Source organism: Arachis hypogaea, chromosome 4, assembly GCF_003086295.3.
Source record: "Arachis hypogaea cultivar Tifrunner chromosome 4, arahy.Tifrunner.gnm2.J5K5, whole genome shotgun sequence".
Lineage (NCBI taxonomy): Eukaryota > Viridiplantae > Streptophyta > Magnoliopsida > Fabales > Fabaceae > Arachis > Arachis hypogaea.
Window position 1 is genome coordinate 78912258 of NC_092039.1, and position 72089 is coordinate 78984346.

A 72089-nucleotide genomic window follows, 5' to 3' on the forward strand; every position below is an offset into this window, starting at 1 on the left:
CAAACAAGGAGATCAGGAGAGCCTCCGCAACTACATGGAGAGATTCAACAAAACATGCATGGACATACAAAGTTTACCAACAGAGGCCGCCATTATGGGACTCATCAATGGCCTACGAGAGGGATCTTTCAGCCAATCTATCTCAAAAAAGTACCCAACCTCCTTAGACGAAGTACAGGAACGAGCAGAAAAATACATCAACATGGAAGAAAACGCTCGGTTAGGAGAAACCTCAAAATCAGAGGCCTCCTACCAAGCCAGAGATAAGGAATGCAAAAGAAAAGAAGATCGACAAGGGGAGAAAATAAAAAAATACCATAATTTCACTCCTCTCAGGGCATCCCTGGTCGAGATATACAAAGAAGTCTACCATACAGAAAAAATCTCCCCAGCACGGCCACTCAAAGGCAAAAGGGGAGGAGGAAACCGGAAGGAATATTGTGAATACCATCGAGTCCGAGGACACTCCACAAACGAATGCTTCGACTTAAAAAATATCATAGAAAAATTGGTGAGAGAAGGAAAATTAGATCGATGCCTGGCCACCCGAGATGATGATCAAAGAAAGAGACGAAGGGATGAAGATACCGAACGAACAGAACGATTACCTCGGACACCAGAAAGACATGTCTACATGATACACGGCGGATTCACAGCAGGTGGGATCTCCAAATTCTCTCGCAAAAGATATCTCAAAGAAGTATATCATGTCGAAGGAGAAGAGAAAGCACTCAACATTTCGGCAATTACATTCACTAAAGAGGACGCATCCGGCATCATCACAGGACACGATGATCCCATGGTTATCACCATCATATTGGCAAACGCCAACCTACACCGCACCTTAATAAACCAAGGGAGTTCTTCCGACATCTTATTCAAAACAGCCTTTGATAAACTCAGCTTGGAAGAAAAAGAACTTAAAGCATATCCAAACAGCCTGTTTGGGCTAGGAGATACCCCGGTTCGACCACTCGGATACATACCACTACATACAACCTTCGGAAAAGGGGACTAATCCAAGACCCTCAAAATAGACTACATCGTGGTCGATGTAAGTTCAGCTTACAACGCTCTCATGGGACGGACAACACTCAACCAACTCGGCGCAATAGTCTCGACCCCACACCTATGTATGAAGTTCCCAACCCCAAAAGGGATAGCCACGATAAAAGCAGACCAGAAGACGGCACGTCGCTGTTATAACGAAAGCCTAAACCTCAGAGGCAAAGGAGAAGAGTTCAACACAATCGAGCTGGGCGGAGTTCATTGACGAGAAGAACTTCGTCCCCAGCCAGAAGGCGAGATAGAAAAGATTCAGATCGGGGACACCTCGGAAAAAACAACCAATATCGGCACAATCCTAAAAGGAGATTTAAAAGAATTATTAATACAATTCTTGCGAGATAACGTCGATCTCTTCGCGTGGAAAGCCGCAGACATGCCAGGCATAGACCCTAAGCTAATGTGTCATAAGTTGGCAGTCTATCCAGGATCTCGACCGGTGCAGCAAAGACGAAGAAAACTTGGGCCAGAGCGATCCCAAGCTGTGGATGAGCAAGTACAGTCACTATTGGAAGCTGGATTTATAAGAGAAGTCAAATACCCGCTATGGCTAGTCAACGTTGTCTTGGTGAAAAAATCAAATGGGAAGTGGCGAATGTGCACCGATTACACCGATCTCAACAAGGCTTGTCCAAAAGATCCATACCCACTCCCAAGTATTGACGCTCTAGTAGATGCTTCCTTCGGATACAAATATCTCTCGTTTATGGACGCATACTCGGGGTACAATCAAATTCCCATGTATCCACCAGATCAAGAAAAGATCTCGTTCCTAACACCAAAAGCAAACTACTGCTACATCGTGATGCCTTTCGGTCTCAAGAACGCAGGAGCTACTTATCAAAGGCTAATGAATAAAGTCTTCTCAGATCACATCGGAAAAATCATGGAAGTTTATGTGGACGACATGTTGATAAAGACACAAAGCAAAGATACATTATTATCCGACCTGACTCAGGTGTTTTACACTATAAGGAAGCACAACATGCGGCTCAATCCCGCAAAATACACCTTCGCAGTAGAAGCAGGCAAATTCTTAGGCTTCACGCTCACACAAAGGGGAATTGAAGCAAATCCAGACAAATGTCAAGCCATACTCCACATGAAGAGCCCAACCTATGTCAAAGAAGTACAACAACTCAACGGGAGGTTGGCCGTCCTATCCCGATTCTTAGCAGGATCTGTGATAAGATCCCTCCCCTTCTATGCTACTTTAAGAAAGGGAAAACAGTTCGAATGGACGATAGAATGTGAGCAATCCTTCCAAGACTTCAAGGAGTTCTTAGGACGACCACCTATCCTATCTCGACCACGAGAAGGATAACCGCTCATATTATATCTCGCAGTAGGAAGCCAGGCAATAGCCTCAGCACTAGTCAAAGAAGACGAACATGGGCAACAACTCGTCTACTTCATTAGCAAAGCGCTACAGGGATCCGAGCTGAACTACCAGAAAATAGAAAAATTTGCCTATACCCTCATTCTAACATCTCAACGACTCCGCCCGTACTTCCAGGCTCACACCATTAAGGTTCGAACTAACCAGCCCATAAAAGGAATATTGCAGAAAACAGATCTGGCAGGCAGAATTCTACAATGGGCAGTCGAGTTGTCAGAGTTTGACCTCCAATATGAAACTCAGACGGCCATCAAATCACAGTATCTGGCCGACTTTATCGCAGAATTCAAAGATGCCCTAGAAACCCCCCACATAATGGAATCTTTACGTGGACGGTTCTTCAAATAAAACTGGAAGCGGCGCAGGCATAATAATAGAAAGCGACCAAGGAACCCAAGTTGAGCTCTCCCTCAAATTTGGGTTCCCGGCCTCAAACAACCAGGCAGAATATGAAGCATTATTAGCTGGTTTAAAGCTAGCTAAAGAGGTCGGAGCTCAAAAACTCAACATTTACAGTGATTCACAAGTGGTCACATCACAAATAACAGGGAGCTACCAAGCCAAAGATCCTACCATGAAAAAATATTTGGATAAAACGAAGGAACAGCTCGGACAAATCGGGGAGTATAAAATCTACCACATATCTCGCGAACAAAATGCCCGAGCTGATGCACTCTCAAAACTAGCTAGCACCAAACCAGGGGGCAACAATAGGAGACTCATCCAGGAAATGTTGTAAAACCCGTCAATCTCGGAAGAAGAAAAAGTCCTGACTATAACAAGCCAGGACCAAGGATGGATGACCCCCATAATCAACTACCTCAAAACAGGAACGCTCCCCACAGAAGAAAAGGAGGCAAAGAGGTTAAAAAGGGAGGCACAGTACTACACCATCATAAACAACATCCTGTACAAAAGAGGAATCTCAACACCTTTACTAAAATGCGTGCCGACCTCCAACACAAGGGAAGTGCTAGAAGAAATACACAGCGGCATTTGTGGCAATCATCTCGGAGCACGAGCTCTCACAAAAAAAGTACTCCGGGCGGGATTTTATTGGCCAACTCTATAGAAAGAAGCTACAGAATTTGTAAAGACATGTCCACCATGTCAGAAACATGCCAACTTTCACATCGCCCCGCCAGAAGAGCTCATTAGCGTGACCTCGCCTTGGCCGTTTGCAAAATGGAGACTTGATCTTCTCGGCCCGTTCCCATAGGGATTAGGACAAGTTAAATTCCTCATAGTAGGGGTAGATTACTTTACAAAGTGGATCGAGGCAGAGCCCCTAGCCAATGCCACCGCTCAGAGAAGCCGGAAATTCTTATATAGAAACATTGTCACAAGGTTCGGGGTTCCATATTCAATAACCACAGACAATGGCACTCAATTCACAGATGTAGGCTTCAGAAAACTAGTAGCTGACTTGAATATAAAGCACCAGTACACCTCTGTCGAACATCCACAAGCCAATGGACAGGTCGAAGCCGCCAACAAAGTCATATTGGCAGGGTTAAACGAAGACTGCAAGATGCAAAGGGAGCCTGGGCAGAGGAGCTTGCACAGGTACTATGGGCATATCGAACGACGCCACATTCGACCACAAAGGAATCCCCTTTCCGATTAGCATATGGAATGGAGGCAATGATTCCAGTAGAAATTGAAGAAGGATCGCATAGAGTAGTCCATTATAATGAGGGAGCAAACTCCCAACTTCAGAGGGAAGAACTCGACCTACTACCTGAAATCCAGGAAAGAGCTCAGATTAGAGAATAAGCTCTAAAACGTCGAATGGTTTCCAGATATAATCAAAGGGTAGTACCAAGAAGTTTCGCTGAGAACGATCTCATCTTAATCCGAAACGACATTGGAATAACTCGGCCCGGAGAAGAGAAGCTAGCAGCAAACTGGAAAGGACCCTACCGAGTTATAGAAGTACTTGGGAAGGGCTACTACCGACTGTCCGAACTCGATGGATGAGAGCTTCCCAGATCATGGCACGCCTGCAACCTAAGAAGGTACTACAGCTAGAAAAGGCAACGGATCTCATTAGTGGATGTGCTCTTTTTCCTGAAAAGGTTTTTTAATGAGGCACCATGTTGAGATCTAGGTCATGCCCGACTTAAAGGGATAAGAAAATTCCCACATGTATATATTTGCATTTTTTCTTTGAATAAAGTCTATTTAGATATTCTACAAAGAATCCAAGACGCATTAATCTGAAGTATTCATCATCCGATTATAAAGCGACAGGTCCGCAGAAAGTGAAAAACAATTTCACTGCGCGACCACGATAAAGATAAATCATCCGATAAAGGTGAAAACGCGATTCACCCGAAGGACGATCTAAAGATGCCAACCACTTTCTACAAATCGGCAAAGACGAACACAGAATAATGTAAGAAGTTATCGAAAGTGATCTAAAAAAGAACCTGACGAGGTCTTACGGATCGCTAAAATAATAACTTAAGGACTGGTCGAACGAACCAAGTCAACCCAAGTTATAAGTAAAGCCTGGAAAGAGGTCTGGCCAACCCTATTAAAGAGGATTAATTTAACTTAGGAGGGTCTGACATAACAAAGTCAGCCCAAAACAAAAAGTTATACAAGTAGTCCCTAAAAGAGATCTGACAAAGATCCAATAAAGAGGACTACAAAAAATAACTTAAAGGAGACCGACATAACCAAGTCGGACTCCTATCACTAAAAAGTAGTCCCTGAAAGAGATTTGACAAAGATCCAAGAAAGAAGACTACAAAAAATAACTTAAAGGAGACCGACATAACCAAGTCGGACTCCTATCACTAAAAAGTTATACAAGTAGTCCCTTAAAGAGATCTGACAAAGATCCAAGAAAGAGGACTACAAAACATAACTTAAAGGAGACCGACATAACCAAGTCGGACTCCTACCACTAAAAAGTTATCAAAGTAATCCCTGAAAGAGACATGACAAAGGTCCAAGAAAGAGGATTACAAAAAATAACTTAAAGGAAACCGACATAACTAAGTCGGACTTCTACCATTAAAAAGTTATCAAAGTAATCCCTGAAAGAGACCTGACAAAGGTCCAAGAAAGAGGATTACAAAAAATAACTTAAACGAAACCGACATAACCAAGTAGGACTCCTACTACAAATAAAGTTATAAAAGTAATCCGCGAAAGAGACCTGACAAAGGTCCAAGAAAGAGGATTACAGAAATAACTTAAAGGGGGACCAGCGCAAAAGAACCACCAGGAAACAAGTTGGACCCATAAGTCACAACCTCAAAGGATCCAAGCTACAAACAATAAAACAAAGCAATCTGAGGAAGTCGAGATGCAAGATTTCAAACATCAGTAGAAAACTGAAAAGATGCCAAGTCAAAAAACTACTTCTATTACTCCACAAAGTTATAAGGCCCCGGAAGGCCACCAAAACCTACCGTAAAAGGATAGCGAGCTACCTTTTGTTTTTCAAAATAAAAGTTGCTAAACAAGCAACTAGGAAATGTTAGCAATTAAATAAAAAGTTTTAAAGCCCACAAGCCGGGCCAACTACACATCCAGAAAGAGATCAGCAAACATCAGGAGCCTTCTTGGCAGCATCAGGGCAAGGAGAAGGAGGACGAGTCTGAAGGGGCACAGCATCTACGATTTCATCATCCCGGTTCAGGATCTGGCAATCCGGATCAGATATAACGGGGGGAACAGAGGAGGTCGACACCTTAAGAGAAGGCACTGGGGGAGGATCAGTCTCATCATCATCCTGGTCATCAGGGACAATCTTACCATCCCTCACGACATTATCCAGGATGATGAGAGTCAAGTCGGCATCAGGAGCAACAACCCGGAACTGCTCCATCAGGTTCTCGAAGGCAGCAGTTACGCTACCCACAAGGTGACTTTGAAGCTCACCATAATTAACCCGAGCAGTTTCCAAATCCTCCCGAAGATGCATCAATTCCCTATAAGCCGAGACATGGCTATCCTTATGTTTCAATGCCATGTCCTCGGCCAGCTTCAAAGAAGCAGCTAAGGCAATAGAACTAGCCTTCTCACCCTCCAGCTCCTTCTCCACCTTCACCAACTTCACCTCCAACTCCTCCTTCAGACCCTTGATTCGATCAAATTCCGACTTAGCCTCTTCCATGAAGGATTTTGTGGCATGAATCGGAATTCCCTGAATTGTTCGGAATATAGCCACACCCATATGAGCCATCTTCACGCTACTTTTGGTGATAAAATCCAGATGCTGAAGAAGAGAAACGTCGTCCATAGAAAGTCCACCATAGGGGGCAATTTACTGGTAAACAAACTCGATAGCATCAAAATCTGGGGCATCCAGGTTGAAGGGCTCGGACGTTTTTTACTTCTTACTAGGAAGGGCACCAGGAGCTGCAGCAAAAGATTGTGGAGGATTGACCAGACAAACCCGAGGAATAGGAATTACTTTCCTCGGCCCGGGAGAACTAGGTACGGGAGGTTTAACTGGAACCTGGGAAGATCCCTCTCCGGCCGCCTTGGCCGAAATGTTTAAAGCAGCAGTTGCCTTCTTCGCTTTCTTGAAGGCCTTCATAGAATCATTATTCTTTGACATCTCTGAAGAACACAAAATCAATCACAAAAGACAAAGTTACAACATAGAAGAAGAAAAAGCTCGGAAAGCAAGTATAAAAATAAAGCAGACAATACCCAAAGCAGCCGAACCAAAGATGGATCACTCAAAAATCTCTTCGTATCCAGATGGGGAGGTTTCCCCCATAAATATTCAAGAACAACTACAAAGGCCCGCTCAACCTCACTAAGCATTTCCCATGTGTAACGTGGCACTCTTACATTCTTTTGCCACTCTAGAGGAAAAGCAGGCTCATCACTTTCATCAAGAAAAAAGGGACGGGCCCCCTCAACAGCTCGAACTTTAAAGAAGTAGTTCTTGAAATCCTTAAAGGACTCATCATACATCGCAAACACTTTATGGCACTGGGCGGACCGGAAAGAAACCCAAGAAGCTTTCTTATTTGAAGAATCGCCAGGCTTGGCGGAAACAAACAGGTAAAAAAAAAAAAGAGTCTGGGAAGGTGTTACATCTAGTTCACGACAGAGAAGTTGGAAAATTTTAATAAAACCCCAGGAATTCGGGTGAAGCTGGGATAGAGCAATGTTACACGACCACAAATAGGTCGGTTTCAAAAGCAGTAAAAGGAAAAGAAACGTTCAACTGACTAAAAAAGTATTCGTAAGCATAAAAGAAGGGATGCTCTCCCTCAACAGAAGTCGGAAAGCAAACTCTCTCGTCAGAATCAGGGGCAATAAGCTCGTAATCCTCCTCACGGGCATTGTTACCACAAATCCTATGGCCCTTCCTCAGTTCTGTGCAAAACTCAGTATCTACAACAGAAACACACAACAAAACAAGGGAGTCCAGCCAATCAGACATCCCCTCGGGAACTCTGGACGATATCTCTACAACGTTATTTCAGGAAGACATGAGGTCAAATAAACCGTACAAAAAGAAGAGAAGAATGGATTACTTAAAAACATCCTGGACGAGGAGCAAAACATCCCGACAAATAGAAAGGGAAAACACCAAAGACTCAAAATAAGAAAGTCTGGGGGCATCCCTTGGAGGTAGTAAACAGACAAGGTTTTCAAGTTGTTTCTACAGCCTACGTCCTGGCACTCATCAAAAAGAAAATAAAATCCCGAAAGAAACAAAAGAAGCAAAAAACGCAAAAACACCACCCTTCTACAGTTGGTGGACGAAATTGTGATCACTACAACTTCGCACAACTAACCAGCAAGTGTACTGGGTCGTCCAAGTAATAAACCTTACGCGAGTAAGGGTCGATCCCACAGAGATTGTTGGTATGAAGCAAGCTATGGTCACCTTGTAAATCTTAGTCAGGCAAACTCAAATGGGTATGGTGATAAACGAATAAAACATAAAGATAAAGATAGAGATACTTATGTAAATCATTGGTAGGAATTTCAGATAAGCGTATGAAGATGCTTGTCCCTTCCGTCTCTCTGCTTTCCTACTGTCTTCATCCAATCCTTCCTACTCCTTTCCATGGCAAGCTTAAGCAAGGGTTTCACCGTTGTCAGTGGCTACCTCCCATCCTCTCAGTGGAAATGTTCAACGCACCCTGTCACGGCACGGCTATCCATCTGTCGGTTCTCGATCAGGCCGGAATAGAATCCAGTGATTCTTTTGCGTCTGTCACTAACGCCCCGCCCTCAGGAGTTTGAAGCACGTCACAGTCATTCAGTCATTGAATCCTACTCAGAATACCACAGACAAGGTTAGACCTTCCGGATTCTCTTGAATGCCGCCATCAGTTCTAGCCTATACCACGAAGACTCTGATCTCACGGAATGGCTGGCTCGGTTGTCAGGCGAGCACTCGGTTGTCAGGCGATCAACCATGCATCGTGTATCAGGAATCCAAGAGATATTCACCCAATCGAAGGTAGAACGGAGGTGGTTGTCAGGCACACGTTCATAAGTGAGAATGATGATGAGTGTCACGGATCATCACATTCATCAAGTTGAAGAACAAGTGATATCTTAGAACAAGAACAAGCGGAATTGAATAGAAGAACAATAGTAATTGCATTAATACTCGAGGTACAGCAGAGCTCCACACCTTAATCTATGGTGTGTAGAAACTCCACCGTTGAAAATACATAAGAACAAGGTCTAGGCATGGCCAAATGGCCAGCCTCCCAGTGATCTAAGATAGCATCAGAACAAAGATAACTACCCAGATGTCTCAATACAATAGTAAAAGGTCCTACTTATAGAAAACTAGTGGCCTAAGGTTTACAGAGATGAGTAAATGACATAAAAATCCACTTCCGGGCCCACTTGGTGTGTGCTTGGGCTGAGCAATGAAGCATTTTCGTGTAGAGACTCTTTTTGGAGTTAAACGCCAGCTTTGGTGCCAGTTTGGGCGTTTAACTCCCATTCTTGTGCCAGTTCCGGCGTTTAACGCTGGGAATTCTGAGGGTGACTTTGAACGCCGGTTTGGGCCATCAAATCTTGGGCAAAGTATGGACTATCATATATTGCTGGAAAGCCCAGGATGTCTACTTTCTAACGCCGTTGAGAGCGCGCCAATTGGGCTTCTGTAGCTCCAGAAAATCCACTTCGAGTGCAGGGAGGTCAGAATCCAACAGCATCTGCAGTCCTTTTTAGTCTCTGAATCAGATTTTTGCTCAGGTCCCTCAATTTCGCCAGAAAATACCTGAAATCACAGAAAAACACACAAACTCATAGTAAAGTCCAGAAAAGTGAATTTTAACTAAAAACTAATAAAAATATACTAAAAACTAACTAGATCATACTAAAAACATACTAAAAACAATGCCAAAAAGCGTATAAATTATCCGCTCATCACAACACCAAACTTAAATTGTTGCTTGTCCTCAAGCAACTGAAAATCAAACAAGATAAAAAGAAGAGAATATGCAATGAATTCCAAAAACATCTATGAAGATCAATATTAATTAGATGAGCGGGGCTTTTAGCTTTTTGCCTCTGAACAGTTTTGGCATCTCACTCTATCCTTTGAAATTCAGAATGATTGCCTTCTTTAGGAACTCAGAATCCAGATAGTGTCATTGATTCTCCTAGTTAAGTATGATGATTCTTGAACATAGCTACTTATTGAGTCTTGGCCGTGGCCCAAAGCACTCTGTCTTCCAGTATTACCACCGGATACATACATGCCACAGACACATAATTGGGTGAACCTTTTCAGATTGTGACTCAGCTTTGCTAGAGTCCCCAATTAGAGGTGTCCAGGGTTCTTAAGCACACTCTTTTTGCCTTGGATCACAACTTTATTGCTTTCTTTTTCTTTCTTTTTCTTTTTCTCTTTTTTTTTTCGAATTTTTTTTTGTATTCACTGCTTTTTTCTTGCTTCAAGAATCATTTTTATGATTTTTCAGATCCTCAGTAACATGTCTCCTTTTTCATTATTCTTTCAAGAGCCAACATTCATGAACCACAAATTCAAAAGACATATACACTGTTTAAGCATACATTCAGAAAACAAAAGTATTGCCACCACATCAAGATACTTAAACTGTTATAAAATTCAAAATTCATGCAATTCTTTTCTTTTTCAATTAAGAACATTTTTCATTCAAGAAAGGTGATGGATTCATAGGACATTCATAACTTTAAGGCATAGACACTAAGACACTAATGATCACAAGACACAAACATAGACAAACATAAGCACTAAAATTCGAAAAACAGGAAAATAAAGAATAAGGAAATTAAAGAACAGGTCCACCTTAGTGATGGCGGCTCTTTCTTCCTCTTGAAGATCCTATGGAGTGCTTGAGCTCCTCAATGTCTCTTCCTTGTCTTTGTTGCTCCTCTCTCATGATTCTTTGATCTTCTCTAATTTCATGGAGGATGATGGAGTGTTCTTGATGCTCCACCCTTAGTTGTCCCATGTTGGAACTCAATTCTCTTAGGGAGGTGTTTAGTTGCTCCCAATAGTTTTGTGGAGGAAAGTGCATCCCTTGAGGTATCTCAGGGATCTCATGATGAGTGGGGTCTCTTGTGTGCTCCATCCTCTTCTTAGTGATGGGCTTGTCCTCATTAATAGGGATGTCTCCCTCTATGTCAACTCCAACCGAATAACAGAGGTGACAAATGAGATGAGGGAAGGCTAACCTTGCTAACGTAGAAGACTTGTCCGCCACCTTATAAAGTTCTTGAGATATAACCTCATGAACTTCTATTTCTTCTCCAATCATGATGCTATGAATCATGATAGCCCGGTCTATGGTGACTTCGGACCGGTTGCTAGTGGGAATGATTGAGCGTTGGATAAACTCCAACCATCCTCTAGCCACGGGTTTGAGGTCATGCCTTCTCAATTGAATCGGCTTCCCTCTTGAATCTCTCTTCCATTGGGCGCCCTCTTCACATATGACTGTGAGGACTTGGTCCAACCTTTGATCAAAGTTGACCCTTCTAGTGTAAGGATGTTCATCTCCTTGCATCATGGGCAAGTTGAATGCCAACCTTACATTTTCCGGACTAAAATCCAAGTATTTCCCCCGAACCATAGTAAGATAATTCTTTGGATCCGGGTTCACACTTTGATCATGGTTCTTGGTGATCCATGCATTGGCATAGAACTCTTGAACCATTAAGATTCCGACTTGTTGAATGGGGTTGGTAAGAACTTCCCAACCTCTTCTTCGGATCTCATGTCGGATCTCCGGATATTCACTCTTTTTGAGTGAGAAAGGGACCTCGGGGATCACCTTCTTCAAGGCCACAACTTCATAGAAGTGGTCTTGATGCACCCTTGAGATGAATCTCTCCATCTCCCATGACTCGGAGATAGAAGCTTTTGCCTTCCCTTTCCTCTTTCTAGAGGTTTCTCTGGCCTTGGATGCCATAAATGGTTATGGAAAAACAAAAAGCAATGCTTTTACCACACCAAACTTAAAAGGTTTGCTCGTCCTCGAGCAAAAGAAGAAAGAAGAGAGTAGAAGAAGAAGAAATGAGGAAGAAGGGAATGGCTTTGTGTTCGGCCAAAAAGGGGGAGAAGTGGTGGTTTGGTTGTGTGAAAATGAAGGAGTGAAGATGGGTTTATATAGGAGTGGGGGGCTCATGGTTCGGTCATGTATGGGTGGGTTTGGGAGGGAAAGTGGTTTGAATTTGAAGGGTGAGGTAGGTGGGGTTTTATGAAGGATGGATGTGAGTGGTGAAGAGAAAGATGGGATTTGATAGGTGAAGGGTTTTTGGGGGAGAGGTGTTGAGGTGATTGGTGAATGGGTGAAGAAGAGAGAGAGTGGTGGGGTAGATGGGGATCCTGTGGGGTCCACAGATCCTGAGGTGTCAAGAAAAAGTCATCCCTGCACCAAATGGCATGCAAAAATGCGTTTTTAGCCATTTCTGGCGTTAAACGCCGGGCTGGTGCCCATTTCTGGCGTTTAACGCCAGCTTCTTGCCCTTTTCTGGCGTTTAACGCCAGTCTGGTGCCCCTTTCTGGCGTTAAACGCCCAGAATGGTGCCAGACTGGGCGTTAAACGGCCAACAGCTAGCCTTACTGGCGTTTAAACGCCAGCACGCTCTCCTCCAGGGTGTGCTGTTTTTCTTTCTGCTTTTCATTTTGTTTTTGTCTTTTTCATTGATTTTGCGACTTCTCATGATCATCAACCTACAAAAAAATATAAAATAACAAAGAAAAATAGATAAAAACATAACATTGGGTTGCCTCCCAACAAGCGCTTCTTTAATGTCAGTAGCTTGACAGAGGACTCTCATGGAGCCTCACAGATACTCAGAGCAATGTTGGAACCTCCCAACACCAAACTTAGAGTTTGAATGTGGGGTTTCAACACCAAACTTAGAATTTGGTTGTGGCCTCCCAACACCAAACTTAGAGTTTGACTGTGGGGGCTCTGTTTGGCTCTGTTTTGAGAGAAGCTCTTCATGCTTCCTCTCCATGGTGACAGAGGGATATCCTTGAGCCTTAAACATCAAGGATTCTTCATTCACTGAATGATCAACTCTCCTCTATCAACATCAATCACAGCCTTTGCTGTGGCTAGGAAGGGTCTGCCAAGGATGATGGATTCATCCATGCACTTCCCAGTCTCTAGGACTATGAAATCAGTAGGGATGTAATGGTCTTCAACTTTTACCAGAACATCCTCTACAAGTCCATAAGCTTGTTTTCTTGAGTTGTCTGCCATCTCTAGTGAGATTTTTGTAGCTTGCACCTCAAAGATCCCTAGCTTCTCCATTACAGAGAGAGGCATGAGGTTTACACTTGACCCTAAGTCACACAAGGCTTTTTTGAAGGTCATGGTGCCTATGGTACAAGGTATTGAAAACTTCCCAGGATCCTGTCTCTTTTGAGGCAGTTTCTGCCTAGACAAGTCATCCAGTTCCTTGGTGAGCAAAGGGGGTTCATCTTCCCAAGTCTCATTCCCAAATAACTTGTCATTTAGCTTCATGATTGCTCCAAGGTATTTAGCAACTTGCTCTTCAGTGACATACTCATCCTCTTCAGAGGAAGAATACTCATCAGAGCTCATGAATGGCAGAAGTAAGTCCAATGGAATCTCTATGGTCTCATTTTGAGCTTCAGATTCCCATGGTTCCTCATTGGGGAACTCATTGGAGGCCAGTGGATGTCCATTGAGGTTTTCCTCAGTGGCGTTCACTGCCTCTTCTTCCTCTCCAAATTTGGCCATGTGATGGCCTTGCACTCTCCTTTTGGATTTTCTTCTGTATTGCTTGGGAGAGTACTAGGAGGGAGTTCAGTAATTTTCTTGCTCAGCTGTCCCACTTGTGCCTCCAAGTTTCTAATGGAGAACCTTGTTTCAGTCATGAAACTTTGAGTGGTTTTGATTAGATCAGAGACCATGGTTGCTAAGTCAGAGGTATTCTGCTTAGAACTCTCTGTCTATTGCTGAGAAGATGATGGGAAAGGCTTGCTATTGCTAAACCTGTTTCTTCCACCATTATTATTGTTGAAACCTTGTTGAGGTCTCTGTTGATCCTTCCATGAAAAATTTGGATGATTTCTCCATGAAGGATTATAGGTGTTTCCATAGGGTTCTCCCATGTAATTCACCTCTTCCATTGAAGGGTTCTCAAGATCATAAGCTTCTTCCTCAGATGAAGCTTCCTTAGTACTGCTTGGTGCATTTTGCATTTCAGACAGACTTTGAGAAATCATATTGACTTGTTGAGTCAATATTTTGTTCTGAGCCAATATGGCATTCAGAGTGTCAATCTCAAGAATTCCTTTCTTCTGACTAGTCCCATTGTTCACAGGATTCCTTTCAGAAGTGTACATGAATTGGTTATTTGCAACCATTTCAATCAACTCTTGAGCTTCTGTAGGCGTCTTCTTCAGATGAAGAGATCCTCCAGCAGAGCTATCCAAAGACATCTTGGACAGTTCAGAGAGACCATCATAGAAAATACCTATGATACTCCATTCAGAAAGCATGTCAGAGGGACACTTTCTGATTAATTGTTTGTATCTTTCCCAAGCTTCATAGAGGGACTCTCCTTCCTTCTGTCTGAAGGTTTGGACTTCCACTCTAAGCTTACTCAATTTTTGAGGTGGAAAGAACTTTGCCAAGAAGGCATTGACTAGCTTTTCCCAAGAGTTCAGGCTTTCTTTAGGTTGTGAGTCCAACCATATTCTAGCTCTGTCTCTTACAGCAAAAGGGAATAGCATAAGTCTGTAGACCTCAGGGTCAACCCCATTAGTCTTGACAGTGTCACAGATTTGTAAGAATTCAGCTAAAAACTGATGAGGATCTTCCAATGGAAGTCCATGGAACTTGCAATTCTGTTGCATTAGAGAAACTAATTGAGGCTTAAGCTCAAAGTTGTTTGCTCCAATGGCAGGGATAGAGATGCTTCTCCCATAGAAGTCGGGAGTAGGTGCAGTAAAGTCACCCAGCACCTTCCTTGCATTGTTGGCATTGTTGTTGTTTTCGGCTGCCATGGGTTCTTCTTCTTTGAAGAATTCGGTCAGGTCCTCTACAGAGAGTTGTGCCTTAGCTTCTCTTAGCTTTCGCTTCAAGGTCCTTTCAGGTTCAGGATCAGCCTCAACAAGAATGCTTTTGTCCTTGCTCCTGCTCATAAGAAAGAGAAGAGAACAAGAAAATGTGGAATCCTCTATGTCACAGTATAGAGATTCCTTGAGGTGTCAGAGGAAAAGAAAAATAGAAGGCAGAAGTAGAAAATTCGAACTTATCAAAGAAGATGGAGTTTGAATTTTGCATTAAGGAATAGTGTTAGTCCATAAATAGAAGGATGTGAGAAGAGGGGAAGTAATTTTCGAAAATCAAGTAAAAGATTTTGAAAACATTTTGAAAAACACTAATTGATTTTCGAAAATAAAAGTGGGAAAGAAATCAAGTGATTTTTGAAAAAGAATTTGAAATTAGAAATAAAAAAGATTTGATTGAAAGTTATTCTGAAAAAGATGTGGTTAAGAAGATATGATTGGTTTTAAAAAGATGTGATTGAGAAGATATGATTTGAAAAACATTTTTAAAAGATTTGATTTTAAAAATTAAAAACTTGGCTAACAAGAAAAGATATGATTCAAACATTAAACCTTTCTCAACAGAAAAGGTAACATACTTGAAATGTTGAATCAAATCATTAATTGATAGCAAGTATTTTTGAAAATGGAAAGAAATTGATTTTGAAAAAGATTTGATTGAAAAGATTGATTTGAAAAAGATTTGATTTTGAAAAATTTTGAGAACTTGAAAAAAATTGATTTGAAAACAAAATCTTCTCTCTTGTGCCATCCTGGCGTTAAACGCCCGGAATGGTGCACATTCTGGCGTTTAACGCCCAAAACTCTACCCTTTTGGGCGTTAAACGCCCAACCAGGTACCCTGGCTGGCGTTTAAACGCCAGTCTGTCCTTCTTCACTGGGCGTTTTGAACGCCCAGCTTTTTCTGTGCAATTCCTCTGCTGTATGTTCTGAATCTTCAATTCTCTGTATTATTGACTTGAAAAGACACAAATTAAAAATATTTTTGAATTTTTAATAATGAGGAATAATCAAAATGCAACTAAAATCAAATAATAATGCATGCAAGATACCAAACTTAGCAGTTTGTATTCTACTGACACTAATGAGAATGCATATGAGACACATAAACACTCAAGTCAAGAGAATTCAAAGATCATAGTAAGAAATCATCAAGAACAACTTGAAGATTAATGAAGACACATGCAAGAATGCAAGAAGAACAGAAACATGCAATTAACACCAAACTTAAAATGAGACACTAGACTCAAACAAGAAATATTTTTGGATTTTATGATTTTGTAAATTTTTTTGGATTTTTTCGAAAATCAAGTGGAAAAGAAAATAAAGATATCAAAATTCTTAATGAGAATTCCAGGAATCATGCAATGTTAGTCTAAAGCTTCAGTCTAAAGAAATTAGACATGGCTAGCCAAGCTTCAGCAGAACATTGCCTTCAAGAGCTAAATTGATGAAGATCAATCAGCTTTGGTGATGATAAGAACATCACCTTGAAACACTAGAATTCATTCTTAAGAACTCTGAAGAAAAAAAATACCTAATCTAAGCAACAAGATGAACCGTCAGTTGTCCATACTCGAACAATCCCCGGCAACGGCGCCAAAAACTTGGTGGACGAAATTGTGATCACTACAACTTCGCACAACTAACTAGCAAGTGTACTGGGTCGTCCAAGTAATAAACCTTACGCGAGTAAGGGTCGATCCCACAGAGATTGTTGGTATGAAGCAAGCTATGGTCACCTTGTAAATCTTAGTCAGGCAAACTCAAATGGGTATGGTGATAAACGAATAAAACATAAAGATAAAGATATAGATACTTATGTAAATCATTGGTAGGAATTTCAGATAAGCGTATGAAGATGCTTGTCCCTTCCGTCTCTCTGCTTTCCTACTGTCTTCATCCAATCCTTCCTACTCCTTTCCATGGCAAGCTTAAGCAAGGGTTTCACCGTTGTCAGTGGCTACCTCCCATCCTCTCAGTGGAAATGTTCAACACACCCTGTCACGGCACGGCTATCCATCTGTCGGTTCTCAATCAGGCCGGAATAGAATCCAGTGATTCTTTTGCGTCTGTCACTAACGCCCCGCCCTCAGGAGTTTGAAGCACGTCACAGTCATTCAGTCATTGAATCCTACTCAGAATACCACAGACAAGGTTAGACCTTCCGGATTCTCTTGAATGCCGCCATCAGTTCTAGCCTATACCACGAAGACTCTGATCTCACGGAATGGCTGGCTCGGTTGTCAGGCGATCAACCATGCATCGTGTATCAGGAATCCAAGAGATATTCACCCAATCTAAGGTAGAACGGAGGTGGTTGTCAGGCACACGTTCATAGGTGAGAATGATGATGAGTGTCACGGATAATCACATTCATCAAGTTGAAGAACAAGTGATATCTTAGAACAAGAACAAGCGGAATTGAATAGAAGAACAATAGTAATTGCATTAATACTCGAGGTACAGTAGAGCTCCACACCTTAATCTATGGTGTGTAGAAACTCCACCGTTGAAAATACATAAGAACAAGGTCTAGGCATGGCCGAATGGCCAGCCTCCCAGTGATCTAAGATAGCATCAGAACAAAGATAACTACCCAGATGTCTCAATACAATAGTAAAAGGTCCTACTTATAGAAAACTAGTGGCCTAAGGTTTACAGAGATGAGTAAATGACATAAAAATCCACTTCCGGGCCCACTTGGTGTGTGCTTGGGATGAGCAATGAAGTATTTTCGTGTAGAGACTCTTCTTGGAGTTAAACGCCAGCTTTGGTGCCAGTTTGGGCGTTTAACTCCCATTCTTGTGCCAGTTCCGGCGTTTAACGCTGGGAATTCTGAGGGTGACTTCAAACGCCGGTTTGGGCCATCAAATCTTGGGCAAAGTATGAACTATCATATATTGCTGGAAAGCCCAAGATGTCTACTTTCCAACGCCGTTGAGAGCGCGCCAATTGGGCTTCTGTAGCTCCAGAAAATCCACTTCGAGTGCAGGGAGGTCAGAATCCAACAGCATCTGCAGTCCTTTTTAGTCTCTGAATCAGATTTTTGCTCAGGTCCCTCAATTTCAGCCTGAAAATACCTGAAATCATAGAAAAACACACAAACTCATAGTAAAGTCAAGAAAAGTGAATTTTAACTAAAAACTAATAAAAATATACTAAAAACTAACTAGATCATACTAAAAACATACTAAAAACAATGCCAAAAAGCGTACAAATTATCCGCTCATCAACAGTTTATCAGAAAAAGCATCGCTCCTACAGTTTATCAGTGAAAAATACTACTACTACAGTTTATCAGAACACCAAAAGGACCAAGAAGAAAAAAGCAAAGGCGCAAACTTTTTTGAAATCAAGTAAAAAATCATCAGCAAAAGCACAGGCAAAAATTGCGGCAACATGCAAAAGAAAAAGATTCAAGCAAACAAAGAAGAGATCCGCACCAAAAAGGGAAAAATCTAGAGCATGCAACAAGTCAAACATAATAAAAACAGAAAGATCCAAACTTCCTCCAAAAAGAAGATCAAAAGGAAAACTCCATCGCAAAGTCAAAAATAAACAAAGAAACACGAAATGGGACTAACCTGGAGACGAAAGAAAGCTTCGAGGAAAGGAATGGAAGCGCAGAAACAAAGGCTGCCCAGAAAATCGCCAAGTGACGCCGCAACACAAGAAAGCAGAAGTGCAAACGAAAGACAGAGAACAGATGAGAGAAATAGAAAACAAGAGAGTAAATGGAGAAGTTACGAAGAAGAAGTGAAGAAGAAAAACCGTTTTTGATCAAGAAAATTCAAAATAAAGCCAGGAGAGAATGGGGGCAATTAATGCCAATTAAATGCGGATGTTAAAACCGCTTGCGTTCCCAAAAAAGCACTAATACAAAAGCGCGCGCTTTTAGAGGAAAACGTTCTACATTCAAAAATCTACAAAAGAAGAAATCGACAAAATGCTTGAACTCGGTTTCATTAAAAGAAGGACCGACGTCAAAAGACTGACCTCAAACAAGAAAATCGAGTTCAAGCAGGGGCACTGTTCATACCCTGGGTTGAGCTGACGGACCCGGGATGTTTAGCGACAAGGCGACCGACCTCTTCAGGTCAGACTATCCGACCTCTTCTCAAAAGAGCTCGGCCAAATCGACAGGAAAGCCCAATAAAGGGTCCAAAAAGAGGAACACGACCCAAATCCAGAGGCAATCCCAGCCTACAGAGATAAAGGCGGTTCCGTTGAAGATAAGCTGACCTCACCTAAAGATAAGATAAGATAAGATAACTAACTTATCTTATCTAGAAAGGTCACTTCTCACCATTATAAATACACTGGAGCACCCAGGTATAACTCATACTCTGATTCTACTCAATACCTGCTTAATACCCTTGCTAACTTAAGCATCGGAGTCCCTTGCAGGTACCCTCCACCCTCCGGAGACAAAGGAATCAGCACCACCAACAAGTTCAACAAATCGGACACAACAGCTCCGGCTGTCTCCCACCAACCGGACACATTAGCACCGATCAGTACAGAAGATCTCATCTGAGATCGACCTCCAGTTTCAAGTAACTCTCGAAACAATAAACTAATTGGGTTTTTTGTTATTGGAGTGACATATGACATAAAAAAAAGATAATGAATTAAAGAGCTGACACCTAAGTGAGTTTCATGCATTGTCATTCTCATTTTGTATGCAAATGTATTTTAAAATTATCATATGCTATATTAGTACATACTATATTACTATTCGTATTGGCACTATATTATTATATTACTATAATTATTATAAAATTATTATATTATTACAATTATTATATACTATAGAAAGAGTTTTAGGTATACTGAGAATACCGATATTTCAGTTATTTTAACCGTTAATCTGAATTATAAAAAATATATATAATATATATTAATTAAAATTAACGGTTAAAACAACTGGAACACTGACAACTTTTCTATACTATATTAGTACACTATACATTGATGATTATCAAATTGAAGAAAATTCATAGTAAAGTAACTATTTACTATATACTATATTAGTACAATTGAATATTTGTAGTTCAAAATATAAGTAGGACTATTATCCTGATTTTTAAATAAGATTGGTATAAAAAGAATGAATAATTATAGTACACTAACTGTTAAGTGGTATTTTTACAATTTAAGTATATAATAATTAAACAAAATTTACAAATAAAAAATTATATTTCAAACATTTTTTATAAATTGAAATCACAATTTAAACAACATTATAAATTATTTTTAACTGTCCTCTGTTCCACTTTGTTTAGATGAGAAAAATATAATCATACACCAATAAATAAAATAATGAAATTCAAAAAAAAAAATAAACGAAAAAATAAGTAATATTATAATGCAACTAACTAGACATTTATTATTCGTAAAGAAGTGAAGCTTCTCGACATACATTAACATATTTAAATTGAAGGATTGACTTTTATCATTATACATGTTTATATCATTGTGTTTAAATTTAGACTTTTTCTTTATTTCTTTAATATCAATTTTTATGATTGATTAGCCATATAGATAAATTATATAACCGCGCGTAGCACTCTAGTTTGCATTTATACGATCTTCAATAGTACCGGCAGTTAGATAAACAATATTATTTAAACCATACAAACTTTTTTTGATGGAAATCTTTTACACCTAAAATCCCCTTTTCAAATTACATTTTTATCTCATTTTCCCTTCCATGCTAACCCTTTCTTAGTGGTGATGTTTTAGGATTTTCCCTCAGTCAAAACACCGATTGTCACTATAAGCAGGGTTTGGTGCGTCTCAGTCGTGGTTCTTATCCACGATTAATGTGGAAACCTGGCAACTAAATGTAACAAAAGGTTTCTATATAAGTTCAAAGTATTTGGTTCCTTATGATTGACGATAATAGGATTTGAGAATATATGTAAGAACGATGAAAACAATATATGAAAATAAGAAAACTAACTCCAATATATCTTCTTTTTCACACACACTAGAAATGTTTTCAAGAATCAAATATGTAGAAATCGATTCATAAATAAAGGTTATGAAAACAAAAACACAAGACTAAACGTTTTTAAAACATAAAGAATTCCTAAAACTAGGCAAAAAAATTCGAATATAAATTAAATAAAAAGGTTACAAATATTTTTAATAAATTTACAAGTTTTAGAATGAATAATTACATATTTTTAATAAAAAGATAAAATAAATAAATATAGTTGAATTCTGTCTGTGACATATAGAGTATATAACATCTAAAAATTCAACAAGGAATACGTACTTAGCATAGACAATTACCTTTAAATAGAAATACTCACATATTCTAGTATCTATTTTTGAAAAACTTCTAAGAAAATGAAGTGAGTTTTGCAACTCAATGATCAGACAATATATCTATAATTCACATGAGATCATATAACCAATATTATTAAAAATATATTCTATTTAAAAAATAGTAATTTATACAAATAAGTGAATCAATAAGGGAGTTCTCAGTACAGAAATCAAATCAAGTAGTCCACACTTGAGCGGCTCTATCTCTAAGGATAGCCCTTTCCTCTCGTGTGTCCATGCGGAGTAACAGATCCAATGTGTGACCTACATGTTAGGCTAGCAATGCCCCTGCTATAGCTAAGGTCTGAGTCACATGCATCTAAGTTAACATCATGACCGCCGTTAACAATTTTTTAATATGAGCTTCCAATCCCTAACCAATTCAAAATATATAATTTAAAATATAACAAATCTTTGATCTTTCAAATATATAAGATATAAAATCAAATCAAATAATACTTTCTCATCAGAAATTCTTTTCAATCATAAGAAATGTCAAATATATTTTACAATCTCAGAGTATATAAGTGAGTATCAACAATACTTCAATGTTTCAAAAATACATATTTAAATAAAATTAAATATTCTAAAATAATGCAAAACTTCATCAAACATGTATATAGTCTCATTTAAAGTTCTTAAAGTGTAAGCTTCACATAAATAAATTATTTAACTCTAATACATCTATTATTTTAATTAAACTGAAATTCTTTAATTATAATTTCATAAATATATTTAAAAGATCATAATAGCATAAACCAAAAGTAATTTTAAATGTAAATCTTATTTACAACTTAGTCCTAAGGACTAAAAAGACCGAATCTGGAGTGCCAAATTAGAAGGTAAGAAAGGTTGAAATAGAATGGAACGAAAGAGTACAGAATTTGGACTGAGGTAATAGCAACAATATCAGTTCTCACAGAAGTGACAATGGCCACAGCACCAAGCAAAAGTAATAAATTTAAATTGAATGAAAAGAAAATGTAGATATAATTGTGTAAAATCCAAAATAGAACAGAGGCAGAAAAATAAATCAAAACAAGAATAAAGCAGGAAAATCAAATATTGACAGAGATATGATGAAAATGAAACAGACTAAGGGAACAAGCTAGACCAGAACAATTGCGAGGCAGTGTTGTTGGCGAGTTTGGAAGCTCCGGCATGTTTTTCTAGTGAAAAGAGGCTGAATAGGACAAAATAGAGCAACGATGGATAACAACAGTTCAAACAGCTTTTCCGACAACCTCCTCCTCCTTCAGTGGTGACGAACAGGGTAGTTGAGGTAGGACCATGACAGACCTGGGAGAAAATTGTCAATCTGGTAAATTAATAAATAATTATCTAATAAATTAAATATGAGCCAAAAAATATTATAAAATTAAACTTTTTAATTCGAAGAGGTAAAATAATTAAAATATGAAGTAAAATACTAATTTTAAAGGTTTTAGCCCAAAATTAGGCTAATGGGCCGAACCGATTGAACCAGACTCATATTGAGCCCAAGGTCCATCATATATAAACAAAAAATCACAATGAAACACGCTGAGAGGAAGAGGTTTAGTGAAGAACCCTAACCCACTTTCCTCTTCAATCTTTCATCGATCATAACTTTCAAGACGGAGTTCCGATCACCGCACCATTTGTTGCCACACGTTCGTCTCATCAAGCTCTTTAATTTCATCTAAACAAAGTGGTAAGAAAATTCAAATTCTATGTCTAGTTCTCTCTTCTTTGCATTTTCGCAAATTTGGGCTTTTATATTGAGAGATTTTGTAATTTTGATAGTTTAGGGGGTATTCTAACGTTAAATAATTCTTGGATTTTATCCTAATCATTAATGATCAAGGTAAGAAAACTCTAAATCCTTGTGGTTTGTCCAATTTTGTGAACTCTAGTGTTAATTTTGATAAATTATATGAATTAGATTAAACTTGTGTTGAATTGGAGTTGAATTGGCAAATTAGAGCATTTGGAATCAATTTTTAGTGGCTGGAGCTTGTTGAATTGATTTGGAGACTTAGAGCTTGTGGAGGAGAGAACTTTGTGGTGTCTTGTGGCTTTGAGAGGAATCGACTAAGGTATGATTTTTGTTTCTCGTAATTAATATATAATGTTGCGTGAAAACTTAGGCTAGTTGTCTTAGGATAGGTTTAAATGTTTGAATGGTTGGCTTTGATAGAATTGAGATATATGTATGTATATAATGAATTTGATAGTGAAATGGTTGTACTTGATGTAGTTATTATTTATATTTAGGTAACTAGGTATTAGATGAGTATGATGTTGAATTGATTAGTATTTGGTGAAATGGTTGAGTTTAATGGGATTTATGATACGAAATTGATGAATTTATATGTTGGTATGTTGTGGTGTGATGAGCGGATATTTTATACGCTTTTTGGGGGTAATTTCATGTAGATTTTAGCATGTTTTAATTAGTTTTTAGTAAAATATAATTAGTTTTTAGGAAAAAATCATATTTCTGGACTTTACTATGAGTTTGTGTATTTTTCTGTGATTTCAGGTATTTTCTGGCTGAAATTGAGGGAGCTGAGCAAAAATCGGAGTTAGGCTGAAAAAGGACTGCTGATGTTGTTGGTCCTGACCTCCCTGCACTCGGAATGGATTTTTTGGAGCTACAAGAGTCCAATTGGCGCGCTTTCAACGGCGTTGGAAAGTAGACATCCAGGGCTTTCCAGCAATATATAATAGTTCATACTTTGCGTGAAGATAGACGACATAAACTGGCGTTCAACGCCAGTATCATGCTGCTGTCTGGCGTCCAGCGCCAGAAACAAGTTACAAGTTGGAGTTCAGCGCCAGAAACAGGTTACAACCTGGCGTTGAACGCCCAAAACAGCCCTGGCACGTGAGAAGCTTAAGTCTCAGCCCCAGCACACACCAAGTGGGCCCCAGAAGTGGATTTCTGCGCTATCTATCATAGTTTACTCATTTTCTGTAAACCTAGGTTACTAGTTTACTATTTAAACAACTTTTAGAGACTTATTTTGGATCTCATGACATTTTCAGATCTGAATTTTATACACTTTGACGGCATGAGTCTCTAAACTCCATTGTTGGGGGTGAGGAGCTCTGCAGCGTCTCAATGAATTAATGTAATTGTTTCTATTTCATTCAAACGTGTGTGTGTGTTCCTATCTAAGATGTTCATTCGCGCTTAATTGTGAAGGAGGTGATGATCTGTGACACTCATCACCTTCCTCAATCCATGAACGTGTGCCTGACAACCACCTCCGTTCCACATCAGATTGAATGAGCATCTCTTAGCTTCCTTAATCAGAATCTTCGTGGTATAAGCTAGAACTGATGGCGGCCACTCTTGAGGATCCGGAAAGTCTAAACCTTGTCTGTGGTATTCCGAGTAGGCTTCAAGGATTGAATGGCTGTGACGAGCTTCAAACTCGCGATTTCTGGGCGTGATGACAAACGCAAAAGGATCAATGAATCCTATTCCAACATGATCGAGAACCAACAGCTGATTAGCCGTGCTGTGACAGAGCATCTGGACCGTTTTCACTGAGAGGATGGGAAGTAGCCACTGACAATGGTGACATCCTACATACAGCTTGCCATGGATGGAACTTTACAAACAATTGAGTTGAATATTACATTGCAGAAATTCAGAGGACAAAGCATCTCAAAACTCCAACATATTCTCCATTAATAAAGTAACAATTCCTTATTCCAAACACTTTTACTTCTTACAATTAAATCCAAATAACCTTATTGTTATCCTGACTAAGATTAATATAATAAACATAGCTTGCTTCAAACCAATAATCTCTGTGGGATCGACCCTTACTCGCGTAAGGTATTACTTGGACGACCCAGTGCACTTGTTGGTTAGTTGTACGGATTGCAAATTCGTGCACCAAGTTTTTGGTGCCGTTGCCGGGGAATATTCGAGTTTGAACAACTAAAGGTTTATTTAGTTGCTTAGATTAGGAATAATTTATTTTTGTTGTTATAGAGTCATTAAATTTTGAGTCCTTTATTCCCTTTTAAAAAATTTTTCAAAAATATATTATTTTTCTTTATCAATTTCTAATTTTCGTGAGTTTAGTGTCTTGTTCTAAGTTTGGTGTTAATTGCATGTTTTTCCTTGTCTTTTAATTTTTCGAATTGCATGTTCTTGTTCTTCCTTGATCATCAATTTATTCTTGTCAATTTTTCTTGATTGATCTTTGGTTTGTCTTGTTCTGTGTCTTTTCTTGTTTTTCTTGCGCTTTTTCAAAACATTAGTTTTCAAAAAAAAAAAATTTATTCTTATCTATAAAAATAATACATCTTTAAAATACGTTACATCTTTAGCTCAGTTGGTTATAGCGTTGGCTTATGTTCTTGGCAATTGGGTATCTTCTTTTTAAAATCTTTTCTTCAAAAATAATTTTTTCTTGATTTAATCTTGTGCCGAACTTTAAGTTTGGTGTTTTCTTGTTGATCTTTCTTTAATTTTCGAAAATTTATCTTGGTTTTCTAAAAATTTTAAGTTTGGTGTTCTTTCTTTTGTTCTTGGTGTTCTTGTGAATCTTCAAGGTGTTCTTGAGTCTTTCTTGTGTTTTGATCTTAAAATTTTTAAGTTTGGCGTTCCTTGGTGTTTTCCCTCCAAAATTTTCGAAAATAAGGAGCATTAGATCTAAAAATTTTAAGTCTTGTGTCTTTTGTGTGTTTTTCTCTTTCATCATAAAATTCAAAATTCAAAAAAATATCTTTTCTAACTAATTTTAAACTATATTTTCGAAATTTTTATATAAAAATTCAGATTTCAATTTCAAAATTTTTCAATTCTTATCTTTTTACGTTTAAAAAAAATTTATATATATATATATATATATATATCTTTTTCAAAATATCCTAACCCCTTTCTCTCTCCTCAAATTTTCGAAAATATTCATAAACTTTTTCAAATTTTTTATAAATTTTAATTTTTAATTTTTTTTCTTTATTTATTTTATTTTTATTTCGGTTTTTGTTTTATTTTATTATTTCAAAAATTATTTTTATAATAAAATAGACAATATCAACATCCATATCATCTCCCTTGCTCCATCATGGAACTAAGTGGAAATGAACAGTCCAGGAGGACTCTAGGGTCATATGCTAACCCCACTACTGCTTCATATGGGAGTAGTATCTGTATACCCTCCAATGGAGTTAGTAGCTTTGAGTTGAATCCTCAGTTCATTATCATGGTGCAGCAAAGCTGCCAGTATTCCGGTCTTCCACATGAAGAACCTACAGAGTTTCTGGCAAATTTTTACAAATTGCTGACACAGTGCATGATAAGGAAGTAGATCAGGATGTCTACAGATTACTACTGTTTCCATTACCTGTAAAAGATCAGGCTAAGAGGTGGTTAAATAACTAATCTAAGAACAGCATAAAGACATGGAAACAGCTGTCAGAAAAATTCCTGAATCACTACTTTCCTCCAAAGCGGATGACACAGCTAAGGCTAAGCATCCAAGGCTTCAAACAAGGAGATAATGAATCCCTTTATGATGCTTGGGAGAGATACAGAGAGATGCTAAGAAAATGCCCCTCTGAGATGTTTTCAGAGTGGGTGCAATTAGACATCTTCTACTATGGGCTTATAGAAAAAGCTCAGATTTCTCTAGATCACTCAGCTGGTGGATCTATACATATGAGAAAAACAATTGAAGAAGCTCAAGAGCTTATTGATACAGTTGCCAGAAATCAGCATCTGTACCTAAGCAGTGAATCTTACATGAAAGAAGAAGCTAAAACAGTAACTGCTGAACTCAGTCCTGTAGATCAGGCTAATGAATTCAATCAGCAATTAGACTTTCTAACTCAGCAGCTAGCCGAATTCAAGGAAATACTACAGGAAACAAGAATGGCTAACAGGAATATGGAAGTACAGTTAAAGCAAACAGAAAAGCAACTGTCAAAACAAATAACAGAAGAATGCCAAGCAGTTCAGTTAAGAAGTGGGAAAACATTAAATACCTCACTTCAAAGCAGCAGGAAGCCAAGAAATAAACAAACGGCTACTCAAAATCCCTCTGAGGACAATCAGAGCCCAGAGAGGAATAAGGCTGGCGCTGAACGCCCAGACCATGCTCATTCTTGGCGTTCAACGCCAGAAACAAGCATGAATCCGGCGTTGAACGCCCAAGGGAAGCACAGTTCTGGCGTTCAGACGCCAGTAACAGATAAGGAGTTGGCATCTAACGCCACTCCAGCTTCCACCCCTGGCATTCAAATGCCAGTGGGGGATCAGTCACATACAAGTGCTGATAACAACCCTTCTAAAAAGGCTTCCCAACCCACTTCTACAGGTAATAAACCTGCAGCAACTAAGGTTGAGGAATACAAAGCCAAAATGCCTTATCCTCAAAAACTCCGCCAAGCGGAACAGGATAAGCAATTTGCCCGCTTTGCAGACTATCTCAGGACTCTTGAAATAAAGATTCCGTTTGCAGAAGCACTTGAGCAAATACCCTCTTATGCCAAGTTCATGAAAGAGATCTTAAGTCATAAGAAGGATTGGAGGGAAACTGAAAAAGGTTACCTCACTGAAGAATGCAGTACAGTTATCCTAGAAAGCTTACTTGAGAAGCTTAAGGATCCCGGAAGCTTTATGATACCATGCACATTAGAGGGTACTTGCACCAAGCAAGCTCTATGTGACTTTGGGGTAAGTATCAACCTAATACCTGCATCTATGATCACAAAGCTTGGTTTAACTGAAGAAGTCAAACCAACCCGGATATGTCTTCAACTTGTTGATGGCTTCATTAAATACCCATCGGGCGTGATTGAAGACATGATTGTCAAGGTTGGACCATTTGCCTTTCCTACGGACTTTGTGGTGCTGGAAATGGAGGAGCACAAGAGTGCAACTCTCATTTTAGGAAGACCTTTCCTAGCAACTGGCCGAACCCTCATTAACGTCCAAAAAGGGGAAGTAGCCCTAAGAGTCAATGAGGAGGAGTTCAAGTTGAATGTTGTCAAAGCTATGCAACATCCAGACACCCCAAATGACTGCATGAGTGTTGATATCATTGACTCTCTGGTAAGAGAGGTCAATATGGCTGAGAGTCTCGAATCAGAACTAGAGGACATCTTTAAAGATGTTCAGCCTGAATTGGAGGAAGCAGAGAGAATAATAGAACCTCTGAAAATCCCTCAGGAAGAGGAGAAACCTCCCAAACCCGAGCTCAAACCATTACCACCATCCTTGAAATATGCATTTCTGGGAGAAGGTGATACCTTTCCTGTAATCATAAGCTCTACCTTAGAGCCACAGGAAGAGGAAGCACTAATTCAAGTGCTAAGGACACACAAGACATCTCTTGAGTGGTCCATCAGTGATCTTAAAGGCACTAGTCCAGCCAGATGCATGCACAAGATCCTATTGGAGGGTGACGCCAAGCCAGTGGTCCAACCACAAAGGCGACTGAATCCAGCCATGAAGGAAGTGGTGCAGAAGGAGGTCACTAAATTACTAGAGGCTGGGATTATTTATCCTATTTCTAACAGCCCCTGGGTAAGCCCTGTCCAAGTCGTCCCTAAGAAGGGAGGCATGACAGTGGTTCATAATGAAAAAAATGAACTGGTTCCTACAATAACAGTTACAGGGTAGTGTATGTGTATTGATTATAGAAGGCTCAATACAGCCACCAGAAAGGATCATTTTCCTTTACCATTCATAGACCAAATGCTAGAAAGACTAGCAGGTCATGAATACTACTGCTTCCTGGATGGATATTCAGGTTATAATCAAATTGCAGTAGATCCCCAGGATCAGGAGAAAACGGCATTCACATGTCCATCTGGAGTATTTGCATACAGAAGGATGCTATTTGGCCTGTGCAATGCACCTGCAACCTTTCAGAGGTGCATGCTCTCAATTTTCTCTGATATAGTGGAAAAATTTCTGGAAGTTTTCATGGATGACTTTTTAGTTTTTGGAGACTCATTCAGCTCTTGTCTTGACCATCTAGCACTTGTTCTAAAGAGATGCCAAGAGACCAACCTAGTTTTAAATTGGGAGAAATGTCACTTTATGGTGACTGAAAGAATTGTCCTTGGGCACAAAATCTCGAACAAAGGAATAGAGGTGGATCAAGTTAAGGTAGAGGTAATTGAAAAATTACCACCACCAGCCAATGTCATGGCAATCAGAAGCTTTCTGGGGCATGCAGGATTCTATAGGAGGTTTATAAAGGACTTCTCAAAAATTGCCAAACCTCTAAGCAATCTGCTAGCTGCTGACATGCCATTTATCTTTGATAAGGAGTGTCTGCAGGAATTTGAGACCCTGAAAGCTAAGCTGGTCACAGCACCAGTCATCTCTGCACCAGACTGGACATTACCATTTGAATTGATGTGTGATGCCAGTGACCATGCCATTGGTGCAGTATTGGGACAGAGGCATGACAAGCTTCTGCACGTCATTTACTATGCCAGTCGTATTTTAAATGACGCACAGAAGAATTACACAACCACAAAAAAAGAGCTGCTTGCAGTGGTTTACGCCATTGACAAGTTCAGATCCTATTTGGTAGGATCAAAAGTGATTGTGTACACTGATCATACTGCTCTTAAATATCTACTCACAAAGCAGGATTCAAAACCCAGACTCATCAGATGGGTGTTGCTTCTGCAAGAGTTTGATATAGAAATAAGAGACAGAAAAGGGACAGAAAACCAAGTAGCAGATCACCTTTCCCGAATAGAACCAGTAGAAGGGGCGTCCCTCCCTCTCACAGAGATCTCTGAGACCTTTCCGGATGAGCAACTCTTTGCCATCCAGGAAGTGCCATGGTTTGCAGACATTGCAAACTACAAGGCAGTAAGATTCATACCCAAAGAGTATAGTAGGCAGCAATCAAAGAAGTTGATCACAGATGCAAAGTACTATCTTTGGGATGAACCATATCTCTTCAAGAGATGTGCAGACGGAGTAATCTGTGGATGTGTGCCTAAAGAAGAAGCACAGAGAATCCTATGGCATTGCCATGGATCACAGTATGGAGGACATTTTGGAAGTGAGCGAACAGCCACAAGAGTCCTCCAATGTGGCTTTTACTGGCCTACTCTCTATAAAGATTCCCGAGCGTTTGTGCTTAATTGTGATAGTTGCCAAAGATCTAGCAATCTGCTCACAGTTATGCCATGCCTCAACAAGGAATCTTGGAGATTGAGTTGTTTGATGTATGGGGCATTGACTTCATGGGACCTTTCCCACCATCATACTCAAACACTTATATTCTGGTGGCAGTAGATTATGTATCCAAATGGGTGGAAGCTATTGCAACACCTACTAATGACACTAAAACAGTGTTAAAATTCCTCCAGAAACACATCTTCAGCAGATTTGGTACCCCTAGAGTATTAATCAGTGATGGGGGCACTCATTTCTGCAATAAACAGCTTTACTCTGCTTTGGTTCGTTATGGAGTTAGCCACAGGGTAGCTACTCCATATCATCCACAGACAAATGGGCAAGCTGAAGTCTCTAACAGAGAACTTAAAAGAATCATGGAACGGACTGTAATTAACCGTAGAAGGGATTGGGCAAGAAGCTTAGATGATGCTCTGTGGGCATACAGAACAGCATTCAAGACCCCTATAGGGACCTCTCCAAACCAGCTTGTGTATGGAAAGGCATGTCACTTGCCAGTAGAACTGGAACATAAGACCTACTGGGCAACCAGATTCCTGAACCTTGATGCCAAGTTAGCTGGATAAAAATGATTGCTTCAGTTAAATAAGCTAGAGGAATTTAGACTCAATGCTTTCGAGAATGCAAGAATTTATAAAGAGAAAGCAAAAAGATGGCATGATAAGAAATTGTCATCCAGAGTCTTTGAGCCAGGGCAGAAAGTTCTGCTATTTAATTCTAGGCTCAAATTATTCCCCGGGAAATTAAAATCCCTGTGGAGAGGTCCTTATGTAATTACAAGTGTATCACCATATGGATACGTAGAGCTTCAGGATAATGACTCTAACAAAAAGTTCATTGTTAATGGACAGAGAGTTAAACATTATCTTGAAAGCAATTTTGAGCAAGAATGCTCAAAACTGAGACTTAATTAAAGATCAGTAATAGTCCAGCTAACGACATTAAAGAAGCCCTTGCTGGGAGGCAACCCAGCCAATCACAAAATTTAATTTTATTCGTTTTGATTAATTAATTGATTTTTACAGGTATATGTCAAAGTATCTTCAAGGTAAAATAGCAATTGATTGGATTCACAGAGTTACAAGGGAAATTGGAAGCTCACTGGCGTGAAAAAGCCAGTAAAAAACATTTTGGGCGTTGAAGGCCCAAAAGAAGCACCCACTGGGCGTTCAACGCCAGTAAGGGTAGCCATCTGGGCGTTAAACGCCAGAAAGGAGCATCTTCTGGGCGTTGAACGCCAGAAAGAAGCACCTTCTGGGCGTTTAACGCCAGAATTACAGCATCCTGGGCGTTTAGAAAAACGCCCAGTGATAAAGGACTTTCTGGGCATTCAACGCCAGAAAGAAGCAACAACTGGGCGTTGAACGCCCAGGAGAAGCAGCAATTGGGCGTTAAACGCCAAAACATGCAGCATTTGGGCGTTTAACGCCAGGATGGTGGGGAGGAGGTAAAATTCGTTTTCTTTTACAAATTTTCTAATTTTTATGTTTCAAATCATGATTTCTTGCATAAACATGTTTCAAAATGTCATCCTTCAAATCAAAATAGTTTTCTAAGAACCCTAATTTCTAAAATTTCTTTTTCAAAAATAATATAGCTTCATACATAAACATAAACCTTTTTCCAATCCAATCTAACTCTCTTTCCAATTTCTTTTCAAACTTAATTATCTTTTAAAATCTTTTTCAAATTATAAATTTCAAATTTATTTTTAAATATCATGCATATCTTTTTAAATTATACCCTTTTCTTGTCATATTTATCTTTTATAAATCATATTTTTTATCCTATATCCTTTCTCATTTTCGAAAACCCACCCCCTCCCTTTAAATCCACTTTCGGCACCCCTCTCCTCATCCACCATTCCACACCTGCTCTCCTTCTATCCCTCTTCTCTCTTTTCTTTTGCTTGAGGACAAGCAAACCTCTAAGTTTGGTGTGCTTATCCGTGATCACAAAAACATAATCACTTTGATCATGGCCCCTAAAGGAAAACAACCCAACCCAAGAGGTAAGAAAGAGAATATTCCAAAACCACTTTGGAATCAAGGGAAGTTCTTAACTAAAGAACATTCAGACCATTACTACAAAATAATGAGTCTAAGATCAGTGATCTCGGAAGTCATGTTCCATCTGAAAGAAGATGAATATCCAGAGATCCAAGAATAAATTCAAAACATGAATTGGGAAATCCTAGCTAATCCTGAAACGAAAGTGGGAAGGAATATGGTTCAGGAGTTCTATGCAAATCTATGGCAGACAGACAGGCAAAGAATAATTGGAGCTGCCCTCTATGATCATCGGACCTTAGTTAGAGGAAAGATTGTTCACACCCATCCTGACAAAATCAGAGAGATCTTTAAGCTTCCTCAACTGAAGGATGACCCAGACTCCTTTAATAGGAGAATGATGAGGGTAAACAAAGGCCTGGACAAGATTCTAGAGGATATATGCATCCCTGAAGCCAGGTGGACCACCAGCACAACTGGCATCCCAAATCAACTCAAAAGAGAAGATCTCAAACCAGCTACCAGAGGCTGGCTGGATTTCATTGGGCGTTCCATATTTCCCACCAGCAACCGTTCTGAAGTTACTGTTAAAAGAGCAGTGATGATTCACTGCATCATGTTGGGAAAAGAAGTAAAAGTCCAACCACTGATCTCGTGTGAACTATACAAAATAGCAAACAAGAATTCCAAGGACGCCAGATTGGCCTATCCAAGCTTAATTTCTATGCTCTGCAGAGATGCCAGAGTGAAGATGGGAATAACAGAATATATTTCAGTTGAGAGGCCAATCACTAAAATATCAATGAAAAGACAACAACTGTAGGATGATCCAATCAAGAGGAGAGCACAAGAAGTCCCCCCAGAACTTCCTCAATTCGAATATTGGGAACATCTTGAAGCATCTATTTCCAAATTTCAAGAAGCTATGAACCAAATAAAGGAAGAACAGAACAATCAAAGTAGCATGCTTTGCAAACTGCTTAAGGAACAAGAAGAGCAAGGGCGTGATTTAAGGGAGCTGAAGCGCTAGAAATTAATCCTTGAAGGACCAAGCACCCCACAGATCAAAGGAACATCCACTTCCCAAAACACAGGTTGTTGAGTTCTAATTTTAGCTTTAACTCTGTGATAGTGTTATTTTAGAAATTTACCTTAGAAGTTATACAGTAGTAGTAGTAGTAATTAGCATATCTATTCTTGTTTTATTTCCAATTAAGTTATAATTTATTTTTCTCATCATCATCAGACATGAATAAAATAGTAGATTTTTAGAATAAAGAAGTAATTTATATTTTTCGAGTTCTTAATAATAATAAAAAATTAGAATTAGTTATATATGGTGGCAATACTTTTTGTTCTCTGAATGAATACTTGAACAGTGCATATTTTATCCTGAATTTTACGAATGTTGGCTCCTGAAAGAATGAGGAACACGAAAAATATTATTGATGATCTGAAAAATCATGAATTTGATTCTTGAAGCAAGAAAAAGCAGTGAAAAAAAAAATTACAAGGAATCATTGGATCAAGAAAAGGAACAAAAGCCAATAGCCCTTAAAACCAAAAGGCAAGGGTGAAAAGGATACAAGACTTTGAGCATTAGTGGATAGGAGGGTCCAAGGAAGTAATTCCAGGCCTAAGCGGCTAAATCAAGCAGTCCCTAACCATGTGCTTGTGGCATGCAGGTCCAAGTGAAAAACTTGAGACTGAGTGGTTAAAGTCGTGATCCAAAGCAAAAAGAGTGTGCTTAAGAGCTCTGGACACCTCTAACTGGGGACTTTAGCAAAGCTGAGTCACAATCTGAAAAGGTTCACCCAGTCATGTGTCTGTGGCATTTATGTATCTGGTGGTAATACTGGAAAACAAAGTGCTTAGGGCCACGGCCAAGACTCAAAGTAACTGTGTTCGAGAATCAACATACTACACTAGGAGAATCAATAATACTATCTGAATTCTGAGTTCCTATGGATGCCAATCATTCTGAATTTCAAAGGATAGAGGGAGATGCCAAAACTATTCAGAAACAAAAAGCTACAAGCCCCGCTCATCTAATAAGAATCTGAGCTCCATTTAAAACTCCAAGATATTATTACTTCTTAATTTCTTTTCATCCTATTTTATTTATCTAGTTGCTTGAGGACAAGCAACAGTTTAAGTTTGGTGTTGTGATGAGCGGATATTTTATACACTTTTTGGGGGTAATTTCATGTAGATTTTAGCATATTTTAATTAGTTTTTAGTAAAATATTATTAGTTTTTAGGCAAAAATCATATTTCTGGACTTTACTATGAGTTTGTGTGTTTTTCTGTGATTTCAGGTATTTTCTGGCTGAAATTGAGGGAGCTGAGCAAAAATCGGAGTTAGGCTGAAAAAGGACTGCTGATGCTGTTGGATCCTGACCTCCCTGCACTCGGAATGGATTTTTTGGAGCTATAGGAGTCCAATTGGCGCTCTCTCAACGGCGTTGGAAAGTAGACATCCAGGGCTTTCCAGAAATATATAATAGTCCATATTTTGCGTGAAGATAGATGACGTAAACTGGCGTTCAACGTCAGTATCATGCTGCTGTCTGGCGTCCAGCGCCGAAACAAGTTACAAGTTGGAGTTCAGCGCCAGAAACAGGTTACAACCTGGCGTTGAACGCCCAAAACAGCCCAGACACGTGAGAAGCTTAAGTCTCAGCCCCAGCACACACCAAGTGGGCCCCAGAAGTGGATTTCTGCGCTATCTATCATAGTTTACTCATTTTCTGTAAACCTAGGTTACTAGTTTACTATTTAAACAACTTTTAGAGACTTATTTTGGATCTCATGATATTTTTAGATCTGAATTTTATACACTTTGACGGCATGAGTCTCTAAACTCCATTGTTGGGGGTGAGGAGCTCTGCAGCGTCTCAATGAATTAATGTAATTGTTTCTATTTCATTCAAACGTGTGTGTGTTCCTATCTAAGATGTTCATTCGCGCTTAATTGTGAAGGAGGTGATGATCCGTGACACTCATCACCTTCTTCAATCCATGAACGTGTGTCTGACAACCACCTCCGTTCTACATCAGATTGAATGAGCATCTCTTAGCTTCCTTAATCAGAATCTTCGTGGTATAAGCTAGAACTGATGGCGGCCACTCTTGAGGATCCGGAAAGTCTAAACCTTGTCTGTGGTATTCCGAGTAGGATTCATGGATTGAATGGTTGTGACGAGCTTCAAACTCGTGATTGCTGGGCGTGATGACAAACGCAAAAGGATCAATGGATCCTATTCCAACATGATCGAGAACCAACAGCTGATTATCCATGCTGTGACAGAGCATCTGGACCGTTTTCACTGAGAGGATGAGAAGTGGCCACTGACAATGGTGACACCCTACATACAGCTTGCCATGGATGGAACTTTACAAACAATTGAGTTGAATATTACATTGCAGAAATTCAGAGGACAAAACATCTCCAAAACTCCAACATATTCTCCATTAATAAAGTAACAATTCCTTATTCCAAACACTTTTACTTCTTACAATTAAATCCAAATAACCTTATTGTTATCCTGACTAAGATTAATAAAATAAACATAGCTTGCTTCAAACCAATAATCTCCGTGGGATCGACCCTTACTCGCGTAAGGTATACTTGGACGACCCAGTGCACTTGCTGGTTAGTTGTACGGATTGCAAATTCGTGCACCATGGGGTGATTGAAAATTATGTGGACATGATTTAGGAACTTTTTGGGGCTATTTTTATTATGAAACAATTGGTTTTGAATTGAGGATTTTGAAAAATTGGAGGTTTTGTATTTTTGAAAAAAAATTGATTTTTGGACCAACTTCGGTAGGCCATAACTTGGCTTTCGGAATTCTAAATCTTGTAAAACTTATTTTAAATTACAATTGGGTTTCTGAAGTTTATGATGTTCAAAGAACGAACTGAAAAAGAATTTTTAACAAAAAAGTTACGCGCTTTTGAAGTTTGGTGTGAAAAACTGATTTTTGAACTCATCACCTTTTTGGAGTTTCTGATAGGCATGTGTTGAGTCTACATTTTATGATAATTTTTGCTTGAATTGAGAAGATTTCATCACATAAACTTGCATCTATTCATTTGAATAGCATGCTTTTGTGAATATTCTCTAAATTACACCTAATGATTGAAAACATACTTTTTTGTGCTTTAAATTGTCAATTTAATTCCACTTGTATTCCACTTGATGTCGTGATATATTTTTTGAGTGGTTTTAGGACTAATAGGCAAGGATGGCTTTAGAGAAGTGGAAGAAAAACATGCAAAGTGGAAGATTACATGAAAAAACAAAGAAAAGCAACACACTGGTGTGTACGTACGCACACCTTCCTATGCGTACGCACAAGAGGAGTTTCACCAAGTGTGCATACGCACACATGCCTGTGCGTATGCACAAGTACGAATGCGTGTCTCAATTAAAATATCACGTGTTTCACATTTTTGGGGGGCCTCTTTGGCCCAAACCTAAAAAGTATTGAACTCTATCAAAGGTGGACAACATACCAATACATAAATAGATCAAATTAACAAGTCCTATTAGGTTTTTAGTTAGTTGTTTTAGGAAAACACTCTCAATTTTCATTAGGGTTCTTAGTAGAGTTTGCTATTTTACGTCTTAATCTTGGATTCTAGCTTGTTTCTATTGTAAGTAGTCTTTAATTTTTTCTTCAATTATACTATATTTACTCATACATTCTTATAATAGAAGTTACCTTGTTAGTTTAATTACTTTTGAATTTTTGAGTTTTTTGTTGACGAATTTGATGTTTTAAGGTTTATATATGCTTGATTGAGTTGCTATTGTTCATTGTTTACATTGATTTGTCATAATTTCAAATATCTTTTGAAATTTACTATGTTTTGTTATTATACCCACCAAGTGTTTGTGGAAATATCCATTATGAATATGGAGTAGATTTTCACTCCTTGACTTGGGGTCTAAGTAACTCAGATCCTAGAGTCATTAATGTTTAACATTAAGTGGTAATTTTGGGTTGTTAGTTGCTCTTGTTTCCACTAATGCTAGTTTTTTACTAAGTTTAATTAGTAAGTTAGCTAGGATTTGTGAATTAAGACCAATTATGCTTACTTGACTTTTTCCATTGTTTAGGGATTAATTAAGTGGGATTAACTCATTGTAATTGTCATGGTTGTGGTTATGACAAGGATATAATTCCTTAACTCTCAACTCCAAGTTAAGGCTCTTTCATGCCTTGAATTACATCCTCGTTGACTTATTGCTCCAATCCTCTTTAATTTGCATTAATTATCTTTTGATTTAGTAATAACTTAGTAATTATTCTTATTCATGCTTGTTTAGTTTATTGTCTTGCTTGTTTGCTACTTTTGACTCTTTGTTATTTTATTGCTTTAGTTCATTTAATTTTTAATTCCTTTAATTTCCATTTTATGCTTGAGAACCCCGAATTCACAACCAAACTTGGACACTTGATTGCTAGTGAAAAATGACCCGGAAAGTAAAACTCCCAATTTTTATTGATTTGAATTGTGACATTATTCTTCTAAACTTTGATCCACGCTGTTTTGTCGGTTGGGAGCTATACTCGCAATGCATTCTACTCTTTTCAATTAGGTGAAAGAATTCCTAATGGACGATCCGGCGAGCATCAAGTTTTTGACACCGTTGCTGGGGACTATGCAATTGGGTGTCATATTTTTTGTTGTTATGAATATGTGAATATTGTGAATAGCTTCTTCTTGCTTGTTAGTTGACACTACTTGGTAGCTAGTGTTTTTAGTTTTGGTAGTTATTGTTAGTTGTTAGTTGTTAGTTTATTTCTTTAATTACTCTTGCTTTGGTATTTAATAGTTGCATGATTTCTATGATTCCCCAGTTGAATGACACAATCGCTTTCAGACCCGAGCTTGGCCCCATTTAATCCTGAGATAAAAAGAACTTTAACTCATACTAGGCAAGCTTAGTGCCGGTTAGGATTTGCGCATAGTGAATCGAATTCTCTTGACGAGCAACCCGATTCACCGTTGCTCTCTAACCGTGATTCTCATTCTTCATTTAACGAGGGAACCTTGTATTCTTCTATTGGAAGTTCTGAAGTTTTTGTGAGTGATTTAGGTGATGGAAGCACGGTGACACCACGGAGAGTCACTCTTAAGGAAGCGGGAGCTCTAAATATCACTTTGCAACCGCTACAAGTTCGTTATCCAGATTTGGATGCAAATTTTGAACTTAAGACTAGGTTAATCAACTTACTTCCTAAGTATCATGGGTTGCCGGGTGAAGATCCGCTTAAACATTTGAAGGACTTTCAAGTAGCGTGCTCAACTGCAAGGAGACATGGATCGGATGAGATAGCTGTGAAAGTTTTTGCTTTTCCTTTCTCTTTAGAGGAAAAAGCAAAGGAGTGGTTTTATACTCAACCAGATGAGGTGATAACCAACTGGGATTTGTTAAGGAAGAAGTTCCTAGAGAAGTTCTTTACACCTCAAAAGACGGACTATTTGAGGAAAATGATTTCTTGTATTATGCAAAAAGATGGAGAGACACTTTATGAATATTGGAAACATTTTGAGAAGTTGCTTGAGTTTTGCCCTCATCATCGCATTGATGATTTGGTGCTCATAAGTTATTTTTGTCAAGGCTTAGTTCTACAAAACAAGCTTCTAATTGACGCCTCAAGTGGAGGATCTCTAAATAAGCATAAAACTGCGGAAGAAGCATGGAAAGTCATCTTGGATTTAGCGAATTCAACACAACACTTGAGGATGAGAAATCCCCAACCAAAGTCTATTAGTGAGGTTTCTCCTTCTGTGATGCTATCTTAACTAAGACACTTGGTGAAATGACCATTTTGTTGAGACAAATTCATCAAAGTCAATAATTTCCACCAATGCTCTTAACTCAACCTCAATCACCTCGAATTGAAGGACCTTCTAGACTATGTAGCATTTGTGTTTGTAGTAGCCATTACACCGATGAATGCCCACAAATTCAATAGGATAATATATTGGCGGTAGCTAACCCTTATACACAAAGGTCAACCTTCCATCAAAGTAATCAAGGATCATATTAATATGGAGGAAATCAAGGTCAAGGGTGGAGAGATAACTCTAACCAAAGATGGCAACAACCCTCTCAAAATCACCATTTTCAATCCCAACAAGCTTACTACCAGTAATCATCTCAAAATCAACAACCTTAATTCTACCAACCACCACAATCCCACCAACAACCATACCAACCACAAAGACCACCCCACTCACAATCAAACTAACAGTCACATCATCAACCACCATATTAATCCCCACCTCAATTAAGATACCAACCACCACACACTAGACCAACCTTCTACTAAAATAACCAAACCTCTTCCTCTAACCAACCCCAAGTGGATGACACACTTTGTGCCTTTATCTAAGAGCAATGGGAGTTTCAAAAGAAGCAAGATACCTATATGGTAACCATAGCCGAGGCCTTGTCCCGTTTGACACTACCACCATCTAACAATAATCATAATACCTCCCAACTATCTACCTCTAGTGGTCTACTTTCTTGACCTCAACCAAACTCCAAGTGTAGCATCAATACAATCACCCTAAGGAGGGATATAACACTTGAGAAGATTGACCCTAAGTCTACAATTGTGACGGTGGATGTCCATGATAAAGAAGTTGATGAGGAGGTGGACTTGGATGAGAACAAAAAGGGAGATATTGCAAAAGGAGAGGAGGATCAATTGAAGTCTAAGGAACCGAAATGGAAGAATCCCCTAGAAGAGCCCATCCCTATACCTTTTCCAACGGTAGCCAAGAAGACTAAGATGCATGAAGAGGTTAATCTCAATGTGGTGCAAATCTTCAAGAAGGTTGAGGTAACCGTTCCACTTTTTGATACCATCCAACAAGTTTCAAAATATGTTAAATTCCTTAAGGATGTGTACACTCATAAAGAGAAAATTAGTGAGCTAAGGATGAGTATGTCGGGTAGTTCTATTTTTTCTATCATGGAAGGTATTCCAGAAAAATATAGTGATCTCGGTCCTTGTTTGGTACCTTGTGTGATTGGTGGGATGCAAATTATAGATTGTATGTGTAATTTAGGAGCGTGTGTGAACATCATGCCACTCTCAATTTATGAGAAGTTGAATTTGGCACCGTTGAAGTGGTCTAGAGCTAGCTTTATGTTGGCCGATAAAAGCATAGTTTTGGTTGTGGAGGATTTAACTTTTTCGGTGGATGATGAGTCAATATTTGATGAGATATTTTGACTTGATTCGAGTGGATTTCATCTCATAAACTCACACTTATTCACCAAAATAGCATACTTTTGTGATTTCTCCCTAATTTGATCCTAAATGTGAAAACATGTATTTTTGTGCTTAAATTAGTGATTTTTAATTCCACTTTTATGCCATTCGATGCCGTGATATGTTTTGCGAGTGATTTCAGGTCAATTAGGCAAGATTGGTTGGACAAAAGTGGAAGAAAGCATGTACAAGGGAGAATACATGAAGAAAACAAAGGAGAAGCACACATTGACGTGTGCGTGCGCACAACGACCTGTGTGTATGCACAAGAGTCAAACCAGCAAAGTGTGCGTACGCACACATCTAAGCGTACGCACAGGTCCCTGCACGTGGTTTCATTAATGAAACACATGATCCACATTTTTGGAGGCCTTTGGCTCAGTTTTGGAAGGCTTTATACTGAATGAAAAGTGTTATATCAAGGGGAATTGAAGACATATGAGAAGAAGAGTTATTATTAGGTTTTTAGCTTCCATTATGACTTAGAACATAATTTTAGGAGTATGAGTAGTGTAGTTAGAATGCTCTCTTAGGGTTTTATCTCATTTTCCATTTCCATTTCCATTGTAGCATTTTATAGTCAAGTTTTCATCTTGGATTTTGCTTCTTTAATTGTAAGTACTCTTAATTTCTCTTTAATTACATCATCTTTACTTTCATTTTCTTTTGGTTCAAATTACTTTGTTCATATCTCCAATTTTAGTATCTTGAAGTTTTGATTGATGAATTTAGTGTTTATGGTTTATATATGCTTGACTACTTGTTTATAGTTGGTATTGTGAATAGTTAGTTATAGTTTTCATTTTTCTTTACAATTTCTCATGTTTTGGTTTTATGCCCATAAGGTGTTTGTGAAAATGCCAATTATGGATTTTGAGTAGATTTTCACACCTTGGCTTGGGATTTGAGTTCCTAGGATACTAGAGTCATAATATCCGACATTTAGTGGTAATTCTTGGGTAGTTAGTTGACTCTTGCTTCTATTGAAGCTAGCTTTTTACCAATTAATTTGGTAAGTTAGCTAGGACTTATGGATCAATGTCAATTATGCTTGCTTGACCTACTCCTCGATGTTAGGGGTTAACTAAGCAAGATTGACTCATTACAATTACCATAGTTGTGGTTATGATGATGATAGGATTCCTTGGATCATCATTCCCAAGTCAAGGCTCTTTTATGCATTTTAGCATTTTCACTAAGTTTTGATCTTGTTTCCCTTTTGATTGCATTAACTCCCAATTTTGATCATCTCTTAGTTCTTTTATTTCTTAGTTCCTTTAACCTTTCATTTCTTGACTTCAAAACCCCTTTTTGCCCTTGGTGCACGAATTTGTGATTCGCACAACTAACCAGCAAGTGCACTGGGTCGTCCAAGTAATACCTTACGTGAGTAAGGGTCGATCCCACGGAGATTATTGGTTTGAAGCAATCAATATTTATTTTATTAATCTTAGTTAGGATGTCAACAAGGTTATTTGGATTTAATTGTAAGAAGTCAAAGTATTTAAAATTATAAGTTGGAATTATTAGATTTGATTGGAAAGATAAACGAGAATAATAGCGTTACTTGTTGTGCAGTAATGGGGAATATGTTGGAGTTTTGAAGATGCTTTGTCCTTTGACTTCAACTCTTCCTTGAAATCCTTCAACACACGCAAGGCTCCTTCCATGGCAAGCTCTATGTAGGGTGTCACCGTTGTCAGTGGCTACTTCCCATCCTCTCAGTGAAAACGTTCCTATGCTCTGTCACAGCACGGCTAATCATCTGTCGGTTCTCAATCAGGTTGGAATAGAATCCATTGATTCTTTTGCGTCTGTCACTAACGCCCAGCCCTCAGGAGTTTGAAGCACGTCACAGTCATTCAATCCCGGAATCCTACTCGGAATACCACAGACAAGGTTTAGACTTTCCGGATTCTCATGAATGCCGCCATCAATCCGGCTTATACCACGAAGATTCTGATTAAGGAATCTAAGAGATATTCATTCAATCTGATGTAGAACGGAGGTGGTTGTCAGGCACACGTTCATGGATTGAGGAAGGTGATGAGTGTCACGGATCATCACCTTCTTCACAATTAAGCGCGAATAAACATCTTAGATAAGAACAAGCGTGTTTGAATGGAAAACAAAGGAATTGTATTAAATCATCGAGACGCTGCAGAGCTCCTCACCCCCAACAATGGGGTTTAGAAACTCATGCCGTCAAAAAGTATGTAATTCAGATCTGAAAATGTCATGAGGTACAAGATAAGTTTCTAAAAGTTGTTTAAATAGTAAACTAGTAACCTAGGTTTATAGAAAATGAATAAACTAAGATAATTGGTGCAGAAATCCACTTCTGGGGCCCACTTGGTGTGTGCTGGGGCTGAGACTAAAGCTATCCACGAGTAGAGGCCTTTCTTGGCGTTAAACTCCAGGTTATGACGTGTTTTGGGCGTTCAACTCCGGATCATGACGTTTTTCTGGCGTTTAACTCCAGACAGCAGCATGAACTTGGCGTTCATCGCCAAGTTACGTCGTCTATCTTCGTGCAAAGTATGAACTATTATATATTTCTGGAAAGCCCTGGATGTCTACTTTCCAACTCCGTTGAGAGCGCGCCAATTGGACTTCTGTAGCTCCAGAAAATCCATTTCGAGTGCAGGGAGGTCAGGATCCAACAGCATCAGCAGTCCTTTTTCAGCCTAACTCAGATTTTTGCTCAGCTCCCTCAATTTCAGCCAGAAAATACCTGAAATCATAGAAAAACACACAAACTCATAGTAAAGTCCAGAAATATGATTTTTGCCTAAAAACTAATAATATTTTCCTAAAACCTAACTAAAACCTGCTAAAATCTACATGAAATTACCCCCAAAAAGCGTATAAAATATCCGCTCATCACAACACCAAACTTAAACTGTTGCTTGTCCTCAAGCAACCAGATGAATAAAATAGGTTCTAACAGAAATTAAGAAGTAATAATATTTTAGAGTTTTAAATGAAGCTCAGATTCTTATTAGATGAGCGGGGCTTGTAGCTTTTTGTTTCTGAACAGTTTTGGCATCTCCCTGTATCTTTTGTATTTCAGAATGATTGGCATCCTTAGGAACTCAGAATTCATATAGTATTATTGACTCTCCTAGTGTAGTATGTTGATTCTTGAACACAGTTATTTTATGAGTCTTGGCTGTGGCCCTAAGCACTTTGTTTTCCAGTATTACCACCAGATACATAAATGCCACAGACACATGACTAGGTGAACCTTTTCAGATTGTGACTTAGCTTTGCTAAAGTCCCCAGTCAGAGGTATCCAGAGCTCTTAAGCACACTCTGTTTGCCTTGGATCACGACTTTAACCACTCAGTCTCAAGTTTGTAACTTGAACCTGCATGCCACAAGCACATGGTTAGGGACAGCTTGGTTTAGCCGCTTAGGCCTGGATTTTATTTCCTTGGGCCCTCCTATCCATTGATGCTCAAAGCCTTGGATCCTTTATACTCCTGCCTAGTGCTCATGGCTTTTTTTTTTTGAACTGCTTTTTCTTGCTTCAAGAATCAATTTCATGATTTTTCAGATCATCAATAATATTTTTCGTGTTCCCCATCCTTTCAGGAGCCAATATTCATCAAATTCAAAGTACAAATTATGCACTGTTCAAGCATTCATTCAGAGAACAGAAATTATTGCCACCACATATAATTAATTATAATTTTTATTATTGAGAACTCGAAAAATATAGATTACTTCTTTATTCTAAAAAAAATCTACTACTTTATTCATGCCTGATGATGATGAGAAAAATAAATTATAGCTTAATTGGAAATAAATTCAAAATAGACATACTAATTACTACTAAATATCTCCTAAGGTGAATTTCTATAATAATACTATCACTAAGCTAAAGCAGAAAAATTGGAACTCAGCAACCTGTTGTTTTGAGGAGTAGATGTTCCTCTAATCTGTGGGGTGCTGTTCAAGGATTAATTTTTGAAGCTTCAGCTCCCTTAGATCACGCCCTTGCTCCTCCTGTTCCTTGAGCAGTTTGCAAATCATGCTGCTTTGATTATTCTGTTCTTCCTTTATTTGGTCCATAGCTTCTTGTAATTTGGAAATAGAAGCCTCAAGATGTTCCCAATATTCGAATTGGGGCAGTTCTGGGAGGGCTTCTTGTGCTCTCTTCTTGGTTGAATCATCTTGTTGCTGTTGTCTGACCATTGATATTCCAGTAATGGGCTTTTCAATTAGGATATATTCAGTTATTCCCATCTTTACTCCAGCATCTTTGCAAAGCATAGAAATTAAGCTTGGATAAGCCAATCTGGCGTCCTTAGAATTCCTGTTTGCTATTTTGTATAGCTCACATGAGATCAGCTGATGGACTTCCACTTCTTTTCCCAACATGATGCAGTGAATCATTACTGCTCTTTTGATAGTGACTTCAGAACGGTTGCTGGTGGGCAATATGGAACGCCCTATGAAATCCAGCCAACCTCTGGCTACTGGTTTCAGATCTTCCCTTTTGAGTTGAACTGGGATGCCAGTCGTGCTGGTGGTCCACTTGGCTCCAGGGATGCATATGTCCTCCAGAACCTTGTCCAGCCCTTTATTGACCCTCATCATTCTCCTATTAAAGGAGTCTGGGTCATCTTTCAGTTGGGGAAGCTTAAATATCTCCCTGATCTTGTCAGAATTGGTATGAATGATCTTTCCTCTGACTACAGTCCGATGGTCAAAGAGAGCAGCTCCAATTATTCTTTGCCTTTCTGTCTGCCATAGATTAGCATAAAATTCCTGAACCATGTTCCTTCCCACTTTCGTTTCAGGATTGGCCAGAATTTCCCAATTCCTGTTTCAAATTTGCTCTTGGATCTCCGGATATTCATCTTCTTTCAGATCAAATCTGACTTCCGGGATCACTGATCTGTGACTCATTATCTTGTAGTAATGGTCTGAATGTTCTTTAGTTAAGAACTTCCCTTGATTCCAAAGTGGCTTTGGAGTGCTTTCTTTCTTGCCTCTTGGGTTGGGTTGTTTTCCTTTAGGAGCCATGATCTTTAGTGGGTATGTTTTTGTGATCACGGATAAAACACACCAAACTTAGAGCTTTGCTTGTCCTCAAGCAAAAGAGAAGAAAGAAGAGGGATAGAAGGAGAGCAAGAGTTGGATGGTGATGATGAGGAGGGCGCCGAATACAATATATAGGGGGGTGGGAAATTTTCGAAAATAAGAAGGAGATAAGATAGAAGATATGATTTATAAAAGATAGATATGATAAGAAAAAGGTATAGTTTTAAAAAAAGAAAGATATAAATCATAATTTAAAAGATAAATTGAAATTTTTAATTTTGAAAAAGATTTTAAAAAGATAATTGAGTTTTGAAAATAAACTTAAAAGAGTTGGATTGGATTGGAAAACCATTTGGCTTTATGGATTAAGATATATTTAATATTTTTGAAACGTGGATTTTTAGAAATCAGGGTTTTTAGAAATTAGGATAAAAACTTTTGGAATTGAAGATGATATTTTGAAACATGTTTATGCAAGAAATCATGAATTGAAACATAAAATTTTAAAGAAAAACGAATTTGTACCTCCTCCCACCATCCTGGCGTTAAACGCCCACATGATGCATGTTTTGGGCGTTTAACGCCCAATAGTTCCTTCTCCTGGGCGTTCAACGCCCATTTGGTGCTTCTTTCTGGCGTTGAACGCCAGGAAGTCCTTTGTCACTGGGCGTTTTTCTGAACGCCCAGGATGCTAGCAGACTGGCGTTAAACGCCCAGAAGGTGCTTCTTTCTGGCGTTTAACGCCCAGAAGATGCTCCTTTCTGGCGTTTAACGCCCAGATGGCTACCCTTACTGGCGTTAAACGCCCAGTGGGTGCTTCTTTTGGGCGTTCAACGCCCAAAGTGTTTCTTACTGGCTTTCTCATGCCAGTGAGCTTCCAAATTTCCCTGTAACTTTGTGACTTCAACCAATTGCTATTTCACCTTTGAAGATACTGTAGCATCTACCTGTAAAACTTCAATTTATTAGAAAAACGAATAAAATTAAATTTTGTGATTGGCATGGGTTGCCTCCCAGCAAGCGCTTCTTTAATGTCATTAGCTGGACTATCACTGATCTTCAATTAAGTCTCAGTCTTGAGCATTCTTGCTCGAAATTACGTTCAAGATAGTGTTTAACTCTTTGTCCATTAACAATGAACCTTTTGTTAGAGTCATTATCCTGAAGTTCTATGTATCCATATGGTGATACGCTTGTGATTACATATGGACCTCTCCACCGGGATTTTAATTTCCCGGGGAATAATTTGAGCCTTGAATTAAATAGCAGAACTTTCTGTCCTGGCTCAAAGACTCTGGATGACAATTTCTTATCATGCCATCTTTTTGCTTTCTCCTTGTAAATTTTTGCATTCTCGAAAGCATTGAGTCTAAATTCCTCTAGCTCATTTAACTGGAGCAATCGTCTTTCTCCAGCTAACTTGGCATCAAGGTTCAGGAATCTGGTAGCCCAGTAGGCCTTGTGTTCCAGTTCCACTGGCAAGTGACATGCCTTTCCATACACAAGCTGGTATGGAGAGGTCCCTATGGGGGTCTTGAATGCTGTTCTGTATGCCCACAGAGCATCATCCAAGCTTCTTGCCCAATCCCTTCTACGGTTAATTACAGTCCGTTCCAGGATTCTTTTAAGTTCTCTATTTGAGACTTCAGCTTGCCCATTAGTTTGTGGGTGATATGGAGTAGCTACCCTGTGGCTAACTCCATAACGTACCAGAGCAGAGAAAAGCTGTTTATTGCAGAAATGAGTGCCCCCATCACTGATTAATACTCTAGGGATACCAAATCTGCTGAAGATATGTTTCTGGAGGAATTTTAACACTGTTTTAGTGTCATTAGTGGGTGTTGCAATAGCCTCCACCCATTTGGATACATAATCCACTGCCACCAGAATATAAGTGTTTGAGTATGATGGTGGGAAAGGTCCCATGAAGTCAATGCCCCATACATCAAACAACTCAATCTCCAAGATCCCTTGTTGAGGCATGGCATAACTGTGAGGCAGATTGCTAGATCTTTGGCAACTGTCACAATTAAGCACAAACGCTCGGGAATCTTTATAGAGAGTAGGCCAGTAGAAGCCACTTTGGAGGACTCTTGTGGCTGTTCGCTCACTTCCAAAATGTCCTCCATATTGTGATCCATGGCAGTGCCATAAAATCTTTTGCGCTTCTTCCTTAGGCACACATCTACGGATTACTCCGTCTGCACATCTCTTGAAGAGATATGGTTCATCCCAAAGATAGTACTTTGCATCTGTGATCAATTTCTTTGATTGCACCCTACTGTACTCTTTGGGTATGAATCTCACAGCCTTGTAGTTTGTAATGTCTGCAAACCAGGGCACTTTCTGGATGGCAAAGAGTTGCTCATCCGGAAAAGTTTCAGAGATCTCAGTGAGAGGGAGGGACGCCCCTTCTACTGGTTCTATTCGGGACAGGTGATCTGCTACTTGATTCTCTGTCCCTTTTCTGTCTCTTATTTCCATATCAAACTCTTGCAGAAGCAACACCCATCTGATGAGTCTGGGTTTTGAATCCTGCTTTGTGAGTAGATATTTAAGAGCAGCATGATCAGTGTACACAATCACTTTTGATCCTACTAAATAGGATCTGAATTTGTCAATGGCGTAAACCACTGCAAGTAGCTCTTTTTCTGTGGTTGTGTAGTTCTTCTGTGCATCATTTAAAACACGGCTGGCATAGTAAATGACGTGCAGAAGCTTGTCATGCCTTTGTCTCAACACTGCACCAATGGCATGGTCACTGGCATCACACATCAGTTCAAATGGTAATGTCCAGTCTGGTGCAGAGATTATTGGTGCTGTAACCAATTTAGCTTTCAGAGTCTCAAATGCCTGCAGACACTCTTTATCAAAGATAAATGGCGTGTCAGCAGCTAGCAGGTTGCTCAGAGGTTTGGCGATTTTTGAAAAATCCTTTATAAACCTCCTATAGAATCCTGCATGCCCCAGAAAGCTTCTAATTGCCTTAACATTAGCAGGTGGTGGTAATTTTTCAATTATTTCTACCTTATCTTGATCCACCTCTATTCCCTTGTTCGAAATTTTGTGCCCAAGGACAATTCCTTCAGTCACCATAAAGTGACATTTTTCCCAGTTTAAAACCAGGTTAGTCTCTTGGCATCTTTTCAGAACAAGTGCCAAATGGTTAAGGCAGGAGCTGAATGAGTCTCCAAATACTGAAAAGTCATCCATGAAGACTTCCAGGAATTTTTTCACCATATAAGAGAAAATTGAGAGCATGCACCTCTGAAAGGTTGCAGGTGCATTGCACAGGCCAAATGGCATCCTTCTGTATGCAAATACTCCAGATGGGCATGTGAATGCCGTTTTCTCCTGATCCTGGGGATCTACTGCAATTTGATTATAACCTGAATATCCATCCAGGAAGCAGTAGTATTCATGACCTGCTAGTCTTTCTAGCATCTGGTCTATGAATGGTAAAGGAAAATGATCCTTTCTGGTGGCTGTATTGAGCCTTCTATAATCAATGCACATACGCCACCCTGTAACTGTTCTTGTAGGAACCAGTTCATTTTTTTCATTATGAATCACTGTCATGCCACCTTTCTTAGGGACAACTTGGACAGGGCTCACCCAGGGGCTGTCAGAAATAGGATAAATAATCCCAGCCTCTAGTAATTTAGTGACCTCTTTCTGCACCACTTCTTTCATAGCTGGATTCAGCCGCCTTTGTGGTTGAACCACTGGCTTGGCGTCATCTTCCAGTAAGATCTTGTGCATACATCTTGCTGGGCTAATGCCCTTAAGATCACTGATGGACCACCCAAGAGCTGTCTTGTGTGTCCTTAGCACTTGAATTAGTGCTTCCTCTTCCTGTGGCTCTAAGGTAGAGCTTATAATTACAGGAAAGGTATCACCTTCTCCCAGAAATGCATATTTCAGGGATGGTGGTAATGGCTTGAGTTCGGGTTTTGGAGGTTTCTCCTCTTCTTGAGGGATTTTCAGAGGTTCTATTATCTTCTCTGATTCCTCCAAATCAGGCTGAACATCTTTAAAGATGTCCTCTAGTTCTGATTCGAGACTCTCAGCCATATTGACCTCTCTTACCAGAGAGTCAATAATATCAACACTCATGCAGTCATTTGGGGTGTCTGGATGTTGCATGGCTTTGACAACATTCAACTTAAACTCCTCCTCATTGACTCTCAAGGTTACTTCCCCTTTTTGGACATCAATGAGGGTTCGGCCAGTTGCTAGGAAAGGTCTTCCTAGAATGAGAGTTGCACTCTTGTGCTCCTCCATTTCCAGCACCACAAAGTCAATAGGAAAGGCAAATGGCCCAACCTTGACAATCATGTCTTCAATCACGCCTGATGGGTATTTAATGGAGCCATCAGCAAGTTGAAGACATATCCTGGTTGGTTTGATTTCTTCAGTTAAACCAAGCTTTCTGATAGTAGATGCAGGTATTAGGTTGATACTTGCCCCAAGATCACATAAAGCTTGCTTGGTACAAGTACCCTCTAATGTGCATGGTATCATAAAGCTCCCAGGATCTTTAAGCTTCTCAGGTAAGCTTTTCAGAATGACTGCACTGCATTCTTCGGTGAGGTAAACTTTTTTAGTTTCCCTCCAATCCTTCTTATGACTTAAGATCTCTTTCATGAACTTAGCATAAGAGGGTATTTGCTCAAGTGCTTCTGCAAACGGAATCTTTATTTCAAGAGTCCTAAGATAGTCTGCAAAGCGGGCAAATTGCTTATTCTATTCCGCTTGGCGGAGTTTTTGAGGATAAGGCATTTTGGCTTTGTATTCCTCAACCTTAGTTGCTGCAGGTTTATTACCTACAGAAATGGGTTGGGACGCCTTTTTAGAAGGGTTGTCATCAGTACTTGTATGTGACTGATCTCCCACTGGTATTTGAATGCCAGGGGTGGAAGCTGGAGTGGCGTTAGACGCCACTTCCTTATTTGTTACTGGCGTTTGAACGCCAGAACCATGTTCCCTTTGGGCGTTCAACGCCGGATTCATGCTTGTTTCTGGCGTTGAACGCCAGGAATGAGCATGGTCTGGGCGTTCAGCGCTAGCATCATTCCTCTCTGGGCTCTGATTGTCCTCAGAGGGATTTTGAGTAGACATCTGTTCATTTCTTGGCTTCCTGCTGCCTTGAAGTGAGGTATTTAATGTTCTCCCACTTCTTAATTGAACTGCTTGGCATTCTTCTGCTATTTGTTTTGACAGTTGCTTTTCTGTCTGTTTTAATTGCACTTCCATATTCCTGTTAGCCATTCTTGTTTCCTGTAATATTTCCTTGAATTCGGCTAGCTGCTGAGTTAGAAAGTCCAACTGTTGATTAATTTCATTAGCCTGATCCACCGGACTGAGTTCTGCAGTTACTGTTTTAGCTTCTTCTTTCATGGAAGATTCACTGCTTAGGTACAGATGCTGATTTCTGGCAACTGTATCAATGAGCTCTTGAGCTTCTTCAATTGTTTTTCTCATATGTATAGATCCACCAGCTGAGTGGTCTAGAGAAATCTGAGCTTTTTCTGTAAGCCCATAGTAAAAGATGTCTAATTGCACCCACTCTGAAAACATTTCAGAGGGGCATTTTCTTAGCATCTCTCTGTATCTCTCCCAGGCATCATAAAGGGATTCATTATCTCCTTGTTTGAAGCCTTGGATGCTTAGCCTTAGCTGTGTCATCCGTTTTGGAGGGAAATAGTGATTCAGGAATTTTTCTGACAGTTGTTTCCATGTTTTTATGCTGTTCTTAGGCTGGTTATTTAACCATCTCTTAGCTTGATCTTTTACAGCAAATGGAAACAGTAATAATCTGTAGACATCCTGATCCACTTCTTTATCATGTACTGTGTCAGCAAATTGTAAAAATTGTGCCAGAAACTCTGTAGGCTCTTCATGTGGAAGACCAGAATACTGGCAGTTTTGCTGCACCATGATAATGAGATGAGGATTCAACTCAAAGCTACTAACTCCAATGGAGGGTATACAGATACTACCCCCATATGAAGCAGTAGTGGGGTTAGCATATGACCCCAGAGTCCTCCTGGACTGATCATTCCCCCTTAATTCCATAATGGAATAAAAGAGATGGTATGTATGTTGCTATTGTCTATTTAAAAAAATTAATTTTTATAAAATAAAATAAAAACGAAACAAAGGAAATTGAAAAATAATTTGAAATTGAAATTTGAATTTTATAAAAAAGTTTCGAAAAAGTAGTTCAAAATTAATTAGAAAAAAAAAATTTGAATTTTGAATTTTATGATGAAAGAGAAAAACACACAAAAGACACAAGACTTAAAATTTTTAGATCTAGTGCTCCTTATTTTCGAAAATTTTTGGAGGGAAAACACCAAGGAACACCAAACTTAAAAATTTTAAGATCAAGACACAAGAAAACCCAAGAACACTTTGAAGATTCACAAGAACACCAAGAACAAAAGGAAGAACACCGAACTTAAAATTTTTAGAAAACTTTAATAAAATTTTCAAAAATTATAAAGAGATTAACAAGAAAACACCAAACTTAAAGTTTGGCACAAGATTCAATCCAAGAAAAATTATTTTTGAAAAAGGTTCCAAAGGGTATAACCAATTATCAAGAACAACTTGAAGATCAAGGAAGAACCAAGAACACTAATACGAAAATTCTAAGGAAAATATAAAATATGTAGTTAACACCAAACTTAGAATAAGACACTAAATTCACGAAAAATCAACAATTAATAAAGAAAAATAATATTTTTGAAAAGAAATTTTTGAAAAGAAACTATCCTATCAAAATTTAATGACTCTGTAACAACAAAAATAAATTATTCCTGATCTAAGAAATAAAATATGAGTTATAATATCCGACATTTAGTGGTAATTCTTGGGTAGTTAGTTGACTCTTGCTTCTATTGAAGCTAGCTTTTTACCAATTAATTTAGTAAGTTAGCTAGGACTTATGGATCAATGTCAATTATGCTTGCTTGACCTACTCCTCGATGTTAGGGGTTAACTAAGCAAGATTGACTCATTACAATTACCATAGTTGTGGTTATGATGATGATAGGATTCCTTGGATCATCATTCCCACGTCAAGGCTCTTTTATGCATTTTAGCATTTTCACTAAGTTTTGATCTTGTTTCCCTTTTGATTGCATTAACTCCCAATTTTGATCATCTCTTAGTTCTTTTATTTCTTAGTTCCTTTAATCTTTCATTTCTTGACTTCAAAACCCCTTTTTGCCCTTGGTGCACGAATTTGTGATTCGCACAACTAACCAGCAAGTGCACTGGGTCGTCCAAGTAATACCTTACGTGAGTAAGGGTCGATCCCACGGAGATTATTGGTTTGAAGCAATCAATATTTATTTTATTAATCTTAGTTAGGATGTCAACAAGGTTATTTGGATTTAATTGTAAGAAGTCAAAGTATTTAAAATTATAAGTTGGAATTATTAGATTTGATTGGAAAGATAAACGAGAATAATAGCGTTACTTGTTGTGCAGTAATGGGGAATATGTTGGAGTTTTGAAGATGCTTTGTCCTTTGACTTCAACTCTTCCTTGAAATCCTTCAACACACGCAAGGCTCCTTCCATGGCAAGCTCTATGTAGGGTGTCACCGTTGTCAGTGGCTACTTCCCATCCTCTCAGTGAAAACGTTCCTATGCTCTGTCACAGCACGGCTAATCATCTGTCGGTTCTCAATCAGGTTGGAATAGAATCCATTGATTCTTTTGCATCTGTCACTAATGCCCAGCCCTCAGGAGTTTGAAGCACGTCACAGTCATTCAATCCCGGAATCCTACTCGGAATACCACAGACAAGGTTTAGACTTTCCGGATTCTCATGAATGCCGCCATCAATCCGGCTTATACCACGAAGATTCTGATTAAGGAATCTAAGAGATATTCATTCAATCTGATGTAGAACGGAGGTGGTTGTCAGGCACACGTTCATGGATTGAGGAAGGTGATGAGTGTCACGGATCATCACCTTCTTCACAATTAAGCGCGAATAAACATCTTAGATAAGAACAAGCGTGTTTGAATGGAAAACAAAGGAATTGTATTAAATCATCGAGACGCTGCAGAGCTCCTCACCCCCAACAATGGGGTTTAGAGACTCATGCCGTCAAAAAGTATGTAATTCAGATCTGAAAATGTCATGAGGTACAAGATAAGTTTCTAAAAGTTGTTTAAATAGTAAACTAGTAACCTAGGTTTACAGAAAATGAATAAACTAAGATAATTGGTGCAGAAATCCACTTCTGGGGCCCACTTGGTGTGTGCTGGGGCTGAGACTAAAGCTATCCACGAGTAGAGGCCTTTCTTGGCGTTAAACTCCAGGTTATGACGTGTTTTGGGCGTTCAACTCCGGATCATGACATTTTTCTGGTGTTTAACTCCAGACAGCAGCATGAACTTGGCGTTCAACGCCAAGTTACGTCGTCTATCTTCGCGCAAAGTATGGACTATTATATATTGCTGGAAAGCCCTGGATATCTACTTTCCAACGCCGTTGAGAGCGCGCCAGTTGGACTCCTGTAGCTCCAGAAAATCCATTTCGAGTGCAGGGAGGTCAGGATCCAACAACATCAGCAGTCCTTTTTCAGCCTAACTCAGATTTTTGCTCAGCTCCCTCAATTTCAGCCAGAAAATACCTGAAATCATAGAAAAACACACAAACTCATAGTAAAGTCCAGAAATATGATTTTTGCCTAAAAACTAATAATATTTTCCTAAAAACTAACTAAAACCTGCTAAAATCTACATGAAATTACCCCCAAAAAGCGTATAAAATATCCGCTCATCAGCCCTAACAACCGAAAGCATAAAACTTCAATTGCATTCTAAGGGAGATGACCCGAGGTTGAATGACTCTCAGTTAATTATTTTTAGTGGAAAATATCAAACTTTGATTGTGGGGATTGCTTGTCGGTTTAGGCTATGCTTGCAACGAAGAGATTCTTATTTTGATTAATTCTAGATCGACAATAGTTCCCTCATTAGTGGGCTTTCACATCTTAGAGACACCTTCAATTGACTTTGATAGGCCGTTTTCTATCCTACTTAGAAGACTATTCTTGAAGATATCCCGGTTCAAACTAGATGCATTTTCTGGAGCCTTTTCTTTTGAAGCCGAAGGAAAGGTGGTAAGGTTCGAATTAGAGGAAACCGTGAGACATTCACCCAAGGTGTATTCCATTTTTGGATGTAATATCATTGAGGAGGATATAGTTGAAGTCCATCCTAGAAATGACGAGAGGGCAAGTGTCAACAAGAGCTTGAGCATGGAAGGAGTTGGAAAGGAAGATGAAGGCATTCCACTATTTTCAAACCATCAAGAAGACAAGGAGTCTACTCTTCCATTGAAGGACACCAATGCTAAGCACAACAAGGAGCTAGAGGTGTTCTTCTTTGGGGATACCCCAAAAGACAATCAATAAAGTCATGCCCATCCAACTTAAGGACATTAAAGAAAAGTGTTAGGTGGGAGACACCCCACCATAGTAACATCCTTCTAACCCTCTCTTCGTTTAGCATTTGTTTATTGAGTTTTTGCCCTTTTTGGTTAGCTTAGTTTAGTAGAATTTTAGTATAGATCTTGTGTTTATATGGTAGGATAGGTTTTAGGGGTTGAAAACCATGTTGAATATTATGTTTGGTGACTTTAGAGTCTTAAAATTTTACATAAACAGGGTTCTGTGCATAGGCACATTGCTGTGCGTGTGCACAGATAGTTTTGAGTCTCCTGGTAAGTGCGTATAGCATACGCACACTTCTCCCATTTCCCTTGAATCATGCGTACGCAGGCATAGTTGGATATGCAACTCCATTTTTCATCACTCTGTTGCGTGCGTACGCACCCATTAGTGCGCATGCACACATGATGCAAAATATTGAAAAAAAATCCCTTAGTGTGCATATGTACCCAGATGTGCGTATGCAGCACAACTTCTGAACCCTTTGCCGTGTGCCCATGCACGCCGTTGTGCATCCACACACCCCTTCTTTTTCACCTTTTGTGCATACACACGGACTTGTATGTGTACTCACAAGTCCCTTTTAGTGTGTGAATTTGAAAAAGAATACGTAACACACGCCATTCCCCCCTTCTCTCATTTCTTCGTCGTCGCACCACACCTCATCACCACCCAAACCACCTACCACTTCTCGTCTCTTCTTTCGGCGACCCCAATGCCGCTGGCTCACCACCACCGCCACCACTCTTTCTCTTTCTTCTTCTTCTTCTTCTTCTTCTTATTCTTCTTCTTCTTCTTCTTCTTTCTCTTCCCTTCTCTCTTCCACCATTAGCTTCGTGCACTGTATTCTCTACGCCAGCTCCAAGATCGTGTTTTTCTTCTTTCGGCGACACCACATTGTCGCAATGACTTCGATAGTGGCAACTTCATAGTGCCACCACAACCTCTTTCTCCATTCTTCATCTCTCTATACTTAGGTTCTTTTCTTTTCACCATGTTTCCTAGTTCCTTTAATTAGTTTTAATTGCATTTTTAGTCATTAATTTTAGTAATTTTATTAGGTTTGGATTATTGTAGGATTGTTATTTGGTTTGCAAGTATTTGTTGTTGATGATTGGGTTGATTATTGCTAAAGATTGGCTTGAATTTGTTAAACGTGTGCACTGCGCACCAATTGTTCGATTAAATGCCTGAATGAAATCTGAGTTTAATTCATGTGTTGTTTCTGCCATATGCATTAAATTACATTTTTGTTTGACAAATTATTCATAAATTGTGCACTTTTAGATAATTTAGGTGCTAGTTAAAGTGGTAATTCTTCAATGCACTTGTTCAAAGTTTTGCTTCACAAGCACCTCATTGGTTTAAACATTCACATTTCATGACATATTGGGTGAATTTTATTTAGTAAGTGCATTACAGTTAGTGTATTGAGTTGGATTGCTTATTCATCATGGTTTTAAACCAATATAATCACATAACAAGGTACTTGTTCTTAATTGTATTGAATTGTTTAAGTTGACTTGACTTGATTCTCATCAAGCTTGTCCTTCTTCGCAACAAATACTTTGTTCTTGTGTTTATTTTATTGTTTTGGGATGAAGAAGTAGTTTAGTCACTATTGAATTGGATATTGTTTGTTGTGTGATTTAATATCACCTTGAACTTCCTTGCACTTGCACAATCACTCAATATCCATTCTTTCAAAATTTAATTCACTTGTGTTGTGTTTACCTAAACTTACTTGTGCCTTAATCTTTTCTTATTCTTGACTTGTATCTTAGGCCGCTTAATTGAGGAACTCATGCTTAATTCTTAATTGTGTGGTTTGCCGTTTTAACCGGCCAATGTGTGTGTTCTAACCATGCACACATTTAGAATGCACACATTGTCTTTTATCATACCATATTACTATAATCTTTTCATCAATTTGGTGTTTATTTATTTTCTATTTCATCTATGTTTACATTGTTGTTTATCTCCTCTTATATCTTCTTTGCTACACTTGCCTTTTGTTTCTGAATTCTATCCTTTTACCCTTTTTTCAGGATGCGCCGCAAAGGAAAGGATCCAGCTACATCATCATCTGCTCCTGTAGCTGTTCCATCCAGTCCTTCCTTTCATCAGAGTAGTCAACCAGATACCTTTGCTAATGAAAAGGCTGAACTTGAACATTGGTGCTTTGAGAAAAGAGCTATTCATTGGGAACGAAAACTGAATATACTAGAGAAGTTGGCAGTGGCTATCCATGACCGCATAGCCTTCTTCCAGTAGGGGTTTCTAGATCTTGGTCCATTAGATATCAGAATCAATTCTGAAGGAATTCTATGGGAACGTCTTTAGTTAGGAAGCAGAGACGGTGTTCCTTCGAGGCAAGCAAGTGGATACTTCCACTACAGCAAAGGCGGATATCATCAAAGGTGAGCTCCCATTGGATCCGGTTCTGAAGAAGATTGGCCGTCCTCATGATCAGTGGGAGTATAGTCCGGTGGAGAATTATGTTCCAATTAGCATAGCATGCTCGTACTTGACTCCCGAGGCAAGGATATGGCAATAGATAATTTCTGATTATCTGTTGTCTAGCACCCACACCACCCACATCCGCGTGCGTGTTGCCGTTCTAATTTTGGCTATTCTTTAGGGGAAGAAAATGGCCATCTTACCATTCATCAGGGAATCTATGTGAAAGGTGAATCAAAAGCAGAAATTCAATCTTTTCTTCCCATCCCTTGTTATGAGGTTGGCCATAGCGACCGGAGTAGAAAGAAGGCCGGATGACATTATGTTTCAAATACCAAGTAGTCACCGATTCCTTCCTTTTGGTGAGTAGGATGAGTCAGCGAAGAGGAAAACTAAGAGGAGAAAGTTAGATGCATCATCATTATCAGCCCCACTATCATCCTCAACACCACCATCATCATCAGCACCAGTGCCTCCTAACCGGCATCTATTTGGGATGGTGCAACAGCTCCTTTAAGAGGTCCACCGAAATGAACATCACAATGTGATGAACCACTATTTCGTGGTACATCTTGTACTTAATTAAGTGGATTTTATCCACTATTCTCACATCTGTTCATAGAATTCGCATGTTTTACACTTTCCTTCCTATTTTTTTTGCTATGATTGAAAACATGCTTCTTTGGCCTTAAATTTGCTATGTTTAATCCTCTCTTATTACCATTTGATGCCATGATATGTCTGTTAAGTGTTCTCAGAGTTTATAGCGCAGGAATGGCCTAGAGGATGGCAAGCAAGCATGCAAAAGTGGAAGGAATACAAGAAATTAAAGGAATTGCTAAGCTGTCAACCTGACCTTTTCGTACTAAATCGACCATAACTTGAGCTATAGAGGTCCGAATGAGGCGGCTTCAGTTGCGTTAGAAAGCTAACATCTGGGACTTCAAAATGATATACAATTTGCTATAGTTACCTGGCTGTTAGGCAACGCGTACGCGTGGATGACGCGTACGTATGGATAGTGTGGGCGACGCGTACACGTGACAGAGCCACATGCTGTACGTATTATAAATCACTAGGGTGATTTCTGGGCTGGTTTTGGCCCAATTTTTAGGCCGAAAACAAAGATTAGAAGGTGCAGAGTGGGAGAATCAAACACACAACTCCTCATTCACATAATTTAGGTTTTAGATGTAGTTTTCCAGAGAGAGGCTCTCTCCTCTGTCTAGGTTTTAGGTCTTAGTTTTATTCCTTTCCAATTTCTAAATTCCATCTTATTCCAATTTAGTTTTTCTTCTACTTTTAATTGCTCTAGCATTCTAGTTTATTTATTTCCCTTGTTGATTACTTCATGTTGCCAATTTACTGTATGAATTCTCATGTTAGATTTGATTTCCCTTTTTATGAAATTTGAGGTATTTCATGTTTATTGCTTCTTCCTTTATTTGTTATCATTGATTTTGCAATTATTGGTTTTAGATTTTACATTCTCTTATTGCTTTTCTATGCTTTTATTTTGTGCCTACCAAGTGTTTGACAAAATGCTTGGAAGGATGTTAGATTAGATTTTTCTCCTCTTGGCTTTGGTTGAGTAATTGGTGACTCTTGAGTTATAAAACTCGTTTGTTGATTGATAATTATAAGTTACTAATTGATTTGAATTCCACTAAAGCTAGTCTTTCCTTAGAAGTTGACTAGGACTTGAGGAATCAAATTGATTTATCCACTTGACTTTCCTTCATAGTTAGATGTTAACTAAGTGGGAGCAATGAATAATTCTTTGTCATAATTGAGGATGATAATGAGAATAGGACTTCTAGTTCTCATTCCTTGCCAAGATCTTTTCTAGTTGTTAGTTTAATTCTTGCAATTTACTTTTCTTGTTTCTTATCTTATAAAAAAAACCCCAAAAAGATACTTTTTCCATAATCAATAGTAAGTACACTTCCCTGCAATTCCTTGAGAGACGACCCGAGGTTTGAATACTTTAGTTTATTTTTATAGGGTTTGTTACTTGTGACAATCAAATATTTGTATGAAAGGATTCTAGTTGGTTTAGAAGCTATACTTTCAACGAGAACTTGTTGTGAAATTCTTTACCACACAAAAATCCGATCATCACAATGTGCCACGATTCCACTGGATAGCAGCAATGGTAGAGGGAGGAGATCCTGGACGGGCCTTGCGAGTTCACCTGAGCTAGTGGAGGAGGATGATGCAGAGGATAGAGATATTGAGTCGACACTGGATATGGTGGTCTACCAGCAGCTCGAGCCCCCGCATCCACCAACTGAAGGTGACGATGCATAGAGCCTATCACTATTTAGATTAGCATGCATGCACGGAGGACCGTGTAAAACTTAAGTGTGGGAGAGGATTCTCGAATTTTTGGACCATAAAATTCTTTTTCTACACACTTGCAGTCTATTTTGATTTCTATTATTATGTTTTTTTATAAATATCTGTTAGTAACTCTTAACTGTTGCACTTGCACTTTCCTATTTTGGTTGTATATATATATATATATATATATATATATATATATTAGCTTATTCCTAGTTTTAGTTCTAGCTATTGTATTTTTATTTTGGTCTGTTTATATTCTAGAGATCTTAGTTGTGATTGGATGACGTGAATAGTAAATAGTACCTAATTCATTTCCTCATAAATGTTCATGATGATTCTTGGATAGTGGAAATTAGGAAAAGGAACTAGGATTTTTAAATTTCATCTAACACATCATACATACATAGATAATAAAATTGTTGAAAACAAGAAAAATTTTCAAAAAAATATCTTTTTAGGGCGTCCCATTGATTTGAGTTGAAATTTCTTTTTGAACTTGCTTGAACTATTTTGTGGAACATAGAAGAGAGCTCGAACAAACAATCTTGTGAGTTGTTGAGCTTTTAATGTGTAGCTGCATCGTTTTAACCATAATTTTCATTCTTGTGTGCTATTCTCTTTTATGATTATAATCTTCGTTTTGTTCGATTCTTTATGTCCAATATTTGATGTTTGAATGGATTTAGAATGATTGAGGCCATTGTTACAATTAAAGCTCACATACTCATATAGCTTCACCCTTGTCTACCGTTGTTAACCACTTTTAAGCCTTATCAACCCCTCTTATTCTTGATATTAGCACATCATGACCCTAAGCAGAAAATCATGAATGTCCTTGATTTGTATCTTTGATTAGTTTAGGCTAATGAGTGTGTATCATTTAAGTGTGGGAGAGTTTTGAAAAACATCGGTAGAGGAGAAAAGTATTTTACGTGTTCATTGAAAATTTCAAAAAATGGATACATATTCATGTGTTATTTGCTTAAATCATATACATTTTGGAAAATTTTTTATATATTATGTTTCAAAAAGAAAAGAAAAAGAAAAAAGAAAGAAAGAAAAAGAAAAAAAGAAAAGAGAAAAACAATAGAAAGGGGACAAAGGTTACCCCAAAGAAAAGAAAAAATGTGAATAATGAATGCATATGTGATGTGAATGGGAAAGAATGCATAAATGTGTGGAAAAGTAAATCGTGGGTAGTTAGATTGCATTATAGTGATTAGGTTGTTATAGATTAGGTAGATGTTTAGACTAATCAAAGATTCAAATTCTTAATCCACTTTACCATAAACATATTACCTTGACCCTAACCCCATTACAACCTTCAGAAGTCTTCATGATACTTGCATACATGTATCAAATTTTTGTTGATTGTTAGATGAAGAACAAATTTTAGAAAGCATGATTAGAGTGTATACACATCCTGTGAGGGATTCGATTGCTCAATTCTATGTTTTCATCTATTATTATGCATCATCCTTCAAGTAACTACATTCTTTTGAAAACTAAAATTGATTCATGGGATTGTAATTGCATTGAATTATTACTTAGTTTTAGCCCTGTATATCTATATTCTTGATTGGGAATTTGTTTCTTCGTTTTGACCAAGTCAATAGAAACCTATAGATAGAGGTAGATAGTATCAATTAGAATAGTTGCATGCATATAAGTAGGTTCATTCAATAAGTTGTTTATCTTTGATCCTTCTCCTTTGTGATTAGCACGAGGACATGCTATTATTTAAGTGTGTAGAAATTGATGAGTCTACATTTTATGGTAAATTTTTGTTTGAATTGTGTAGATTTCATCACAAAAACATACATTTATTCACTTGCACACTTTCCTATGCGTACGAACAAGAGGAGTTTCAACAAGTATGCGTAATCACACATGCCTGTGCATATGCGCAAGTACGAATGCATGCCTCAATTAACATGACACATGCCTCGCATTTTTAGGAGCCTCTTTGGCCCAAATCTGAAGTATTGAAGCTCCTTTAAAGGGGGACAACATACCAATCCACACATAGATCATATTAGAAAGTTTTATTAGGTTTTTAGTTAGTTTTTCTTAGAAAAACACTCTTAATTCTCATTAGGATTTTATTAGGGTTCTTATTAGAGTTTTCTAATTTACATTTTAATCTTGAATTCTAACTTGTTTCTATTGTGAGTAGTCTTTAATTTTCCCTTCAATTATACTATATTTACTCATACTTTCTTATAATTGAAATTACCTTGTTAGTTTAATTATTTTTGAATTCTTAAGTTTCTTGTTGCTGAATTTGATGTTTTGAAGTTTATATATGCTTGATTGAGTTGCTATTGTTAATTGTTTACACTGATTGGTCATATTTCAAATATCTTTTGCAATTTACTATATTTTGTTATTATACACACCAAGTGTTTGTGAAAATGCCCATTATGAATATGGAGTAGATTTTCACTCCTTGACTTGGGGCTTGAGTAACTAGGATCCTAGAGTCATTAATGTCCAACATTAAGTGGTAATTTTGAGTTGTTAGTTGCTCTTGTTTCCACTAACACTAGTTTTTACGAAGTTTAATTAGTAAGTTACCTAGGATTTGTGGATTTAGGCCAATTATGCCTACTTGACATTTTCCATTGTTTAGGGGTTAACTAAGTGGGATTAACTCATTGTAATTGTCATGGTTGTGGTTATGACAAGGATAGGATTCCTTAAATCTCAACTCCAAGTCAAGGCTCTTTCATACATTGAATTACATTCTCATTGACTTATTGCTCCAATCCTCTTTAATTTGCATTAATTGTCTTTTGATTTAATACTAGCTTAGTAATTATTCTTATTCATGCTTGTTTAGTTCATTATCTTGCTTGTTTTCTACTTTTGGCTCTTTGTTATTTCATTGATTTAGTTCATTTAATTTTTAATTCCTTTAATTTCTATTTTATGCATGAAAACCCCGAATTCAAAACCATACTTGCACACTTGATTGCTAGTCTGAGAAAAAATGACCCAGGAAGTAAAACTCATGGGTTTTATTTATTTGAATGGCAACATTCTTCTTCTAAACTTTAATTCGTGCTGTTTTTTCAGTTGGGAGATATACTCTTTTCAATTAGGTGAAAGAATTCCTAACTGTAATACCCGGTCTAACCGAAATTAATTAAATAATGAGTTAAGTAGGAGCGAATATGGTTGGAATATTTGGCAATTGGAATTTGATGATTTCAATATGATATTTGGATTTAGTGAATTTTTCCGAGTCGGAAGACATAGTTTTCTGCGTAAAAGCGCGCAGTGAAATTTTGACCGGCAGTACCAGCTGAGACCTGTCTGGTACTGCAGCTGAGAAAGTTGATTTTGAGTAAATAAGATTAAGAAATGAGGAATTATAATTAGGGGAGGTAGAAATATTTGAAGTGCGATTTAGAGCGCTAATCTTAAAGGTTTTGGTCCAAAATTGGGCCAACGGACAAAAATAAGTGAACCGGGCCTAAGTGGGCCCAAGACCCAACATATATAAACATTAGTTATGAGCATTTCAGCTCATTTTGCCCTAAAGAAGGTGTGTGGGGCGCTGAATTGAGAAGAGAGAAGAGAAGAGAGAAAACCTAACTCTCTTTGATCTTCAAACCACCATAACTTGAGCTACGGAGCTCCGATTGACGAGCAGTTTGCGGTCACGCGTCGCTCTTCTCATCCTCTACAATTCTATCTAAGTTTTGTGGTGAGTATTCCATTCATCTCTGCCCAGTTTTCGAAATTCCCCACTGTTACACGTTTTTGGGAAGTTAGTGTTGAAATCTTGTGATTTTGGGTGTTTAGGGATACTCCAACATGGATTCTAAGTGGGTTCTATCCCTACTTCATATGGGCTGAGGTAAGAAGTGCTCAAATCCTTGTGAGTTATCATCTTTATGAGCCCTAGGTTGATGTATGTATGTAATATTGGTTATGTTAGTGCATTTGATGGTTTTGGTGCACGATTGGGAGATTGGTGTTGCTTGAGGAGCTTTGGTGAGGCTTGGAGCTAAGGTTGGTGGAGACTCCCAAAGAAGAGGCTCAATTGATTTGGCTACAAGAGGTACGGTTTAAGTTTCATTTAAGTACTGTGTGGTGTGATGAGAATTCCTAGGCTAGATGCCCCTAGGATTAAGTTTGGATTGTGTAAATGGTTGGTGCTAATATGCATAGTTGGTATGTAATGTGAATTAATGATTGGGTTGAGAATTGTGTGGCCTTGTATGTTTGGTGTATTGAGAATTGAATGTATGGGGTAATGAGTATTGATTTGTGGTTTATGCTTTTAAATTGTGAAATTGGGCCGGAGGCCGTGAATTTTGGGCCGGAGGCCGAGAAGAGGTAAGGAAGGTAAGTTGATATGTGCATTGTATGATGACACAAGTGATTGGATGAGTTTTAAATAATGAATGTATGAATGATTGGGTTGGTTATTGAATAATAAGGTTTGAGGAGTTGAAGTGTGGAATTTGGTAATTTTGGGTGAAATCATGTAGATGAGGTATGTTTGGTTTTGGTTGAGATATATTATGTGGTCATATATGTAATTACGATTATTGATGCCTTGAGGATATGATGATGCATGAGAGATATGTATGTTGTGATATATGCTTGAGGAATGATTAAGGTTGATTTGTGGGTGAAACCACGTGATAGTGAGTATGATATTGATTATGTATAATGATGACCGATTGGAAATAGTATTGTTGGAAATTGGGATGGGGAAGGATGTATGACATGTTAATGTGTTGTAAATTCGCCATTTGTTGAAATGGGTAAAAATGGTCATATGGCGGTTCTGTGAATCGTGGTAAAGTATTAATGTATGAGTTGAGGAGGCTTGATGTTGATTTTGGTATATTTTGATTGATTTCAAAAAGGGTTAAAATTGACATGTTTTGGTTGATTTTGAAATGAGTTGAAAATGACTTGTTTTGAAAATGGCACTTTGTGGTTTTGTATGAAAAATATGGTTTTTGGGCATACTTTGACGGGACATAACTTGGACTACGGATCTCTGTTTTGTGCCAAATCTGTTTAGAAATGAAATTGGATCCGGGATGTCCATGTCGTTTGAAGAACGGGTGAAAAACGATTTAAAATGAGAGAGTTATGTCTGTCGAAAGATTAGGGGTTGAATCTGTAAATTCTGCAGCTTTTAACTTAGAAAATTTTTAGCAGAATGACCCTCCACGCGTAGGCGCACTTGGCGCGTACGCGTCATTCTTCGAGAAGGCACCATCCACGCGTGCGCGTGGTGTGCGCGTGCGCGTCGATGCGCTGCACCCATTGCCCAGCCATTTTCCCGAGAGTTGTGCCAGAGTTGTGCCAGTCTTGTGCCTGGGGCGCAAGTGTACCCACGCGTACGTGTGGCTGACGCGTACGCGTCGTTATCTATTTTTCAATCCGCGCGTCCGCGTGAATGGCGCGTATGCGCCGATGAGTTTTGTGGCCATCCACGCGTGCGCGTGGAGTACGCGTACGCGTGGCCTTGTTTTCATCCCAAAGTTGATTTTTGAGTATTAAAAGCCAAATCTCATACTTCTAAGCCTCCGATCTTACCCCTTATGTATTAAATCATTATGATATGCCTAGCAATGAGAAAGGAGCTAGGGGATGTGGTAACTTGCGAGTGAAGCAAGGGGAAAAGTTATGATCAATGATGATCAACGATGATTATATGAGATATGGAGGATGACAGTGGGAGTACCGTGTATGCCATGAGCCGAAGGGCTATATTTATTGATAAATGGCTGGTTCTTGATTGGACCATGAGCCGGATGACTGAGTTATTGCCGGGTCACGGCAAAGCCGTTATTGATTATGGCTGAGAATAATTGCATATATGATTAATGAATGAATGTGTTAAATGGATAATAATGGAAGATGTTGAAATGTGATGTGTAACCCCGGGTAGTAGGCAGTGGCGTTGTCCACTTGCTCCGGGTGTGAGACGGAAAAGGATGTTTATGATAGATGAGTTTAATTATGGAGTTTTGAATGAATGTATTTGTGATACCTGGGTAGTAGTAAGGGTTGTGGTTCGTCCCACTTGCTCCAGGTTAATGTTTGAGATTTGATAATAATGAGGATTGACAATATGAATTGAGATTGAATGAATATATGTTTGAGATACCTGGGCAGTAGCAAGGGTTGTGGTCCGTCCCGCTTGCTCCGGGTTAATGCTTAAGATACCTGGGCAGTAGCAAGGGTTGTGGTTCGTCCCACTTTCTCCAGGTCAGAGATTGTGACGCCTGGGTAGTAGCGGCAGTAGTGGTGAATCCACTCGCTCCAGGTTGAGCTTTTAAACACTCGCCTGGGTAGTAGCCGCAGTAGTGGTTGTTCCACTGGCTCTAGGTTGAGCGGGTAGTAGCAAGGGGGTTGTAGCTCAAACCTACTTGCTCCGCAAGGGGTGTTTCTGTCCAATGGTTAGCTACCAGGACATGTCGGGTTGGCTATATAACCGACAGATGATATCATCAGCCATAGGGCAGGCATACATCATTTGCATATGTTTGAATTGTTTGGGTTTGCCTATTTGTTTTGGATTTCTATATCATACATGCTATGTTACCTGATTACGTGCTACTTGTTCTACTTGTACCTTATTTGTGTATTACTTGTCTGTATTGCTTGTGTTTGTACAACTGAGAGATCCCTCATGTTGGTGTCGGTGGATGTTGGGGGCTGTTCTTGATGAGATGAATTGGTGATGCGATTGCATAATGATGATGATTTTTGAATGAGATAATTTGAGCCCCCTGGGTAGACGCAGTGATGTGATTTCACTAGCTCCAGGCGAGGGTATGATGTATTGATATAGAGTTGCTGAGACAGAACAACTGGTGATGGTTTTGCTTATGATTCTGAGTCTGATTCGTGAAAGAATCAGCGAATTGGGAAACATGTGTAACATGAACTAGATTTAGTATCCCCTTACGACAGATGCCTATTCATGGATTAGTGAGAATCTAGGCTGGATACTTGGAGAAAAGGAGTTTAGGATGCTTAGTGAGTTTTTATTGCAGTGCATTGTATTTATTTGGCACTTTTACCGTACTGGGAACCCATAGGCCCGGGGTTCTCATTCCGTATATATCTCTTGTTTTTCAGATACAGGTCCAGGTGCTCAGAAGTGAGCTGGGGTTCGTCTGAGAGCCGGCGAAGATCTTTATTTTCTCTACTTTGTGTTTTGCTTAGAATCTCTCCACCTTTGTTTTGAAGATATTATATTATGTGTTGAACTCTTTTGGAACTTGCCTATAGAGGCTCTCATGTTTCCTTTGGGAGAGATTAGGATGTACTGTTATCAACTACTTTCATACTGTACCCTAGCTGGCCTAAACTTCGCGGGTCGCGACTAGTGGCTATTTACTTATGTTATATATATCTATCTGTTATCTATCTCTTAATCTCCTTTATGCCTTGTCCATATATCGCTTTCGGCTTCACGTTTTATCTTTCGTTGTCGAATCGTGAGTGATACGTCTTCGCGATTTTATTTCTACTCTTTTCAGGCTTCTCGATTAATACTCCTTTCGAAATTACCTATGTTTATATATTAAAAATCCACCTGAGAGTCGTACCACCGTAATATCATTGACTTATGACTCGAGCATAAGGATTTGAATATTAGGGTGTTACACTAACCAACGTTCTGGCATGCATCAGCATGCGTACGCGGAATGCTCCACGCGTCTCGAGTATTGAGCTCTGTCCAGATATCTTCCGTATGCAGACACGGGCTCACGTACGCAACACTGTCAAAACTAAAATCTCGCGTACGTGACAGTGCCATGCGATGCGAGGACAGTTCCCTATTTTATGAACTCACGTACGCAGACATGGTCTCACATACGCGACATGGTATTTTCCAAATTATCACGTACGCGGCAGGTGGTTCGCGTACGCATGACCCCTGTTTTCCTGAAACTTGCAATTTTTTTTAGTTTTTAACAATTCCTCAAGCTTTCCAAACCTCTGTAACACCTGTTAAAGGTATAATAGCTAGTGTTTAGGCTTTTGAGGTGAGCGAGAGTGTACTGATAAGATAAAAGAAGTAGTTTCTATTTTGTATTTAGAGCCAAAAACTTAGGGTTATAGAGTGCTATGGGAAGGTTAACTAGAGTAGTTTCGTGAAGTGTTTGAGTTTATTAAAGAGGAGATATCGGAGTATAGTGGAGATAAGTTTGAAGAACTATATGCTAATTATAAACACAATATTGGGCGTGATTTGATTTTAAATGTGACTGTTTGATCTTGAGCACTCTTTCTCAAAAGTGCGACCTTAGTGAGATGGTGGAAGGTGAGGATTCCCTTCTTTGTTCCTCCTGGTATTTTAAAATCGCCTCCAGCAAGATGGTGGGAGGTTAGAATCCCCTTCTTTGTTCCTTCTAGACTTATGAGAACGTACCTCCTAGGTAGATGCAAGGGTTATGGTTTGCCTCACTTGCTCCAGGTTAGTTAGTTAAGGCTCCTCGGGTAGATGCAAGGGTGTGGTTTGCCTCACTTGCTCCAGGTCGAGATGGTTTGAGCTTCTTGGGTAAATGTAAGGGTGTGGTTCGCCCCACTTGTTCCAGGTTGAGATGATTGTGAGCTTCCTGGGTAAATGCGGTAGTCGCCCCACTTGCTCCAGGATGGTGTTTATGATTGATCTTAGTCTCTTTGGGCAAACGTAGTGACTCGCCGCACCGGTTCCAAGTTGAGATTTGAGATTTCTTTGATCCAGTCGCGCGATGAATGATTGATTATTTATATATATGCATATGCTTTAAGCTTTGCACGACTGGGATTGTCTAAGGTTCGCTACCAAACATGTCAGGTTTAGTTGAATAACTGACAGATGATATCAACGGCCATAGGGCAGACATGCATCATGTGAATTTGTAGGAATCGCTTGAGTATGCATATTTTGGTTTTCTTAATTATATATATATATATATATATATGTCTATATATTACACGACTTAAATGTTGTATCTGTTTCTTTAATTATGTATTACTTGTATGATTTGTATGTGTTTAACCTTGAGAAACCTCCCTCTTATGGTGGAAGCATGAAGAGGGTTGTTCTACTCGGTGATTAGGAGGTTTGAAGGAAACGGACGGTGTAAAGTTAGACTAGAATTAGAATTCCCTTAGATAGATTACTGATATTTCTGGTTTATAATAAATTTGAAGTTTGAACATGAGTGTCGGAGTTCTAGGAATGCCTCTGATTTTTCCGGGACCTTAAATATTATCTATGTGGGCACCTTTACCATATTGAGAACCTCTGGTTCTCATTCCATACACGTTGTTGCTTTTCAAATGCAGGACATGATGTGCATTGCTGAACATGCTGGATTTGCTTTCATGGAAGCGAAGACTTATCTTTTGAGACTTATTTTTGTTTTAGTTTGTGTAGTTAGTTCTTCACTTTTGTACCTTATGCTGTATATCCCTCTTAGAGGATTATTTTGGAAAAACAGGACCTTACTGTTGTATATATTTTGTTGGGCTGTATTTGTGTGTGTGTATATATATATATATTTTGTGTGTGTGTGTGTGTGTATATATATATATATATATATATATATATATATATATATTCTAGCCGGCATTGGCTTCATAGGTCGAGTCTAGAGCTTGATTATGCTCATCTATTGGAACTCTATATATACATGTCTTTTACTTTCTTGTATAAGCTTTCTATTTTATCATTTTTCTTGAGCGATGCATCTTTGGTTTGTTTTGATCATAACTGATGAGCGGATAATTTGTATGCTTTTTGGCATTGTTTTTAGTATGTTTTTGGTATGATCTAGTTAGTTTTTAGTATATTTTTATTAGTTTTTAGTTAAAATTCACTTTTCTGGACTTTACTATGAGTTTGTGTATTTTTCTGTGATTTCAGGTATTTTCTGGCTGAAATTGAGGGACGTGAGCAAAAATCTGATTCAGAGACTAAAAAGGACTGCAGATGCTGTTGGATTCTGACCTCCCTGCACTCGAAGTGGATTTTCTGGAGCTACAGAAGCCCAATTGGCGCGCTCTCAACGGCGTTGGAAAGTAGACATCCTGGGCTTTCCAGCAATATATGATAGTCTATACTTTGCCCAAGATTTGATGGCCCAAACCGGCGTTCAAAGTCACCTTCAAGATTTCCAGCGTTAAACGCCGGAACTGGCACCCAAATGGGAGTTAAACGCCCAAACTGGCATAAAAGCTGGCGTTTAACTCCAAGAAGAGTCTCTACACGAAAATGCTTCATTGCTCAGCCCAAGCACACACCAAGTGGGCCCGGAAGTGGATTTTTATGTCATTTACTCATTTCTGTAAACCTTAGGCTACTAGTTTTCTATAAGTAGGACCTTTTACTATTGTATTTAGAGAATCTTTTGATCTTTGGAACCTTTTTCTTTAGATCTTTTGATCACTTTGGGAGGCTGGCCATTCGGCCATGCCTAGACCTTGTTCTTATGTATTTTCAACGGTGGAGTTTCTACACACCATAGATTAAGGTGTGGAGCTCTGCTGTACCTCGAGTATTAATGCAATTACTATTGTTCTTCCATTCAATTCCGCTTGTTCTTGTTCTAAGATATCACTTGTTCTTCAACTTGATGAATGTGATGATCCGTGACACTCATCATCATTCTCACCCATGAACAAGGTGACTGACAACCACTTTTGTTCTACAAGCAACCAAGGCTCTAGTGAATATCTCTTGGATTCTTTAACCGGAATCTTCGTGGTATAGGCAAGAACTGATGGCGGCATTCAAGAGAATCCGGAAGGTCTAACCTTGTCTGTGGTATTCTGAGTAGGATTCAATGATTGAATGACTGTGACGTGCTTCAAACTCCTAGCGGGCGGGGCGTTAGTGACAGACGCAAAAGAATCGATGGATTCTATTCCGGCCTGACCGAGAACCGACAGATGAATTCCGCGTGCTGTGACAGAGCATATGCAATTGTTTTCACTGAGAGGATGGGAGGTAGCCATTGACAACGGTGAAACCCTACACAAGCTTGCCATGGAAAGGAATAAGAAGGATTGGATGAAGACAGTAGGAAAGTAGAGAGACGGAAGGGAAGGCATCTTCATGCGCTTATCTGAAGTTCCTACCAATGAATTACATAAGTACCTCTATCTTTATCTTTATGTTTATTTCGTTCATCACTATATCCATTTGAGTCTGCCTGACTAAGATTTACAAGATGACCATAGCTTGCTTCATACTAACAATCTCCGTGGGATCGACCCTTACTCGCGTAAGGTTTATTACTTGGACGACCCAGTGCACTTGCTGGTTAGTTGTGCGAAGTTGTGTAATGCCATGGTATTGAGCTACCAAGTTTTTGGGGTTCATGACCGGGGATTATGAGAGTTGTGAAAAGTATTGTTCACAATTTCGCGCACCAATAACCCTTTTCTTTCAAGGCTCCTAGCTATGTTATCCTTGTTATATATGTACATATTTTCTTTTTAGAGGTCGTAGCGCCTCACTATCCATTGAAACACCGAAATGTTGGTCACTTTAGGAACTTAGAATCCAGATGATATTATTGACTCTCCTAGTTTAGTTCTTTTTTATTCTTAAACACAGCATTTAGAGTCTTGGCCGTGACCCTAAGCACTTTGTTTTCCAGTATTACCACCAGATACATAAATGTCACAAACACTTTAACTGGGTGAACCCTTTCAGATTGTGATTCAGCTTTGCTAGAATCTCCAGATAAAGGTGACCAAAGTTCTTAAGCACACTCTTATGATCTTTGGATCTTTTTACCCTTGCCTTTTGGTTTAAAGGATTACTGGCTTTTTGCTCTTGCCTTTTAGTTTAAAGAGCTTATTGGCTTTTTCTGTTTCTTTCTTTTTCTAATTTTTTTCGCCATTTTATTATTTTTTTCACATGCA

At 38.8% G+C, this 72089-nt stretch overlaps 1 non-coding gene across 1 annotated transcript; it reads right to left on the reverse strand.

Moving 5' to 3' along the window:
* Positions 1–39039: 39039 nt before the first annotated feature.
* LOC112799071 (small nucleolar RNA R71) lies at positions 39040–39145 on the reverse strand. Its single transcript, XR_003200657.1, has one exon. It is a non-coding gene; the product is annotated as a small nucleolar RNA R71 (small nucleolar RNA).
* Between the last annotated feature and the right edge of the window lie 32944 nt (positions 39146–72089).